The 61,806-nt window shown below is 35.5% G+C and overlaps 3 protein-coding genes across 5 annotated transcripts; all 3 read right to left on the reverse strand.

Moving 5' to 3' along the window:
* Window positions 1-1,232: 1,232 nt before the first annotated feature.
* Window positions 1,233-36,260, reverse strand: LOC136824832 (receptor-type tyrosine-protein phosphatase S-like). Of its 3 annotated transcripts, XM_067080803.1 has the most exons (38): window positions 36,027-36,260; window positions 33,878-35,374; window positions 33,584-33,667; window positions 33,006-33,044; window positions 32,829-32,867; window positions 32,047-32,331; window positions 31,264-31,551; window positions 30,669-30,959; window positions 29,956-30,141; window positions 29,633-29,725; window positions 27,986-28,092; window positions 27,440-27,632; window positions 26,896-27,183; window positions 26,200-26,508; window positions 25,620-25,826; window positions 24,933-25,022; window positions 24,462-24,752; window positions 23,151-23,253; window positions 22,444-22,756; window positions 21,756-21,801; window positions 21,316-21,442; window positions 20,735-20,835; window positions 11,410-11,495; window positions 11,175-11,271; window positions 10,586-10,662; window positions 9,948-9,984; window positions 9,618-9,715; window positions 9,245-9,370; window positions 8,915-9,063; window positions 7,885-8,020; window positions 7,449-7,598; window positions 7,034-7,130; window positions 6,383-6,459; window positions 6,017-6,151; window positions 3,758-3,883; window positions 3,266-3,417; window positions 2,348-2,483; window positions 1,233-1,925 (listed from the first exon to the last, which is right to left on the reverse strand). In XM_067080803.1, the coding sequence occupies exons 1-38, from the start codon at window positions 36,076-36,078 to the stop codon at window positions 1,851-1,853; spliced, it is 6,783 nt and encodes a 2,260-aa protein (XP_066936904.1). In that variant the 5' UTR covers window positions 36,079-36,260; the 3' UTR covers window positions 1,233-1,850. The 3 variants fall into 3 exon arrangements, with proteins under 3 accessions (XP_066936904.1, XP_066936906.1, XP_066936907.1); XM_067080805.1 differs by lacking the exon at window positions 31,264-31,551; XM_067080806.1 differs by lacking the exons at window positions 30,669-30,959; window positions 31,264-31,551 and having other exon boundaries at window positions 36,027-36,259.
* A 3,115-nt stretch (window positions 36,261-39,375) lies between these two features.
* On the reverse strand, window positions 39,376-43,927 carry LOC136824833 (hypoxanthine-guanine phosphoribosyltransferase-like). Its single transcript, XM_067080807.1, has 11 exons — window positions 43,835-43,927; window positions 43,405-43,505; window positions 43,008-43,141; window positions 42,725-42,774; window positions 41,973-42,038; window positions 41,766-41,783; window positions 41,338-41,420; window positions 41,055-41,101; window positions 40,806-40,852; window positions 40,674-40,703; window positions 39,376-40,252 (listed from the first exon to the last, which is right to left on the reverse strand). The coding sequence occupies exons 1-11, from the start codon at window positions 43,856-43,858 to the stop codon at window positions 40,202-40,204; spliced, it is 651 nt and encodes a 216-aa protein (XP_066936908.1). The 5' UTR covers window positions 43,859-43,927; the 3' UTR covers window positions 39,376-40,201.
* A 12,212-nt stretch (window positions 43,928-56,139) lies between these two features.
* Window positions 56,140-60,523, reverse strand: LOC136824834 (uncharacterized). The gene is made up of 3 exons (XM_067080808.1): window positions 58,359-60,523; window positions 57,556-57,766; window positions 56,140-57,018 (listed from the first exon to the last, which is right to left on the reverse strand). The coding sequence occupies exons 1-3, from the start codon at window positions 60,306-60,308 to the stop codon at window positions 56,579-56,581; spliced, it is 2,601 nt and encodes an 866-aa protein (XP_066936909.1). The 5' UTR covers window positions 60,309-60,523; the 3' UTR covers window positions 56,140-56,578.
* Window positions 60,524-61,806: the final 1,283 nt, after the last annotated feature.

Raw genomic sequence — 61,806 nt, forward strand, 5'->3', positions numbered from 1 at the left:
TACTATCAAAGCAAAATTTTGACTGGAGATGTAAATTAACGATTCTAAAATATTTCATGAAAAAAAATTTGAAAATTCATGATGACGTCAGCATTTTTTGACGTATTTCAATTTTTCCCGACAACAAATGACGTCATTCAAATTTTCTGAAAATTTTTGAACAAATATTTCAGAATCATTAATTTACAACTGCAGTCAAAATTTGGTGTTGATTGCATTAATAAAATTTAAGTTATCGCTGTTTTTCAAGAATGACGTCATTTGAATTTTACTTATGACGTGTTTTTTCGATGTATTTTATAACGTCAAAATCAGTTTTTGACCGATATCTTGAGATTGGCTTAGTGCAAATTTTTAACCAAGCACTTTTCGAAATCCGCTCGTTGATATGATTATTTTGAGCTATATATGAACGTTAAGGAATAATTGGAAGCGGTGCGCGTCACGCAAAATATATTTGGGACATGCCTTGTTTCACCCGAGACCGTACACTCGAGGAAGTAAATTCAAAGCTAGTCTTAGATACCCAAATATTAAAACCACCTTCAAGTTTTTATGGGTGATTCTAGCAGGTTTCTTATTTCTAGCTCCCTTATTCCATGTCTATCCAGAGTCTTTACAATAAATTCACGCAAGCCCTTTTTTGTGGAACAAACTTTTAAAAGTGTCGAGGGTCGAAAGCCCTGTGGGCTACTAAAAATTTCATGAATCTTTTTTTTGGGGGGGGGCTAATCTTTCTAAGTTGGGGACCTAAAACTCAGGTGGGAACCTAGTTTTTGTCTGGGACCTAAATCCACGCTGCGCTATGATAATTTCGGAATCGCTATTGCACCAAAAAAAACCCTTATCGCTGGTGCCTTATTGACTGACTTTCAGAGAATCATTTTTAAAAGAAAATGTTCGAAATTCGAAATATAATTTATTTACTGTATTTATTATGGAAATATAAAATTTTGTAATTAAAAAAATCTTATCTCTATTGACAAAACATACAAAACAAATCAAAGTAAATTTTAGAAATTTTCTAGAAAATAATAAAAATCTGATTAATGATATTTTATATACAGTCTGTTTAGTGAAACTTATAAGCATCTCTGTCACCAGGACAGATAGCCTTTGACTACATCCATCCCCCATCCATTATACCCTAAACTTTTTTGCAGAACGAAGAATCGTAAAACTATTGACCTTAGAAAATATGGAAATTCTTAGCACCATATAATAAGCCCGGGTGGGGGTTACTTAGGCAAATGGAGGGTACGGTATGTGCCGCCCTTAAGGGTACCTTTTTTGGACTTCCAAAGTCCCGCTAAGGGTCGGAAAAATCAGAAATTCAAATCTCAGTCCCACTAAAGGTCGGGAAAATAGGAAAATTTCAACTTTTTACCCCCGAGATCAAAATTTGGTCAAATTTGTCCCGCTAAGGGTCGTAAAATTCTCAAAATTTTCCTTTGTTTTCTCCTTTTTAGTACCGGTAAGGGTCCAAAGTTCGAAAGTCGGGCGGTACCCCCCCCCGTCAGCTCGCAACCCTAGTAGCCCCCGGGATGATAAGATCGCTCAAAGCAGATCTGTTTACACTTCACTAAGGGGATTAATTGTTCTTCTTTTAGACTCTCAAAACGTCAATTTGAAAGCTTTCCTACTCTGTATACCGGAGCGTATTTGACGAACAACGTAACGTATTGTCTCTATGGCAACAGATCTGGACATTTTCGTAATTACCGGGTCTGTTGCAAGACAAAGTTGAAGGAAAAAGTTTCTGTCGCGCTTTTCAATCGGAGCTGATCACTCACAACTTTTGACTTTATTTTACAGTTAGCAATTAATATAAGAAAAAGCCTACGGATATTTTACATAAAATTTTGATAGATATCGAAGGAAGCCAAAAAGTCTTGCAGTGCCAGGTAACAGAACAAATATTGAACCTGAAATGAAAGGGGAAATGAAAGGGGAAATGGCTAAATGAACAAGTGTGCCAAATAAAGAAACCCAGGCTGGTTAGTAAGTAGGCTGATAGTGTGGCAAATCTCAACCAAATCTGACATCTTATGAGGCCTCAAGGCTGCCTCAAAATTTTAGCCTTTTTTGGTAAAAAAAACCTAAATTTTGAAAAATTAAAAAGAATCTCCCGGATATTCACCCAAGGAGCAATTTCGCCAAATTTCAGCCAAACCCGAGCACTTTTTAAGTTTCCAGGCTGCCCCAAAGTTTGTTTAGGCGAAAAACTCGCTTTCAGGCCCCAAACAAAAATAAAAATTTTCAAAAAATGAAAAAACCACCCCCAGATATTCATCCAAGGGCCAAGTGTGCAAAATATCAACCGATCTCATTATATGATTATACACACCTTTGTTTGCACCATAGCTGGGCGTTGTGTTCTCATTTCTCTTACAACTTGGAAAACATCCACGTAACCTTCGATTTTGACGCGTTCGATCAAATTACATAGACCAATGAAAACACCAGTGCGGCCAACTCCAGCACTAGAGGGAAAAATTGTGTTATTTATGATCAAATTGTGTTTAATGTGATAAATCTTATAGAATAGGGTATAGAGTTCGATGAAATTATCGGAGACTCGTGTGATTTTCGCAATTTCTGCGTTTCACGTTAAATGAACTTAATTATACCCCTGTCTCGCCAGATCATATTATTTCTAGCTCATTGATTTTCGAAGTTCTGATCAGAACAGATTAAAATTTCTAGCTGAAATATGCTCTCAGAACACATCGGAGAAAAAGGTCGCCTTGTCGGCTGCTTTCGGACTGCTTCTCTGAAAACCCCTCTGATTTTCCTTTTCTGGAGTGATTTTTATATTTTATAGGAAAAAGTTGGGGAGCGAAAACCCTCTTTTTGAGGGTATTTCAGGACTTTTGAAGAATTTTTAGTTTCATATTCGTATTCTACATGAAAAATTGGATAAAAGTGGAAAGTTGCATCGAAATTGGATAAACTTGATTTTTGGGTCATTTTTTTGCCCAAAAAAACAGAATTGGACCCAAAACCCCCAATTCTACCCCCTATAAGACCCAAATACACAAAAAACAATATTGCCATTCAATTCTACACCATTCAATTGTGTTATATTCGTAATTTTATTAGAATTGGACAACATCGACTTTTTTTGCATTGTGTTCATCGGGGACGCAAAGCCTTAAAGGGTTAAGCTTATCATTTATCTTGATAGATTTGGTATAATTTACTGACTTGTACTTACTGACTTCTGAAAGCTTTATTAAAATATGAAGCTAGAAATTATTTTTACCTGCAGTGCACAACAATTTGTCCAATTTCATTTTGTTGGTGCCATTTCTGTACTTGACCGATCATGTCCACAAAGCCGGAACCCGATTCGGGATATGCGTTATCCGGCCATGCCGTGTATTGGAAATGTCGGATTTTTCGGGAAAGTCCATCCTGAAAAAATTATAATCTTTCACCGATGAAATAGTTAAGAAGGTCAAGAACTAGGCAAAAACTTGTAAAAATGTAGAAGAAATGTCAAAAGAAAATTAAAAAAAACGTAATCATCGAAAATGAGGCAAGGTCAGTATCTACAGTTGACGCTTTCCAATTCGACGTTCTACAATTCGATACGCTCCCATTATTCGATTATATTTAAAGTCACCGTCAACAAGAAACATTCATAAACGACGCTCTAATATTTGATACACTCCCTTATTCGATGAAAATCCTATTCTCCTTGAAAATCGAATTAGAGAGCGTCAACTGTATATCCAAACAGAAAACCACTGACCGTTGTATGTGTGACTTTGAAATCACGAACAATATATTCATTATGAACTTGTTCATCAATATTTTCAATCATCAGTGTTCCATGCATAGCAGCTTCGATGGATGGCCAGTAACGATGGATTTTCACCTGTCAACGAAAACGAAGATTTTTGGTTTCAGAAACTTCGGCATGTGAAAACTGAAAGAATCAAAGATCAAGTACAGTGTAACAAGCTACATGCTGAATGGACCTACCTGAAGATTGACGTAATAAAATAATTGAAAAATGAGAACAATAGTATGAAAATGCAGAATAATACGACAGCAATCCGAGAAATTCATGAAATCCGGCGATTCTCGGCTGTTCTGGCGATTTTTAGAAAGTTCCTGTACCAAAATCAGTTTCATTGAAAATTGAACCATGCTTAATCGTGAACATTCTTATAAATGATGTTTTTGTTTGAAAAAAAAACAAAGACATGAAACGAAAAAATCCAATGAAAATATGCAAAAACGGAAATTTCCGGCTTTTATGGCCGGAAAAAACATTTTCTCAAAAATCAAACTCGGTCATGTTTGAGCATTGCAAATACGCATCATTCTGCAAAAAATCAGAGAAAAATAAGGATGAAAATTCGAGAAAATGTCAAAAAACCGGTTTTTCCGGCATATTTCCGGCATTTTCGGCTGGTAAAAAACGTTTTTCGAAAATCAGGCTACGTCACATTTTAGGTATTGTCATTTTGCTTCAGTGTGCAAAATTTCATAAAAAAATATAAAGTACAGCTCGAGAAATTCAAGAAATACTGTCTTTCCCGCCAAAATAGGTTGTTCCGGCGATTTTTGAATAGTTCCGGCTTCAAAAATCAATTTCATTGAAAATTGGAACATACTTGATGGTGGGCATTGCAAAACAACCAATTATTAGGAAAAAGTTCAATGAAAATCCAGAAAAACGGTGATTTTCCGGCATATTTCCGGCATTTTCTGACGGGAAAAATTTTTTTCTCAAAAATCGGACTCCACCATGTTTTGGGCATTGTTACCCTATTGGCCCCAAGCTTTTTTGACTTTGGTATCCCTAGGGGGGGGGGGTAGAATCTACCACCCTCGATTATTTTTAATCTAGAAGAGCTATGGTCATGAAATTTGGTACAGATGTTCTCCATCATGAAATAAATTTCCAGGAAGAAAAAAAAATTGATGACGTCATTCAAAAAACCGATGACGTCATCACAAAATTTCCACCTGTCGGAAAAAAGCCCAAATATATGGTTTACAAAAATGTCTATTACAATCGAACCAATAAAGAAAGATAATTAGATTCTGTTTGAAGATTCAGAAAGATAAAAGGTTGGCCTTTAACATAATTGCCGGTTTTGAATTTTCCATAAAGACTTTTTCTTAAAATCTATGCTGAAGATGAGCAAAATTTTCAAAATTTGATGACGTCATAAATGATGACGTCATCATTTTCAAATTTTTTTTCTCCCATTTTTCAAACTTATTTTGTCAATGCCTATCATGTGTCAAAATTTGAAAATGATTGAATAAATAGTTCAGAAGTTATCAGCACTTTTAAATTTTGAGTTTTAAGGGATTTTAGCTGGGTTTTATGTCATGTTTCACAATAAAGTCATAAAACCTGATCTGAACAACCTATGACCCTAAAATTTTGCACAAGTACTCTTAATAAGATTTTGTTAAAAGTCAGAAAGTTTCAAGTCGTTTGAAAATTTTTTCTCAGAGATATTCACAAAAGAACTCCAGCGTGGTAGATTCTATCCCCCCCCCTGGGGCTAATAGGGTTTAATAATCAGAAAAAAATAATGAGCCAATCCCGAGAAAAGCTGGCAACAGATGAACAAACGAACGAACGAACGGACGGACAGACGGACATGGGTTAATTTAAAGGACCTCCACCGGGGTACCCGGAGGTAGGTCCAAAAATCTTTGAAAAAATATCATGTCGCGGTATCCACTAATGCAGAAAAGATGACATATAAAAAACAGTCAGCTATCTTGTTCAAATTGCCATTTCTTTCTCAACGTTGGCTGAATTTATCTTAATTCAATTTAAGTTTCTTATGCTGAGCGATGAAAAGGAATGTGGCTATTATAATTTGATTTTCCCATTTCCAATTTAAATTGCTTGAAACGAGGTCCCTGTTCTTGAACCATGGTAACTCATGAATTCGAAAAGGGATCATCTTCTAGTTACGTTAAGAGAAAGTTTTCTGAAAAAAACAAATGGTTGGAATATAAAAGATAAATTCTGAACCTTTCCATTTTCAGTTTCTTGAGCAAGACAGACAATAGTCATACATTGATGTTCCCAAACCAAACGCCAGAAAGCTGGAATCGTTTGCGGTAGAGGTGCTTGTGTTGCGATAAATAACTTCGACATATTGTAACCCTAAAATGCAAGTAGACATGCTCAATAGTATAGAAGCCGGTATAGAGTACCGATTTTTAGGAGCTAGATTTGTAAAATCTCATTCTATCACTATTAAAATATTTAATACAGCCTTACTTCTACCAAAATCATTTAGACAACACAACTCTATATGCTTTGGGAAATCGATCACAAGTGATACATTATAAAATGTCGACAGATTACACCCTCATAAGAACCGCAATCGCTTACATTGACATAGTTGGCGTTTATGTAGTCTGAACCAGGGATTCCTGGGAGGTGCGTCAATGAAACTCGCGTGTCGTCATCTTCAAAGAAATAAAAGACAGTGAGTAGAGTCGAAACATTTTAGTTTTAAAAACAGTTGCATATATCTCAGTTCATGAGTAACAGGGATACGGGCGCGCAAATGTACTTCCTTGGAATAGTTTTCGTTTTAAGCAACACCAGGCCTTCTTAGAATTTATTGTCAGTAGCGAAATGTTCAGAAGATTCAGTGAAATATAACGTCGTGGATGAGGCGATGGTGATTGATTGAATAAAAGGAAATTGATAAAAAAAGGAAATTGCTTAGCAAAAATCAAAGCCAGACAGACAAACGCAGTCTATTCAGCAGTCGACGATAAAAAGGTATTAACCCTTTATTAAGTACCAATGACGAGTATACTAGACATGGGCAATATAGAAAGAGCTATGAATAAGCTTCTAACTCCTTCTAGATCCGGAGATATAAGCCTTTTAAGTATGAACTAGCAATTTTCTTTAAAAAACTTAGAAAAAATGACCGCGACACTTAAAGGGTTAACAACTTTTTCATTTTAGCTTAGAAGAGTTCATTATGGCAGGACATTGTTCAAGATCATTGTTGAAGCTTTAACTTACATGGTAAGACGTTCAGGAATCGATTCTTGGCTTTATTGTAAGACGAATTGGCAGCGTTCATTGATTTCATACCTGATTGATCGAAGTGATTCAATTTCTACCAAAACGAAGACAGGAAAGTTAATAATTGGTCCATCGTATTTCATTCATACCATGATTTGCTGTAGTAGCGTACACATACAGAACCGATAGCCCAATGGTCTAAGGTTGTGTCACAAACCAGGGATTCTCAATACAAAAATCCAATGGGCTGAAATATTTCTTATGGATTTGTATTGAGGATAGTGGATTTCTAAGGTTTGGTATTTCATTGGGCAGTTGGATTCGAAAGAGATATATTCAGTCAAGTATTCCATAGGGGTCTAAAACTTGCGATTGCAAATCCGAGTAGGTATTTTACAGAAAGAAAAATCACCTGGAATTCTTTGTCTAGATGCGTTTCCATTCCACTATCAACCGTTTGTTGTAATTTCTTCACGTAATCACGTAAATCACGCACATTGATCTCCGTCGTGCCGAATGTGAGATACTCCAACAGGGCGTCGTGTATGAACACATATTGTGACTGGTAGAAAAGAAGGATGTGGGAGGTATTAGCAATTATCATAAGTGAGTATTCGACGATTTTCTTAAACTCTTAGATTCATCCACTCAAAACTATCTTTACAACGAAGTACATCTTCTTATTATATATTTCTCGTGTAGAGTGACTTTTTTTAAAAGACTTCAAAATCAATTCTATCGGAAAAAGAAAGGAAATAATCATCCAACATCGAGCTGTGATCCGGTTAAAGCTACAAGTACAAGTAAGTCAAGGTCAAAAATAGAAGATTACATTAGTTTGGAAATACCTCTGTTTGAACCATATGATTTCTTTGGCTTCTGATGTGTTGTAGATAATTATAAATTTCAATGTTTTGTTCTGTTTTGATTCGTTTCAGATTGACGTCCATCACAATGTAAGTTCCAGTCCTCCCAACACCAGCGCTGTATGAAAAGAATTCTTATGGTTATGATACTGGTGGCTGCACAGAACTTAACCTAAATTTTCTAATTTCATATTCAGCTGATTTGTTCAATGCATATACTAGCCCCGGGGCCACTTATAGCTTTTTGATAGACTAGATAGCGCTGATAAATGGACCGGTGTAATCTGGTGTAATTTGGCAGACTTCATTTTTTTGGTTTTGCTTGAGGTGGTAGCAAATCCAGACCACTAGATCCAGTCCTTTTAGTGAAAAAACAAACAGAAAACTATGACCAAGGGGTCGATATTTTTAAGTTTGGAGGTATTTTTGTGTTTTTATTATCGTTTCATAAACTTTGATGGGGGTTTAGAATATATTTTATTGTTTGGTTATTTCCATATAATTTTTGAAAACGAAAGTGAAAAAAATCAAGATGGCGATATCCTCTAGTCTACTTCACTGGACTCAGCGCCATCAAAATCATCAGTCAGATATAGGCTCTAATCTAGCATAAACAGGTACAGTGAAACTCTTCAATTTGAACCCCAATAATACGAATCTTTCTGTGATTCGAACTAAATCACTCGTCCCCTTAGTTGGGAAGTAGTGTAAAACGCTCTCTAGTTCGAGAAAATACCTTATTCCATTGAAGATAACGAGTCGAAAAAAGAGTTGAAAATCTTATCGCGTTCCACGGTCGGTAAATATCTTGTTTGCAAACAATGTTAGCGAAACGTTTATCCAACGCTATATGAACGAAACGACGTGGACGTTAGAAAAACGCTTTATACGTTTTGTGCCAGCTAGACTAGCTGCTTCGCTTTGAAAAGTTCCAGGAGAGGTCAAACAAAAATATGTAACAGTGTGATAAATAAAACGTAATCTAGAAGAGATCCGAAATATCAAATTATACCTGCAGTGAACAATGATTGGTCCACTGTTTTGTTGGTGACATTGGTTGACGCGCCGAATGAAGGTTAATAATTGTTGGGCATTTGGCGTCCCATGATCAGGCCATGCACAGAATGCGAAATGACGGACAAACTTCTCGCTTCCTGGGTACTACAACGAGAAAATTAAAGAATTTTCGAGTTAATGTAAACGTTAAACTTTGACAGATATAAAAGACCATAAACTGTAAGCTGACATCAAGTTGAATTTCATATTTTTGATGAGCAGTTGAGAATAGTAAAACAAGTTGATTCTTCGTAGTGATTTAAATAAACAAACTTTTGATTTTTACCTGATCATTAAGCAAACTAAACGTTCTCATCGAATATACTGGTAAGAAAGTTGATTCTGTCAAAGTGACCTCCATTGAGCCATAACATTTTGTACCCACTTCCGGCCAATAATGGTAACACTTATCCTGACAAAATACGGAAAGATAAATTCAGATTTTCATCGCAAATTAAGAGGCGTTTTTTCCATTATATCGATCAACACAGAGATCGGGAAAAATTCTGTTGGAATGTTTTTCAAATGACTCTCGCTCTTCTCAAAATTAAACGAAAATTACGAACGATAGTTCAAAGTTACTTAGACCCAGCAAAGTTTCGTTGTCGGTTCCTCCCGACAGTAACGTAATAAAGCACGATGTAATAAGTACAACTCACCCTTCCATTTTCAACACATTGTGTCAACATGACGATTGTGGAAACATTTTTCTCCCAACACATCCTCCACATATCTTCACATGTTCCTTCCAACGGGCCTGCGGTAGAAAAGTAAGATTTATTCAGCCTCAATCTTGATTCCATAAAGACAATCACATAATTCTTTTTTTCTCAGTTTTCATAATTTTCAGTCTTGTTTTCCGTTATTTATTGCAAACGTGGAAACGGCCTAATTTACCGGCTATTGGAAAAAAAATTCTGAAAATATCTTGGTTATGGATATTGGATAATATAAATATGAAAATTGAAAGAAATATAGCTATAAATCACCTTGGCATGCAATGTAAGCTGCTTGCTCCATGTATCCCTGAAATATGACGTCAAAAATATGAAGATAATTTGCGCGCTTTTAAAAATTCCAACCGTAAACGGAAGAATAAAGGTTTTCTTTCATGAGGGAAGGAGAGTGAACAATAGTTGAATTAACGGAGAGCCAAGGATGTGCTTTTGTATCAAAGGAATAAAGGTGAAACAAATATCTAGATATAAGACCAGTCTCCACTTACGCGCGCTTCGATTGCACTTTTTCGAGCAAAACTTCCCACGCTATTGGTCAGAAGAAAAACAAAGCAATTCCGTTGGCGCGATCTGACGTAACGGTTGAAAAAAGTTGAAATGTGTTCAACTTTTTTTTCGAGCGCGCGCTACATCTTTATGACGTGATCTTTTTCCAAGTAAAAAAGGATTGAAGCCAAAAGGTGCGATCGCAGCGCGTACAAGTGGAGACCGGCTTTTAGCCCTCCTTAATTGGAAGTTACAAATCAGTAGTATGACATATTCCTATGTCACAAGACGCCTTCCTTGGTAGTTACAGACTATAGACTTATTGGGGTTTATATAGATTGGGGTTTGCAATAAAGCTTGAATTATTCCATCTATTTATCTTAAATAAGATTGGCCACACTCACGTCAATATAATTTGCATTAATATAATCCGATTCGGGGATTCCTTCCAATGGTTCAAGTAAAACTCGCGTGTGATCGTCTGAACAAAAAAAAACAAAAGATATTTAGAGATTTAGAACTGAAATTGATGTAGAGCAGACATTCTGTAAAAATATATTTAAGTGGTAGCCTCATAATCGGAAATTTTCTGATTAAATACATTAACAACAATGTAGCGTCGTTTTTGGTACGATTCCATTGCCATTCTCTAGCGGGAAAAGACCGTAAGTCCGGGTATTTAAAAAATGAGCTTCGGAAAATTAACCTAACTTAACTTATAAGCTTTTTCCGTACCCATAAAAAACATTTTCTAATCGTCAGCCGGTTTTTCTCGAAAAAACCAGTGGAGTCTTCGGGAATTCGAATCTCACCCAAAACGACGGTAGTTAAAATAAAATAATCTAATTGATGAAACCGGTTATAAGGATAATAATTTCTTGGTATTTAAAAGAAAATCATCAAGCAATCTAAATCTATGAAAGGGTTTGAAGATATTTAAGGATTGTCAAACCTAGAAAATCCACAGAGTTGAACGAAAACATGTACACTTACAAGCGGCAATGTTGTTGTATCGATTCTTATCTCGATTGATAGGATGGTTCGAATGTTCGTAAAGACAATTATAACCGCTTCGACCGCGCAGTATCATCTACACGTAAATAAAGATTTCAATTTCGATTTTAGTGTGGTTTAGTGATTTCCCAGCGAAAAAAATCTTTGTTAACATTTGTAGACTCTCAAAAGAAAACAAAATGAGAAGATTAACATAGAAGATTGCGTGGTTTACCTTAAACTCCTCACTGAAAAGATATTTGCCATCTTTGGCCAAGTTTCGAACGTACGCTTGATAATTCTCCACTTTCACAGGGTGAGCTAAAAAGAAGAAAATGTTTCACAATAAAATAAGTTGATTGATGGTTTCATCATCTTATGATGGTGTGGTTAAGCTTGGCGGCCGTAACATGAAATAAACCATCCAGCTAAGGTGCACAAGGTTGTGGGTTCGAACCCTTGCCGGCCCATACCAAGATAGTACTTGATATCAGTTTAACAGGCTTTAATATTTTCTTCATCTTCTTGATTCAGGTCGTTCTTCAGCCCCTTTGTCTTCTCTTATCCCATGTATAATTAAGTTTTTCCTTCTTCATTTGATGTCAATATTTCCTGATTGATTATTGTTTTGATTTCTTTCCCTTTTGTGTTGTATTTTCAATGTCATATATTTTTTACAGTTTAAAAAACAATCTAGGTCATTCTTGATGATTTCTATGGTCTTTTTTGACGCTAAACTTTTGAAAAAGTCTATTGTCTATCTAGACTATTGTTGACCATTTCATAGTTTCACACGATGATCTTTTTATTGGAACTCGTGTACGATTGATGCATTTCTAGATGGTCCGTTTGATGCCATGTTTAATGGGTTTTGGACTGATTTTTTGAGTTTTTATTTTTCAGATTCTTCAGGTCATGATCAGGTCATGTGACTAGGTACCCTTTAGGCTAAAAAAGTCACCACCCGATTGATAAATAAGGTCCCAACTGGCACAAAACGTTGGTTTAACGTTTGTTTAACCTTCACAACGTCCATATAATGTTAGATGAACGTTGAAACAACGTTGTGTGCCAGCTGGGTCGGTTATCTCAGCTTGTGCAGCTTATTATGGCATACCCCCAATAAGTTGGGCGCAAAAAACTTTGGGTGTTAGGCATGATTATGTGTATACACTTTTTTTTATAAGAACATCCACAATTTTTGAAGCCTTCGGATGTTTTTAACATTTTGAGTTTTAAGCCCAAACATTAACATTTTGGCCATCAAAGCCTTACGTTCGTTCTTATAAATAAAAGAAAAACTTGTTACAAAAGAAGCGTATTTCGATGTAAATTTAAGTAGAAATAAATAAAGTAAAAATTAATTTCTAGCATTTTCTAAGAAATTACTGAAAAACTGACTTGTGGCGTCATAAACCTAATAACACCTGTAATACGCAGAGCAACTCTTAAAATCCGAGCGAATAGAGTGAATAATTTTAAATTTGAAATTTTTAGAAAGGAAAAGAATAATAGAAAATTAGAAGGGCGAAGCCGGGGGCGAAGCCCTCCTGTAATGCCCAGTTGACAAAAATCCAGTTTTTTAAGATTTTGACCGTTTTTTGACCACTTTTGGTCAACGAGTGATCCAAGAATCTCCAAGATCGGCCCTGCATTACTTGATTCTGTCCTCTAGAGAATTAGTTTGAAGTTTTACTACTGGGCACCTTTCTATTATCCAGGCAGGTCCGTACACCGAGCATACTTTAATTTTCCTTACCTATCCTCCTCCTTTACCGCCGCCCAACCCACCCTTTCTAAATCGAGCGGCACCGAAGGCACCTCGTAAAAGAAAGAAGAGACTCTAAGCTATCCAACAAACTATAAACGAGCTTCTAACTTCTTCTAGATCCGGCGATATAAGCCTTTAGAGTTTTTTCTTTAAAAAACTTAAAGGGTTTAAAATATCAAAACGTATTGCGGTATTAATTTCAGGACTCGGTCTTAACGAAATAACACCAATTTTCTACAGACGATTCTATAATGGTTGCGAAAAATTATTTAAATGATCCTTGGAAGAAAGTTCCTTTCACCCAAATTTCGTGGTTGATGGAAAAATCATTGAAAAACAATTTATAAATCTAAAAGCCAAATCAAAATAAAATATAACAACTTGGAACTTGAAAAAGAGGTTGAAATATCGTTATAGGAAAAACATGTTACGCTTTATAACAGTAGATATTATGAGATTTATTTTAACATTTGGGAATCCAAGGTCTAATTTTTTTAAATAGCAAATAATGGCAAAACTAAGCAACATTTTTTAGGGTTTAGAGGTCTAGTACCTCAAAAGCTAACAAAAAAACAATTGCGAAAAATATGCGAAAAAACCCTAAAAGTAAACCCTAAATTGGATTTAAAAAAGTTTTTATTCACTTTTTTTGTAAAATATGTATTATTTTTTGACCATTTTTGTTTTCACTTTTGGCAATTAATATTTAGATCTTTTACCGCGATAGGCGATAAAATTTCATAAAAAATTCAGTTTGTAATGGGATCTAAAAATTTTCCTTTTTCACAAATTAAATCCTACTTCTTTTTTTTGACACCTCAAAAATGTGGATACATTAAAACTCATTTTGAATTTTAAACCCAGTGGGGAGGGGGGGGGTTATATGGTCCGACCCACGGCATGTGCCGCCCTTAAGGGTAGGTTTTTCAAAACCCTCTAAATGTACTGTCAGGGTGTACTTTTGACAGAGTGCATTACAAAGGGTCTTCTTTTAGCTGGAAACTGTAAGGGTGTATTTGGGTCAGACAGTGAAAATCTGATGTATCTTTATCGTTTTGACTCGCACCCATTTTGATTTGTTTTACATATTGTGTCGACATCTCAGGCTCATATTTCAGCTGGCTTAAGCAAATTGAGATAAGGAATCAAACTACACGGTTCGAAATGTTCGTAAAACGCCCTGTAAGGGTCTCAAGGGATGGGATGTACTGTAAGGGCCTGATTTTGAAAGCCACTTTTTTGGCGGCTCATCCCGTCGTTTTGAAATCGAGTGTCCCCCCCCCGGATTTTAAAATAATCAAGATTAAGCAAGTGGAAATAAAAACTGTTGAATGCTATGTGGACCTACCTGTTGAGTACAAAATATCCTTGAACGCCCGACTTGCAACAACTTTCGCAAAATTTAGTTTTCGCAAAAGATTTAAATACATGCTTGTTACCAAAGGAAATAAAAAAGATCAGCCCAAAAAGAGGCTCATTTGCGAAATTTAGTCAATGCAAAAATTTAACTACTTAAGGTACAATTAGCAATAATTATGGAGAACCAGAAAAAACAACTTTTTATTATCGCGAATCAAAAAGCCTTCCCTTTTTTTGCAAATTTAACAAATTTGGGCATTACAATTTTCACATGAAAGAAAACCAGAAACAATGCACTGATCTAAAGAGAAAAACTGATGGCACCTTGAACGGATAGAGTGTAGAGTGTAAAAAAAGCCAATTCACAATTTTATCAGGTAGGTTCATAAAGTTTTTCCTCAAAAAGAAGAAAAAAAAGTGAGAAACAGTCCTCTTAATACCTTTATAATAGTTTGCACCTTAAGTAGTGGGTGGAAGAACATTTCCAGAGGGTAATCCGATAACAATTTCCAAGAGGTGTTTTTTCATTTTTCAAAGGGGGTAAAAAGTTATTATAAAATATCCAGGGGATAAAGAACTGATTTTAGTTCGTCCACCCTCACTTTAAGGTATGAAAAGAACTTTTCAAAGGGTATTTTTAGAAATTTTACCATTTTCCAGGGGGTATTCACACATTTTCAATAATTTCTTTTTTGACTTAAAAAGGTTCGTCTAACCCCCTGTATGGTTTTTTAATGGTACAGCCCAATATCTTGTTGTTATACCATTGTAGAGAGTAACTTCATATCATCAATAACTGAGAGACTTACATGTACAAAATAATACACAAGTACAATACTGGTCATTATCATATACCTGTAGGCAAAAACAGCCATTGAAGTAAGTAAGTAATAGTTTATTTCATGTTGACAAAAAGGTAACCACAAAGGCTAATAAAAATCAACGCTATACTTTAAAATTTAAAAAAACTAAAGTTTTGTTGGCAGCTCATCGTCGCAGCTACTGAGGCTAGATATTGACAGGTTTTGGTTGGCAAAGTTTTAATTTGTTTTTATCAAGCGAAGGTTATCTGTTCTGGGACTTCCTCTCACACGCCAAATGAAATCACCATTACATCCGGAGTTCCATTTCTTAGCTTTTTCGCACATCTCTTTGATTTTTCTTCTTTCATTGATGGTGAAATCATCAGTGATGCTTAGATGATATCCAAGCCACTTCAACTTTTTTAAGGCTTTAAGGTTGCTCGTGATTCTTTCTTTTTCTTCTTCACTTTGCAAGGTCACCTTTATCGGACGATTTTTCATCGGCCCATTTTCATGTTCGAACCCAATACGATGTTGATGCGTTGGTTTGATGTCGCGGATGCCGATACCTTTGAGCAGATCCTCAATTTCCTTTTTGTCCTCTTCTTAATCTTCTTCTTTCGTTTCTTTAACTTGTTCAGGGAGTCCATGAATTATGTGTTTTTTTTCTTGATTCGATGTCTCGTTTTTCTCTCCTCTCCTCTTCTTTTTGTTCCACGACAACAGATTTAAGATTTTCCTTGTGTGCTTTTGTTATATCAGCGTAGGTTTTATATCAGGGGGGGATCCGGGTCAGAATTCGCCGGAAATTCGGCCGTCGAAATAGTTCCTCGGTCGACAGAATAGTCGTCCGGCCGGCGGAAATGTTATCCGACCGGCGGAAAATTGGCCGTCGGAATAGTCATCCGGCCGTCGCAACAGTTATCCAGCCGCCGAAAAAGTCATCCGGCCCGCGGAAAATTGACCATCGGAAAAGTTATTCGGTCCGCAGAAATTGAGGTCGAGTTATTTTTTGGTGAAAAGAGTGGTGAAAAACCGAGTTGTTTTGTTGCGTCCTTTTTCGTAATTTTTGGCTTGATTATAATAACCTTATCAACAATCTGGTATTCGGGAACCGAGTTAGAGAGTAGTTTAAAATAAGGGAATTTTAAATAGCTACAATCAGCGCCATAATATATTGGCACTTTTGGCTAATTTACCATTTTTCGAAATTGAAGTTCGAGCGAGAATGTCAATTTCTTGATTTCATCAATTATTTCGATCTGGGAGGAATTTATTGGTTTCTAGGCTATATTTATTTCAAGCCCTACTGGACCATTTTTGAACTTTTGGATAGTCTTAAGTCTAGCGTTAAAACTCAGAGTTAAAACTCTACCCTTAACCTACTTTAGAGCACTTACATATCGATTGTGGTTTCAAAACACTCCGGTGAATTTCCCTTTTATGCCAAGTATTTTGTCACTGATTGTAATCCTAATAAAATTCATCCACTTTAAAATAACCAAGTAGTTAACAACAGGAAACAACTCGAACAATTAAAGTAAGAAAAAAAGTTTAAGTTTAACTATGACATCATAGTGGATCGGACAACTTTTCCGACGGCCAATTTTCCGCGGGCCGGATGACTATTTCGGCGGCCGGATGACTATTCCAACGGCCACTATTCCATCGGCCTAAGGACTATTTCGACGGTCGTTGTATTTCTACTTTTATCATGTTCCTTGTTTTAGCTTCTAGTTCGGTCATCTTTTGTGTTAGGATTGTTGCGATGTAGTTGTTGACGACTTCGCGGTTTTTGGTCAGTTCTTTTTTTAGTTTTTTGATTTCGTCGTCTTTCTTAGCAATCTGCTCTTGCATCATATGGTACTTGTTTTCTCCGATTTTACTTCTTAAGGATCTCGTTATTCGCACACAATTGTGATATACATATTGATTATTATAAGTGTTAGCGAATATTTGCAGTTGGTAAAGTGGCAATTGTGTGCACTCGTAATGTACCATACGTTGACAGCTACGGCATTTGAGTCGATTTTGATCTTTATCGTCAATACACGTAACAAGGGTGCATGTTGCAGTTGTGTTTGCTACTTCAATCTTGGGTGTTTTTGTCGCGATTTTTGTTCATATTTAGCGAATTTCGATGCTTTTTTGAGTTTTCACCATTTTTTTGAAAGCGATGCAGAACACGTCTTAACTGAGTGACGTCAAATAAAAAACTGAATAATAAAATGAATAATTCCTGATATACCATGGCTATTATACTACGGTAGATTTTTTTTTCAAAGTTTGATTTTTTGTCACTCTTGTTGTTTATCAAAGAAATTTATTAAAATAAATCTATTGTTGATTTCATGAACAAATTTTAAGACTCGAAGTAATTAAGAAAAAACATTAAAAAAGAAAAACATTCGAACGTTCGATTATGGGAGTGTTTTATGTGAATCTTTCGACTATTTACGTAATTTATGTTTTGTTTTTACCTCTAGGTATATAATAAAACATATATTCAATAAGTTTTCATTAGTTATTGGATTTATTAACCCTCGGTGAACTTTTACCTATTGAATATCTGCTTAATATAGAGCAATTTAAATTGACTACTGATATTAATTAAAAGATCGTCAATCTCAACAGTTTCAAATGGTGGCAGTTTATGTGTACTCAGTTTTGGTTGCTGTAAATCTTATTACATGGGCACTTCAGCTCATCGTTCAGTTCACAATCTGCAAAGCCAAACTGAGAAACAATCATTATTTCTTGTTACAAATGCTGTCTTGTGCAGAAATGATGGTACCTGTACTGAGCTTAATCACCGCACTGTTGAAACTGACTGGTAAAAATGCCATCGTTATTAAAGGGGCTTTAGCGTTCTCCATTTTGAAATATTTATTTCATATTTTACCATACAATATCACACTCATTATAGCCATAGATCGAACAATATCTGTCCAACATGCTTTACGTTATAATGAAATTGTTACGAGACGAAAGCTCATTTACGCGGTTTTTGCATGCGGTTTCGTCCACATGGTTGTTATTTGCGGTATATTATTCATCGGTGGTTATTCGACAAGTGGTGATAACTTTGTGCTGGTATCAAATGCTGGAATGTGGGGATATAATGGATTCTCCGGACTACTGACCTGTATAACGATTTTTGCATTGGGTAAAATCACCAAATCTCTTCGTGATGGGAACGAAAGCCGTATTCAAAACTTGAATAATATTCATGGAGAAAAAGCCGAAGAGCTTGACTTGGTGAAAAAATTAAAACAAACGATCAAAGATGTGATCAAACTCAATTTTTGGACATGCTTATTTCTGCTACCAATATCTATCTGTTGTCTGGTGATCGCTTTCGAATCGAACGCACGTACAACGGCTTTGACGGCCAATTTTATCTTTGTTAAGATTTACGCTTTTTCCAACCCGTTTATTTATTTGACTTCTTTCGAAAAGATTCGAGAGTTTTGGATACGTTCATCATCTACCGTCAACCAAGTATGAGTAAATCCATACAGGGGTGGGAACGAACCTTTTCAATCCAAAAAAAATTCTTTAAAATCTGTGGATACTCCTTGGAAAAATTAGCAAAAATGGACCTTGGAAGAATTCATCTCCTTAATCCTTTAAGTGCCACGGTCCTTTTTTCTAAGTTTTTTAAGAAAATCGCTATTTCAATCTTTAAAGGCTTATATCTCCGGATCTAGAAGGAGTTAGTAGCTCGTTCATAGCTCGCTGGATGGCTTACACAGGAAAATTTTTTCGATTTCCAAGGTTGGAAATTCAAAATACTGATTTGGAAAACGTAAATTACCCATAGGTTTTGTAGAATAAACCAATGCCCTTGAAAAATCAAGTGAAAAAAAAAAAATGTAGAAATGGTTGGAAAAAATGACTTTTTGGGTGGGACATTTTTATTTTTCCAACCAGTTTGGGAATTGAAAAAAGCGTCAAAAATCGATGTTAAAATAACTTTTTGCGTTGGAAATGTGTGTTTCTCCAAACAGTTGGAAAACATAAGAAATTCATGTGGAAATTACATTTTTGTGAAATTGAGACTCCTCCTTGGAAAGCTAGACTTTTTGGGTCGGAAATTGTGTTTCTCCAAACAGTCTAGAAAACGTTAAAAATTCATGAGGAAATAAAATTTTTGTGAAATTTAGACTCCTCCTTGGAAAACTAGTCTTTTTGCGTAGGAAATGTGTGTTTCTCCAAACAGTTTGGAAAACGGTAAAAACCTATGTGGAAATTACGTTTTTGTAACATTTTCTGCGCATGTCCTTTGAGAAAACCACAAGCGATTTTTCGCGCAGAACTGTCGTGATGTATAGCTAACCTAGATAATAGGCTATAATGTTCCGTCAGGTAAGGCGTCCCTTCGGAGCGGCCTCGGTCAATCGCAGTGAGTTCGCACAGTGAAGCACAGAGGGTACTTGTGTTATAGTTTCAAATGGTGCCCTGCTGAGCTGTGTGAGTGATCTAAGATCAACCACGTATCTGTGTGAACAATAACGAGAGATTGACCGGGAGCCATCGAGCCTAGGCTAGCGAGTGACTGACTGTTCACAAAAACAAAAACCTTGTTTAAGATCTCTTTTTCCACATCTCTGTCATCACTTTTTGGATTTTGGCTTTTTTCAACCTGGATTTTTGAAAATTCCAACCTTTTTTAGCTAGGATTTTGGCTTTATTCAACCTGGATTTTTGAAATTCCAAGTTTGTTTACTTTGGATTGTGGCTTTTTTCAACCTAGATTTTTGAAAATTCCAATCCATGGAAAATGCAAAATTTCCATCCTTGGAGAGTGTCCCAAGTTTCCAGGTTGGATTTTCCATTGGGTTTTATCTATTTTCCAACTAAGAAATCTTGAAATTTCCAACCTTGGAAATCGAAATTTTTTTCCTGTGTTAGAGTCTCTTCTTTCCTTTGTCTTTTGACCATGCTGTTTATGTTTCTATGTTTTAATTTGTATTCCCTGTAGAGTCTTTTAGTTTTCATGTGTCTCTTGAGTCCTCTTTTGTTTAGTATCCCCTTTTTTGTTTTTTGAGTGTCTTTTGTATTCTCAAACTGCATTTTATGTCATTTGTAATTCCTCTAGGGAAATTAGGATGTGTTTATTAACTGTACATAGAAATCAGTTCAACACTGAAAGACGCGAGCGAGTGTCTTGTGTGTGAGAAGAGTGTTTTACTAAAGTTTAATTTACTGTGCGTTGTCGTTTTATTTCGGTTCTTTTTGGTTTTGTAGCATTTTAGGTTTGTTTCAGTTCAAGAATTGGTGTTTGCTTTTTACATTTTCTGTTGTCTGCTTTCTGTTTGGTTTCCTTTTAAGTTAGATTTTTTATCCATTAAGGCTGAGGTATTTCGACCAGTCAAATTATTCAAAACATCTTCGTTCTCCACTCACAATAAATTTTCCTTGACCCTATTCGTACTAGGAGGGAGGGGGTTCTGTTCGGGGGTGAAACTGATGCTAATAGCTCCTAAATAATGGAGCTTTTGGCATGAAATTTTCTGTAAATTCCTATCTTTTATTTAGTTAAAGCTTAACACATGATTCTATATCCTTATTGAGATTTTAATGACTTACTGTAGATAAAATTTAGATAAGATAAAAAAAGGTACCTGCAGGAAGGTGGACGGGGTCATCGATATACCCTTTGTTTTCTGCACCTCCATCCAATTCGTCCATCTTCTTACTGACTGTTGTGCCTCCCATTTGTTGTCTAAGTTGGAAAGGAAATGATGGATGCTACAATGAAGTTTTGGGTCAATCAAGAGGTTTCCATGTAAACGTCATGACAAGGCTGTTTGTATACTGTTGACCCTTGCGGATTCAAACTCGAAAGGGGAATTTGTTTGGATTACAGAAAGATTCGACTTGTAGAAAGAGTTTCTCCTTGACGGGGACTTGAAATAAGTTCGAGTTATAGAAATATTCGAATAATAGAAGTTCGAATAAGCGAGAGTCCGCTGTACTGTATCTGTGACTGAATTAGTGAGCCAGGAAAGAAACTGTTGAAACTGTCCGAAAGATAATACGATGAAGTAGTTCTTTTCACTATCGCAGATATTTTATAGAATAAAACCTTACTAGGCCAAATACGTTTCCAAACATATGAAAGGTAGTAAATGAATTTAGGAAAAGGCTAGAACCTATTAGAGAAAAGTTTATAAAAATCAATATTATGATTCAGATAAATCACCTCCTCCTATAATAAACAAAACCAATAGCCAGTACCAGAACAACGATAATGGCAACGAATGTACCAGCAATCGGGCCAGCTAGATTTGATCCCTCATCGCCTGTACCCGATCCTTTTGTTTCTCCTCCTGAAAAATCAAGGAGATTTTAGATAAAAAATAGCGAGACTTTTCACCGATTCTCCTTTTAATGGCAAAAGGTTCCCAAGATTGGTGACATTCACTGCACTATTTTTATGTTGCACGTGCGTATTTCAATTCGGTTAAAAGCATTTTAATTCTTTTCATGACTATAGATTCTTTAATTTCTTCTTTGGGAAAACAGTAAAGCGATAAAAGAATTACCGAAAAATGCTAGCTGTGAAATTTCAACGACGATGAGCCAAGGACTCAAACAACTTATTTTCCATCATACAAATAAGGATTAGTGTGTTAAACATACCTGTTGTCTTTGTGCTTCGCCAGTCCGGACTCGAAACGTAAAGATCCTATGGAAGAAGAAGACTTTTACAGGTTGGCGTAACGCTAGGCTCTTTGGAAAAGCTTTTGTTATAAGGGATGCGAAACTGGAAAAAACACTCCCAAGCTTTTGGTGGTTTGATCCTTTTACTTTTGTAATCAAGATTTGAATAAAGCTTACAGTATTCTACGGACCTCGCGCACAATAATAACATTTCTGACTAATATTCTCAATGACCCTAACGATTCTACCTAAATAGTAGGGGTCGTGACATTTTTTATGCGACACAACCAAACTAGGTCCAATTCAAAGATTGAAGTATTTTTTAGAGCCTTCGACTGGTATAACTGGTTTTGGGTTTTATTGACTTTCAAAATTTCCCCCAATTTATAGGGTCAATGGGTTTTGCATATGACGTCAGTTTTTGGGTCCTAAAAAATTTTCAATGAAATAGTCAACCATTTATACACCAAGTTAGAAGATTATGTAATTTTCAGTTGATATCTCCTGATTTTAAGCCAATTTAGATTCCCTTTAGGTTTCGGTAATATTAAAGATTCTAATTAGTGTCATCTTGAAATTGGACGGTGGCGGGATAGTAATCAGCGTTGACTTCTGGCCTGCCGAAAAAGGGGTGATAATGATATCAAAAGTCCTAATCGCAACAAACCTGTGAAATATGTGCCCTGATGAAATAATGATAGCTTCTTCCTTCGCTTAAGGGGCCATTGTCGTATTTCGGAACGTTGAATAAAAATCTTGATTGTTGTTGAGACTGTCCAATAACAAAGGTACCATTTTTAAGTTTTGAGAATTCGTCTCTTGACAACGACGCCGTAATGTAGGGTTTGAATTCTGTTTTGTCAGCATTTTTAGCCTCTAAATACAACTGGTAGGTTTGATCTCTCAGCTCTTCATCTGTGTATTCATTTGGAAGTTTTCGCGGTTTTTCTGCTGAGTCCAAAACAACGATGTAATAGAAACTAAAAAAGAAGAAGAAAAATGTTAGTGGCTTTTCAGAAACTTCTGCGAATTTCAAATTCAAAAATCCAGTAGAAAAAAAGAAAATTGGAAAAAGCAACATAGTTATCAGCAAAGACATATTTTAAGTCTGAATATAGATGCTATTTAAATTGGAATAGATTATACACATTTTTCAATTCAATAGTTGCCCTTGGGTAGGCCTACCTCACTTTTGAGCTAAACCAACAACACAATATCAAACAGTTATTGGACAAAGTTTATTATCCGTTCATCGCTAAAATATTTCTCGTTTTCAAACATAATTACAATTTATATGCCAATCAAATGTCGCTATTTACGCGCGTCGGATAATAATCAAATTTCGGGGATCAACAACAAAACAAATCCACATACTTGATTCGACCATTCTCATCATTAGGTGTCCACATTTGTATGGTGATGGTCGTTTCGCTACTTCCCAAAATCGGTTTCGGTGTAACAGATGGAATGACAGGATCTAAAATTAAATAATAAGACTGTTCATGTAACGTTTCCAGACCATCTAAAAAGAACGACAAATAACTATCAACAAGCGACAAAAAGAACGATAAATTTTTAAAGTACGAAAAATTTCATAGTTCGCCGCCCACAACCCCGACCGAAAGTGACTGTACCACCCCAAATTCATCCCTCTTTGTTTATCACGAGAATTAACTGTATGTGGTTTAAAAGAACGGCAAATTACACAAGCGTATAAGTCTCTATTTGGGTGAGCTGGAAATATTACATGAACTAACTCATAATTCGAAGGCATAAGCCGACCTCCAATGTAGCAATAAAACCTTTTTACCTGCCTTAAGGTTTTTTCTTTCTAGCCTTGGACTATATCTCATTTTAGATTTCATTCTCAAAAATTACTTGGAAAGTGTTTAATGAAAATAAAATAGCTTTTTGAAAATCCGCAAAGGCTTGGGGACACGATAAGTCTTTTTCATGCTCTAGCCCACCAACACAAGAAAAAAGTGTGTGTCACATGGTTTCTTTTTTTGTTTCATGGGACAAAAAGTGAGGGAAATGCCCAAAAGACACGCTGATTTTGTCCCTGGGACAAAAGTGAGAAGAGAACACACAAATTCACTTTTATTGGAAGAAAGAAAAATGGGGTCGAAATACAAAAAAATATTTCAGGTTGGTGGGATGGGTGTTGCATTGCACCAACACCGAAAAAAACTTCTCGTGTCCCCAAGCCTTTAAGCTATAAAACTTTTTGACGTTACAAAATTACTGATGACGTAGCCCAAGCGGTTTGCGCGATGGCGTGCAGTTGATGGTACTTTTAAGGTGCAATGGCGTTAACAACAATATAAAGGCGATTTGTGATTTGCCGAAAATTTAAATGTTTTATTTTTGCATAAGTGTTCCCGTTTCATATCAGACACATATTTCATATCAGGACAGTGTCTTGCTATTGTTATATTGTGCTGATATAAGCGAAAAAAAATTTCCTTTTCCTTTTTCTGACCAATCTTGCTACACATACGTGTCAATCCAATGTGAAAAAGCTTGTGAATTAAAATTGATGAGTAAGCAAACGATATCACTCTTATTTAAAAACAAAACCTTTAAAGCTCGATGCGTGATGATCAAGATTTCCTGTTTGTGATGAGAGAAAATGGATTTGCGTTATCAAGGGGGGATGCTTCTTGATGTATGTAAGAAACCTACCTGTTGCCAAAGTTCTGGCAGTTACTCCGTCACTTAGTGGACCTTCACCACCTGTTGATTTACATTTGATAGCGAAGGTGTAGGAAGTGAATGGTTTCAAATCCTCAATGTTGGTCGTTTGCTTGTTCCCATCAACATAAGTGATGATAGAATCTTTTCCTTTATCATAACTGATGAAATAATTGGTGATAATTCCGTTTGGTTTAGTTGGAGGTTTCCATTGTAATTTAATAGAGTTAGGTGTGAAGTCTTTTTCCACGGCTGTAAATGATTTGGGAGGACCGGAAGGGGCTGAAAATAAAGATGGATATAAATTATTTTTATTTTAAGAATAAGGGTAGAAACCAAGATGCAAAAATGGAGAAATTATTATCAACCTATTAGGTATAGTATTGAATTAAGATTCTCAGTAATACAAATGACATAATCTTTACATAGCATATATCATGAATGAACCAAAGAACATTTTACCTGCAGAAATTGTAATAAAGTTCAACCTTGCTTTTGGTCCAAAGATAGAATTAAAAGCTTGTACTTCAACCACAAATCGAGTGAAAGGTTCTGAAAAAAAAACATGAGTTTATTAAGAGTCGTTTATATCATTTGATGTCTTATCATGTTTTCATTTTTAAAGCTTGGATCATATAACTCAATCAAGGGCTTCCAGAAAAAGCAATAAATCCTTCCACTAATAATTAGGCTGCTGGCATCCACTAACAGATTCATGCTCCTTTATATATCAGCTGTGGATTTGTATAGGACTTCGATTCAGACTAACTACTAATATCGGCGATCCAAAAAATATCCGCAATCTGATTGGTTAAAAAGAGTACAATATATCTTGAATTCTACGTGTAAAAATATAAATTGACGAAAAGATGTTGTTGCATTGTAGCAGTAGCAGCAATCTAACGTCACTTTGCAACAAAATTGGCCTGTGCTTTTTTCCAACATAAAAAGTGCATTTTTTAAAGTTAACTTTAGAACGCCATGGTCACCGATAAACCAGTTATCAGACATTTGCTCCTACAATATGGAAATATTTTACTCGTTTTCTCATATCATCCTTCAATCAAACACTGTTGAAACACGTTGAAAAACGTTCCATTTCCCTACAAAGTTGTTGAAAGACGAAAAGGGGCTTAATAGATGACTCACCCAAACCTCCGACTTCTTTAGAAGTTGATTTCTCGTCAGTAAAAACTTTAAATGGTGTGTCAAAACCTTTTTGATAAATAAAGATCTTGTAGCTCTTAATCTCGCCATTTGGTTGGAGGGGTGCTTTCCATTCGATGCGAACTTTTTTTAAATCATCTTCCACGTTGCTGATGTTGGAGACTTTTAATGATTGAGGTTTACCGGGTGCTGTGAATGTAGAGAAATAAAACGAAATTCAATTTAAAATCAACAAGTTTTACTATAAAAGAAGGGAGAGATTTCATCTCAATTTTTAGGCGTGCTTGAATGCAGTCGTGCTTGAATGCAGTCGTGCTTGAATGCAGTCAACACTCGACCAAAAAAGTTTTTTTTTTCTTTCTAGCTTTGTGAAAATTTGGGCATTTCGACAGTTGAGATTTTTTAGTGATGCCGGATCCTAGTCACTTTGTACCATAGTGTATTTGACTTTTTTTGTTCGTGCAGCAAACCTCAAAAAGTTATACAATCTAAATACAAATTTACATGTAGGCGTAAAGACAAGAACCTATGTAAGGTTATTAAATGAGGAAATTCAACTCACTTCCTGGCAAAGTTTTAATTTCTCGATATTGCGAGAACTCTCCCATCCCTTTGTCATTTCTAGCAGCGATACTGAAGCGGTATTCGGTCCAAGGTGACAAACCAGTTATGACAACCGTAGCGTTCGTCCTTGTGACTCCTTCCTCAACCTCATACGGCTTATCCAGTATTTTAATTTCATTTTGATGAACTCTGATAGTGTACTGGTTAACAATACCATTGCCTTCTGATTCGGTAAGAAATCGCCACGTGACAGAAATAGAGCTGTTTGATAGGGCGCTTAATTCTAGTATAGTAGGAACACCAGGTACTAAAGAAAAGAAAAATAATGGTGTGATAAAAGCAAATAAAAAGTACGGGCATATCCCTAGCTTCATTATGTATGATCACAAAACAATACCCTTACATACAAAACAAAATGTTATGTGAAGATATCTGAAGTTTTTTATCTAAAGTTTTTCAGCTTTTCCAAATGAAACGAAATAAAGCCTCGAGTCTGTCTTCTAAAACAAGTAGCAGTTTGTAAGTTCAATATAAAAGTTTCCTAATTATATAATTTATGAGTAAACGCAATATCGTCCTAAGGCAAGTTGCACCATTTTTTAATTTACTTTTATAAACAGGTAAAATAAGACGTTAGCACTCTCTGAATCATAAGAAAGGGAGGAATAATGATGTTTGAATAACCAATCCTTACTTGCACTATCAGAACGCACTGTTATAGTTTCCAACTCTGAATCTCCACCTCCTAATGTGTAAGCTTGAACTGAAAAATTGTACTCCGTGTACGGTTGGATTCCTTTCTCAACGAAAAAGCCAGTCTGGACCAATCCGTCGCCAATTGATACCTGGTCATCCGAATCGGTTTCAATTTGGAATACTCGATATAGAACGATTCCGTTTTCATATTCCGGTTTTACCCAGCTCAATCGGATTGATGTTGCACCAATATCACTTGCTGTTAAAGCACGAACGGGACTGGGAGCTGAAAACGGAAAAAAGAAGTGTTCAAAAGCAATACCAGTGTCGCGTGGAGTGGGAATTTATTTTAGGTACATAGATAAATAACTATATAGTATAAAGTTTCTCATACGTAAGAGTTAGAATAACCCTATATTCAAAATAACGTATTCAGAAATCATTTTGAAATATAACACGAGGCACGATGTATGCTGGACATCAGCATACTGGACAAAGCTCTAGATATTTTCATACATTAGTAAATGAATGCAAGAGCTTACCAGCTTGTTGCGTTGTTAGGTTCACGTTTGCCGGCTGGCCTTTTCCAATGCTTGTTTGCGCGGTAACGTAGCACGCATATCGCGTGTACGGGGTCACTCCGAAGGACATATTGAACATCATATTTGTTTGAATTTTTTCCCCGTTCAGTTCTTCCCTGAAGGGTTCATTTCTCCTCTCACTTCGAATTTCCAACTATAACATTAAAATAATATAAAGACTAGAAAATTATACTGTTTGATTTAATAGAGGACAAGAAAATGTTGATCCTTGTTCCAAAAACTTTTCAAAATTATAAAATTCTGAATGTAGTCACATGAAAGGCAACGGCGGATTTAAGAAAATAGAGCAAGTACGTCGGAAACATGTGAAGGAGTGCAACGTTCGTTAAAAGACAATGAAATTACAATTACAAATCTCTTCTTCTGATAAGTTCGACATGGTCTAAAACCGCCTATGGAACATAAATCAAATAACAAAAAGCAAATTATCCCTCATAAAACCGTAATGAAAGAAATAGGCAATTTTTACGGTAACGATTTACTTACGTGGTAGGAATTAATGATTCCATGAACTTTCAAAGGAGCATTCCACAACAGAGTGAACCAATAAGAAGACACTACACCTGTTCGTAAATTGTCAGGAACATCTGGCTCTAGGGGTGGGAAATAAAAGAAAATTCTTTAAAGCATACAATGGAGAAAATAAAATGAGTTCAAAGTACCTGAGACGAAGGTTGTTTATGTTATGATTGCAAACCCGAAAGCCATTTAAGATGAATTGACTTTGTTATTGCCAAAGAATAAGCATTAGGCACCTTTACGGACAATGTCTAAAAGGCTGTTCATTGCTGGGTTTGACAATGACCCTCACAAGGATATATGAAAATATTATCTTCATTCTAATGGTAAAGGCCGATCATAAGTACGTATACAAATAGGCCTTTTCATAAATTATTTTAAGTGCAACGACTGCCTCGTTTTGAAACCATTACCAAGGTGATTATATCCCTTGAGACTTTAAGTGTTACTTTTTGAATAGAATGAACCTCCCATGAACTCCTCTGGGAATCAATTACCATAGTAATATTTTGAAAACGAGGTAAGCGGTGCTCGTGACGTAACTTATGAAAAGGTCTATTAGAGATATCATTCTTAAGGTCAGTCTCCACTTTCGCGCGAAATAGGCGACAGTTTTTTTCTTAACCTTCTTTGCCCGAAGAAAAGATTACGTCATAAAAAAGTTTTGCGCGAACAAAAAAAAGTTGAAGGAAGTTGCTTCAACAACTTGCCTGTTGATATCAAACGAATTGACAAAAAGGAAAGCTTTGCTGATAAATGCTGGAATTTTTATTTTGATAGGGCGCTAGCCAAATCTCTAAGCTAATTCAATTCAACCTCGAGTCACAAACTTAATCAACACAGTCGATCTAGTACCTGATACTTACGTGTAGTCTTTAGCATTTGCAGCCTAGTCTATTTTCTAAGGTCATTTATTTTCAATCACTTGCTATATATTTGGACTCACTCTTCTTGTGTTTTCTAGCCCACCAGCGATTCTAGCGTTCCCCTTTTGATATATTTAATTTATGTTAAGATTTATTTTATTTTATCTAAAACATTGTTCTAGCATTTTATATTCCTAAATGAGACCGAACCTATATTCTATTTTACCGCAGCCATTCCACAATCTTGCCATCACAATATCTACAAATTTAACCGAATGATTTTAGTTTTGATGTTAATTCGATGTTGCGCTATTACGTCTAGTCTATACTACATTCGAATTTTCTTCTCAGTTTGATCTCCTATGAATATATTAAAATATTATTATATTAGTAGTTTTTCTGCCTAATATTCAATATTTACTATTTCATTGCATAACTAGGACTTTGACAACCCACACAATTCGACCTAAGTGATTTTTTATCTATATCATCTTATCCGACGAACCTATCTTTCAGCGTCTTCTATATTAGGTTGCCCTTTGATTTACTATTTCAATACTATGTAGCCGACCAACCCACTAAGCTTACATCAATGATTTAGCTGTCCACTTCGTATCAGTTTGAATCGTAGAAATTTATATACATTTATATACATATCGCTCATGTCGCGCGAACGTGGAGACAGGCCTTTAAGAACCTGAAAACACTAATTACTGTTAGAGAATGGAAAAACGAATGGATCTCTTACTGCTTTCTTTCGTCATACAAGTCACTTCAGCGATGGTACCGTAACCGGCTGATGTCCTTGCTTGGATGGTAAAATTGTAAAGACGGTAAGGATCTGAAATTGTAATAAAAATTATTAGGTATTTTAAAAATAGCTCTCTACTTTCAATGAAATTTTATGCTTTCTCTCAAACCGGCTTTTTTCAATTAATTGTTTTTTTTAGTTTAAATTTGAAACTGTTGAAAAAACATTTGGACAGAGGCTTTAAGAAGCATCCTAAAGAAGTTCAACGAAATCAATTTCCCGTTGTAAAGATAATATATGAAGATCTAAATACGACTTACGCAACATGGTGAAAGTTTTTTCGGAGGTCTTTCCATCAAGTTCTTCTACTTCGCTCTCTTCTGAATCCGTTCTTGAAATCCGATAATTCTCGATTATTCCGTTTGGGTTATCCGGTTTAGCCCATGTTAACGTGATAGAGTTTTGTAATGTTTCAAAACACGTGAAATTGCGTACAATACTAGGAACTAGCAGAAGATAAGAAAAAAAAATTACTTCTGGAGATAAATCATACGCATAATCGGTTAAGATATTTAACACCACGAATTATATGCAACTTTCTAAAATAATAGGAAGTCTCAAAAGTTGCAAAGGCTGTATTAAACAGGCTGTCTTAAACTATCCTAAAATGACCAAAATATAATCTAGCCAAGTAAGTATAAAGATGGTAGGGGATAGAGCAGTTTTACAAAATCTCACTACCCTTAACAGACTTCGATAGTTTCCCCCTTGAGCTTAATTCCCCCTTGAGGTAAATTGAAAGAATGTGTCTATATAACCAGAACGGTATTTGTATCTACAGTTGACACTCTCTAATTCGACGTTCTACTTATTTGATACGCTCCATTATTCGATAATATTGAAAGCCGTTGTCAACAAGAAACTTAAACAACGCTTTACTATTCGATATGCTCTCTTATCCGGTAATCCAATTCCCATTGAAAATCGAATTATTGAGCACTTTAATTATTACAAAAACAAATCGTGGACTTACTATCAGGGAGTGTTTTAAAAGTCGCCTCAATTTCAGGACCTTCTCCTATTTCATTTTTAAGCCGAACTTCGAAAGTGTATTCTTTAAAAATGCTCAAATTTGTCACGTTGTAAAAGGTGTCGGTTGTATTCAAGAATTGTTCGATAGAACTTTCTGATTGCAAACGAACTCGGATGGTATACATCTCAAAGATTCCATTGATTGATTTTATAGGAGGTGCGATCCAGTGAATTTGAATGTTGGTAGATGAAAGTGCTTGTGCTGTGAGGTTGGTTGGTGCAGTGTCGGGTACTGTAAGTGCAAGTGGGAGAAACAGTGCAAATATGTGTAAGGAGCTATGAGCTATATATGACAAAATATATGACAAGATAATCCTTGATAAAGACCAAAAGTAGGATCGTATGGGCTAAATAATCACAGGACTATAAAAGATGATTTTTATTGTTAGAACATTTGATTTTAAAGAACTCTCAACGTTCCCGGGGAAGGAAACGTAGTCCTAAGAAATTTTCCATTCATTAATGCTCATTAATGCTGCAGCCTTTCAACTTCATTTAAGAAAGACTCGCTGGTTCGCACCAAAGAATAAACTTACAATCCGCCAAAGTATGTTCACTGACACTTGCTTTTGGAGACTCTCCAATTTGATTGAAAGCACTGACAACAAAGGTGTAGTTAGTAAATGCTTTCAGATTTATTATAGTATACATGTCTGTGTCAGTAGCGTTGAAACTCTCAACGAATGAGTCCCCGATTCGGACTTCAACTTTGTAGATATGGATGATTCCGTTTTGAAGTAATGTTGGGATGGGATCCCACGAGACTTGAATAGCGGTGGATGAAAGTGCTTTTGCAGTGAGGTTGGTAGGTGCAGATTCTGGGACTGTGTGAAGTGCAAGTGAATAGTGATTGTAAGTGTAATGCAAAGTGTGAAAGAATAACGAATTTTAACCAAAAAATATTACTCAATATTTAATTTCGTTTGAATTCGTTATTTGATTTTAAATTGGTAAACACTTTTTCGAGAGAAAGAATTTCGCTAAAAAGATGAAGACTTGCTGAAGTGAAGTTAAACTGATTAACGTGCTTTTTCCGAATGGTTTATTCGGAAACAGATTTATTATTTTATTCTTCAAGGGTTGTTTATAGGTGATTTAAACTTTCATAGACGTGAGGGTGCAAGAAAAGGCTTATATTTAAAAGCATCGATGAAAAAAATGTATGACACTAGAATAGCCCATCCAGTTCCATGTTTTTTCTAACAGTTGGACAACAGTTCTCAAGCCAATTACGGTTAGAAGATTGGTTCCCAGCATAAGCCAAGTATGTTTCCAGTTATCGAGAGTTCAAATAAAAATATAATTAAAATATAACTTACAATCTGGTAATGTTTGTTTGGTCGCCATGGCTGACGGACCTTCTCCAATTTCATTGGACGCACTCACCAAGAAAGTATAATTGGTGAACTTTCTCAGATTGGTCACGTCATAAAACTGTTCTGTAGTATTCAAGGATTTTTCTGTTTGATTATCACGTATAACTTGAATATTGTATGAAATGATTTGTCCGTTTTGTGATTCGAAAGGTGGTTCGTCCCATGAGAGATCGATTTGTGTTGATGAGCGTACGATAGCAGTAAGGTTCTCAGGTGAAGCACTTGGTACTAGAAATGGATAGTAATTCGACTATAATAATAAGGGCATAATAGCGAATTTATATATAGGAGGATATCAAGGACGACGGTAAGCAAAGTCGACGCAAAACGAAGTCGATAGTTGATATAAGGCTATATCGTCTTTGCTTGCCTAAACAAACAAAGGTATTTTGGTGTTTTTACCGTCGTCGATCAAAGTGGACAGCGATTGTGGAGGCTTTGCTTTATACCGTTTCCTTCGATTTGTCTCATAAAGTCGCTAATAATAAGGGCACAAGGAAACGCCTTATTCAAAATTAAAGATAAATCAATCGTTGATTTAAAAGGTTAAGAACGGCAAGAAGAAAATGATTGCCCTTGTTTCACTGCTGGAAAAATAGCAGTGGGGATGGGGGCTAAGATATCTTTTCTCCTGTAGAGATTTTGATTAATTAAAAAAACACATCGCAATCGCAAAACAAATCGTTAGAATCAATCAAAGAATTTCACGTTTAAAAAAGTAATACCTTGAGGTAGGATGAAGATACTTGACGATACAACCTCAGCTGAAATTGCAAGAAAGTAAATAGATTACTGTATAATACCTCCCCCTTGACTAACAGCTTATTCTTGGAGCCTTGAGCGATGAATTAAGTAAGTGAAGATATTAACTCAATATAAAAATGAGAAGAAAATATGCTTACAACTCATTGCACTACTGGGTGTGAGACTTGTGCTGACAGCTGAAGAAAGAATTGACCAGAACAATTACAATGGTGAAAAAGCAGAATGTAATGTTTCATTCAGTAGTGTAGACAGGAGGTGCGCAAAATTTGTGCAGGAGAGCAGATTCTTATGACACGGTAATTATCTTTTTACATCATGAATAGATAATTACTGTGACATAAAAATCTGCTCTCCTACACAAATTTTGCGCCCCTCTTGTCTACGCTACTGTCATTCATCCAACCAACATTGACGAACACACCCGGCTTTTTACCCGGTGGAAGCCAATGAAATAAGATGAAGAATAGTTATACTTATGTAAACAGGGGTGGGGAAATTATTTGTTGTTTTTTTTTGTTTACAGCCCAAAATGAAGTTTAAACTACCAAACAATTCACGTTTCCCTACACAAATGAAAGTAGGTGTTTTTTTCGATCGGGATGAAGTTTCAGGGTAATTCCATTATGGTGAAAGGTTTTGGTCATGTCTTCCCGTAGGTAAAAGGTATCTATGGGTCTGTGATCAGTGTTTAATAATCAAGATTTCGAATACTTACCAACGCTTTCATCGATCGAGGATGAGATACTGCTGCTTACGAATACTTGTGTTGACATTGAACTACTGTACGAAGCTTCCATTTCTAAAGACAAAGAAAGGAAATAAAAAATGAGACCGAATTTAACGAAGTAAAGAGCTTAAGAATACGGAATACACAAGTAGCCTAAAATGGAATCGGGAAAAATCAGACTGAAGTTTTTAATGCATTTTGGCTTTTGTTATTCAGTATTAACAAATGCATTAATTAAGGTAGCTTTTTAAGAAACTTTGGTACAAAAAAAGAGTCTTTTACCTGATGAAGATGAGAGGTAAATCGTGGATACAAATTGTGTCTCAAACAGACTCTTTATCGATGATATAAGTGAAGACGAGATGGATTGAGTTTCAAACAGACTATCTGATGATGCTGCTAGTGTAGAGATTGATTGAGTTTCAAACAGACTCTCTGATGATGCTGCTAGTGTGGAGATGGGTTGAGTTTCAAATAGACTATCTGATGATGCTGCTAGTGTGGAGATGGGTTGAGTTTCAAATAGACTTTCTGTTGAAATCTCCGGTGATGAGGTAAGGAAACTGCTGTAAGATAGGGAGGATGAAACAGATGATTCTTGGCCGACCGCAAAAGATGATGACGATTGAAATATACTCTGAGTCAATGGTGATACAGATTCAAAAAGACTTTCAATCAGTGAAATTGATGACTGAGAATCTAGAATGGATGTTGAAAAGGATTCAAAGATATTCTCGCTTGGTGACATTGATGCAGAAGATGATTCCATGATGCTGGTGAACGATTGGAGATTATCGCTCATCGAGAAGGATTCGAATGTTTTGGACATCAATGATGATGATTGGTGCATTTGAGATGATGCTGGTGACGAAGAGAAGCTTTCAGTTTGTTCTGGTAAAGAACTTGACGGTGATGAAAACATCTCTGGCGAGGATGATGAGAACATTTCTGATGCTTCTGGTAAGATTGAAGATGAAGATGAAATTATTTCAGATTCTCCCGGTAGAGCTGTTGAATAAGAATCTACCATTGATGAGAAGCTTTCTAGTTGCTGGTAGCTCGAGCTGACTGATGACATTGGTGGTTCAAGAAGGGTCGAAACACTGCTGGAGACGAAAACTGATGACGACTCTTGTTGATGGTCGATGGATGTAGAGAATATAGATTCTGATTGTTCTATGGACATTGTTGAGCTTGTGATTGATTGCATTTTAGACAGATTTGGTGTTTCAATATCAAGATTACTCGACGCCTGGCTGACAGAGGATGTTATGCTTGACGAATTTTCAAGTGCACTAATGCTTGCTATCATACCTATGGATTGACTTGGGGATGCCAGCAGTGAAGATACTGACATTTCATTGTCCACACTACTGCTTGCCAAAGCTGGTGTTGAAGCCAGATTAACAATGGAACTGTCAACATAGTTACTTGTCGAAGCCTCTACAGAATTCTCAATAGAAGTTTGTATAGCACTGTGAAGTCCTTGTGTTGGTGAAACATTACCAGTCTGTGTGGGAGTTATTGACTCCTTGATATCTGAGATGCTCACACTTGACGACCCCTCGTCCTGGGATACTGAAGTTTGTTGGACAACTAATGATAATGAACCATAACTTGAAGACTTGGCAAGAAAAGAGCTTTGAACTTGAACAAATTCGCTTGGGGAGACAGTCGCTACGTAAGATGACGGTTGAAATTCTTGCAGAGCTTCAGATTGATCTTCTGTTTCTTCATTTTCGTTTGGTTCTTCCCCACCTTCACATTTTGATGGACCAACTAAATTAAACGATATCGAAATACAACTCAAATTTAACTCAATTTTCCCTGCCTTATTTATTAGGCGAGGCCAATTTCATTCGTTGTTTTACGGGCAAAGCTACCCAAAAAAAGGGTCGGTCGGCGAAAAAATTAAAATAAAAGTAAAATTTCACCTTTAAAATCTCCTAAAAAGACACAAAAAGGTCAGTCATGGATAAAATGAAAAATTCTCAAAACCTTGGAAGAACTACCAAAATTTTGAAAATTTGGCAGTCTGTAAAGCAATGAAAATAAAAATGTACAACCAAAATCATGATTTTTGGAATGTCAGGGTCGGTTGGGCCCGTAAAACAACTAATCTTGCCTAAGATGAACTACAAACGCAAGAGTGTCAAACGTGAAAGTCAAGGGATGAAAAAAAATATCTAGGCCAGTTAAAATATCAACCCCGCCATAAAAGCTTTTGAGAACTACCTGAATATAAGGCTAACCAATCATACTAATCATTAGATAAAAAAATCAAAAGTGAAAGTAAACGAGAACAGAACCGTTACTTATAATTCAAAATAAATTCTAACTCAATAATCTTGACATCCTCCCCGATCAAAATATGAGTCACAAAGGAGCAAACAAGGAGGGGCAAAAGGTTAAAAAAATCATAAATACTTACTGATTAAGATACAAATTACAAAAACTGAAACCAAAGACTTCCATGCCAGCATGGTTATTAAAAGTTGGCCAGGCTTAAAAATGCCTGTTTCTTATTGTTAAATACAAATTTTCAGCCGAAAAAAAATAAATTCCACCCTCCAGTTATTAAGAAAAAGTGAAATATCATATGAAAAAAATGCTTTCTAATGAAGATACCACGCACTGTATGTTATTTTTCGAAAGACTAAACAAATTTGTGTCTTATATGAAGTGATATTATAACAGTGTCATGATTGCACATGAAATATTATTCCACTTTTTATAAGAAAGTAGTTTTTATAGATTGAGGAAGTAATGAGTTTTAAACCCTTTGTCATCATTGATAAAGGAAGATAACTGTAGAACAATAACAGAAAACCCGGTGTAAGATTCTTTATCATGAAGACTTTCAGGTAGTTTCCATACTTCAATCAATAAAATTCATTATGACCGCAGAAGTCTTGTTATCACTTGTTTTCTTATGTAAAAAATAAAGGTCTCAGATAACATAAATTTGATCAGCCATAGAAGTAAATAAAAGTAAAAAATGCCAAGATCTTTGTTTTTGTGTACACTTCTGATGAAAACTTCAAAATCAACATGAACGACAAGAGAACAATAATATGACCATTTTCTAATTATTCGTTTTGGTTTAAAACAAACAGGGAAAAGGGGTAACTTTCAGCTAAAGTCTTAATCCCTCTTTTTAATATCTATTTGATAAAGTAATACATGACTATTAAAAAATATGAAAAGAGGTTCTAGGAAATCTTAAACTTAACCTTAAAACACTGAGTCAGCAATTTATCTCCAAAAATCAAGCATTCCTTTCCTTTATTTGATAAAAGTTTTCAAATCTAATTTTTCTAATTTTCCGATCCTTATCATTGTCAAAGAAAAATATTGAAGATGGTAAATTGAATAAAATTAGTATTTCAGGGCTCTTCTCTTAAGGATGTTGAACTAATGCAAACACTTACACTTACTAGTTTAAACAGCCTACTTTAAAGTGAGTCTGTTATGACGTCATTAGGTTGTGGTTTATCACGTGATCATCCATTTGGAAATTAAATTTGAGGTTCTGTATGGAAAGTTAGATTATATTTAGCGACTTTTTCATAGATGAAAGGTTTCATTTTGACTCCTTGTTACTGATTGGAAGAATTACCTGACGTATCACTGCTCTACAATTTCAGTCCCACTGGGATATTGACTTAATGAAAAAATCCGTCCAAAACCATCCTCGCATAATTTTTTGAGTTTGGAAGAATAGAATTTCTATCCCCGTTGGGATCTCCATAAAACTTTTCATCTCCACTGTGGGAAAAAGCTCTGAGGGCACTGAGACATGGTCGAAGTACTTAATAGAGCTTTTCCGAGAAAGAATCGTACATTGTCAATCAGGCGTTAAGAGCGATTTTGCATTAAAATCTGAAAATTAACAATAATTTAACGCATGGTGGATTCTAAGAAATGTTGAGATTGATTACAGAAACCAACAAGTAAGGTCTGGAAAGTACCAAAATTTACCAGTGCAGTTCTTACAAAAATAAGAACTTGAGATTGGGAATAAGATTTTTGGATCAAAAGGTGTAATGATTGATGATAGAAAGTGATAAGATTTAATCCTTGCAAACGTGTTTTAAGGGCTTCACATTTTAAAAAGGGTTTGTATTGTCACGTGCTTTTGTCTTAAATCTGAGTCTTTTTATATGTTGGAGAAATCTTTGAAACGCGAATTCAACAGTGAATTTATTGTCACGACCTTCAATTTGACTACCACGTCATGACCTTTTTGAAAAAGTTCTTTTCGTAAAATTTAGCAGACAGGATGGGGTAAAAATTTTACGCTGCTCATCAGAAAAGTTTTGTAACTTTCGTTTTGACTCCTAAATCATTATATACCTTTACAAAAAAAATACAGTATCTCTAGGGGCTATTTTTCACTATTCTGGTTTTTATAGATAGAGAGTGTTATTCAAAAAGTCGCCAAAAGTATATGTTTCCTTCTAGTTATGCAAAAAGGTATCAAAAAACTCATAGAAAAGTTGTCAAATTTCTTTTTATAAGCTTTAACATCGTGAAAAAACTCAGCTCAAAATGTCACTTAGGATTTCGTTGAAAATCAAATTCAAATTTTGTTTGTGGAAAAAAGCCTCAACGATGGTGGACGTGTGACCCAGATTGAGTAACAAGATTACATAAACACCATCGCAGAGCTTTTTGGTATTGGATTACCAGTTTTTAGAAGGAACTATTATAAACAACCACTTCTAAAGTTCTAGAAAGATAGAAAGTGGAAAGGCTAAAACTTCAAATTTTGGTTCAAAAATGGTTAAAAGTTAAAAGTTAAATGAGAACGCGAACCTGTGCACAAATCAACTTATGTTTTCAGATGAAAAATGACAAAAACCAAGTAGACTTGCGCAATTTCTCAAAAAAACTTTCATTGAAAAAAGTAAGTTTATATTCAATTTGATAACCCCTTAATGACATATTCTTGAGATTTCTCAAAAGCGAATAATTTTAACTTTAAAAGCTTGATAGCTTTTGTTCCAATAAACTAATTCTGAATTCAAACTGCAAACAGGATTTAAGGCAAGAAGCTTGATAGGGTTCGAAGTTTGTTTTTACACGTCAATTGTTTCCAGATCATTTTAAGACGCCTCATAAATCTACGTCACACAAAAAGCTCAGATTTGACGTCAAAAGTCTTTTCTTTTGCTATAAATATACCTCTGACATTGAGCCCAATTCAAAATTGACGTGAAAAGCTTTGTCCGTCCAATTGTATAGATTTTTAATGGAACATCCCAATATAAAATAAATAACATTTACCTCATTTCCATTTTGTCACCAGTGAAGAAAGTACATGATTGACCATATTCTTGCATCGAGCATTTTCACATTTTATTAGTTGAGTTATTTTAGTTACTTAGTAGTCTAGAAAAGATAATTAGAATTACTGTAGCAATGTTTAGAATTAGATTATGATAAAAATGCCCTTTATTCATATTTTCTGGAGGGTCCAAGAAACCTCGTCAAGTAAGAAAACAACCCCTCCCAATATTGTTATTTTGAGAGCCTACTATGCAAAAATCACTAAATTATTGATTGGCCAAGATGATTTCAGTTGTCTAAACTTAACTGGTAGAAATTAGACGGTCAATTGTAGAATTAACAAAAAATCAAGAGTGTGAAAATTGGAAACAAATTATTTCCTCAGCGGTAAACGAATGAATGAACATACAACAGTGATACTATTTATTAAAAAAACTGCATTCATCAAGATATAACATTTTCTTCAAACTTGTGATATGGACTAATAATTTTCATAACATTAATCATTCTATACTAAGCAAACAATGAAATTTAATTTTTATTACAAATAAATTCAAAAAATAACTATAAATGATAAATGTGCATTATTAGTTTATGCAATAACCATAGTACAAGAGTTATGGTGTTTTTACTAAAAAACCAACATGGAAAGAGAAGAACTACAAGAAAATCACCGAAGAAATTTTCAATGATTTTGTCCAAGAACTAATAGTGTTGGTTTTAAGGTTTATCTATACCAAATGAGGGATGTAGGTTCTAATGTATTTACAAAGTGAATGTGAATGACAAAAGAAGTTGTTAAAAAGATTATTCTATGGTTGGATAAATCAAATATTCCAAAATAAACTAGCGTTAATGTTGAAGATGATAAAACTAACTCAAAAATAAAATGTTTTAAAAGGGATCGTACAAAGATTTGAGTTTTAAGATTACTACCTAACTTAAAAAAGGAGCACAAAAATTTAGCCTGCAGATCTGTGCAGATTCCATTGTACAGTTATATACAGTTTTTGGAGCTAAGTCTGTTCAGAACAAGGTGCAGTATCTTCATGTGCACACTGCAACGCTCTTTAAGAAAAGGTTTACAAAGCAAACAGGCAGTACAAACTTGCAAACTAACTAAAAGTACAAAACTTATAAAAATGAGAGACATTAAAAAAACGAAAATATTTCTAAAAATATTTATCACACACAATAATTACATCATATATAAGAATTTTATTTCATTATAATTATAAATTTTTCTTAAAAGTTTTTTGATTCGTCTAACACCGTTGCATATAGTGACAATCTTTTCCAGTGGAAAACAATTATTTATGATATGGAATATTTCTTCTTTCCACTCTCTGATATCACGCAAATATGCTAGAAAGGAATAAACAGTATTTTAATTAGTACCGTGCGGATAGCAATATTTCAGAAATATATTTTAAGCTTTATACAGTTTCTTCTTAAAGGTTTTCATGTCGACATTCAATTGGAAACTTTTATAAAAATATTCATTACTTTTCCAACTTAGAGAAGAACTTTTTTTAAAGAAGTATGGGAACCGTGGCCCTCACCCCCCCCCCACTTTTTTGCAGACCATGCCATACTTTTTCTTAAGTTACTATTTTAAGCCATTAAAACTTTTATTCTCCCCAATTAGATAACGTTTAAAGATGTTTTGAGGGTGTAAAAAGTTAAAAATTTTCTTCGTTGCCTGACCATGATGGCCGACATTTTTTCCAAAATATTTCCCCCCCCCCGCTCCAAAATGGGGCCCATGAGAAGAGATAGTACTTACGTTCAAATCACGGTAGAATTCGTTGTAATCCTAAAAGGGGAAGAATAAAAGAAAGGTTATATCATATCTCGTGAGAAACAAATCATTAAAATTATTACCTCCCCAGGTAGGTCCCAAAATACAAGACCTTACCAATGCATAACCGACGATGAATTTATCAGGAACTTGGAAGCCAATATCTACAGAAAAATGAGATTGAAAGAAAAATTGAATAACAAGGTATAAGAAGTTCTTAACAAACGATGTTTAGCTAGTTTTAAAAAATTCCACGAACTAAATTTCAGCAATATCTTTTAAAATTTTTAATCGAAGTTGAAAACACTGAACCCGTGGTCAACCAAGATAACTTTATAATATTGAGCACTTTAATGAAAAACTTACAGTCAGGTTTATATCCAGTGCCTCTGTTGTGATCTTTGATGAGTAGACTAGTAAGAAGAAAAAACAAAGCTTTATATTGTAGCTCAATATTTTGAAGATTTAACTTTGATATTATGACTATCTCAATATCGCTTTGAATAGATGAATAGATGAATAATAAAGAATCAAGCTAGAGATACACGATTTCAATTTAATAGTACAACAATTCTTAAAGTCCATAGCAAACCATGAAAGGTAATTTTTGATTCACACTTATGCCCTCATCTACATATTGAAAACTTACGCAGCAACTTTAACAGATTTTGGTTGATATTTTTCCAACGTTTTCAGCAATCTTTCCATTGTCCTTCCAGTGTCTACAATATCCTAAAAAGTTTGATATATATTATTGTAAATTGTAAATTGACAAAAATTGGCAATAACAAGGCCTTGAATCAATCTAGGTGTGAATGAGACACCCACCTACTAATAGCATTAAACCGCACTTGAAAAAATTAGTACTTTATTTTACGATGTCATGAATGGGGACGCCAAGTGGTTTTCAAAAAGATTGCGCGAATGCGTGAATTGAAAAACTTTACGTGAACCAAAATTGTTTGAATGGCGAAAAAAATCGTGAAAAAAAAATTGCGTGAATTGAAGGGCTGCTGGAGGGGGGGGGGGCAAATGTTAAAGAAACCCAAATGCTCATTCTTGTAGATAAAGTCTTACCTCCACAATGAGAACATTCTGAAAAAAAACAACAAAGAGTTAAAAGAAGTAGTATAAAATATGATAAATAAGAAAAAATTCGTTTTAAATTGTCATACTTTAATAAATTGTCCAAAGCTTAAACACTATTTTCACAATTACTACAAATCTGTTTAAAAAAAGTGATATTTCAATTTAATTCTTTCGTATCAGACTGGCACATCATACCTTATCTTTAAGATGAGTTAAGTCGTCACCACCGATGATATTGACTTCCCCAGAAGATTGATCATTCTATAAAGAGTTATGAAATATTTATGGTTGTGTCCAATGGAAGTGTTTCATGGATTCTTTCTACAGCATACCCCCGGTAATTGCAAACTCCAAGGGGGATAACTGAGATTTTGAATATAGCTGAGAGTTCAAATAACTGAAAAATTTGTTTTCTCGCCAGATTTTTAACTTGACCTTAATGGGATGAACTTTTCTGAAGTAATTGAGGCGCAAATAATTTTTACTTTTTCAAGAATGAATAAATTTGGACAAATCTTTAACATTTTTTAAATATGGAAGTTATAAAGGAAATGTTGAAGACTATTGAAATTGCTTGAATATTGAATTCTGATTTTTTTAAGACAAAAAGTGTTTTGAAAATCAATGTTCTCAATCAACGATCTCTTAAGAAGAATTTGACTGAGGGTGATTTAGCCTATATATGGTCCCGAGGTGAATAGCCATCTCTAATTGAAGAACAGCATTATTCCAATAAGTTCAGGTTCCAATAACTGGGAGTCTACTGTATTCTTGGTATGCACGGAACTTTATTATTGAAATAATGAAAATTATAAAGAACTTTGAAATTTGCTGAGAAAACACATTGTTTTGGCTAAATATCCATCTATTTGCACAGTATTACTTCCGTGTTTTCTTTAATTGGCTGTTTAAAACTCTTGATCAAGTTTGACAAAAATAATACATACTTTGTAACTTTTCACTCGAAGAAAGTCTATTCCCAGTTGGATTGATTTTCCTAATAATAAATTCCACAAGAAAGAATTGTTACACTGTCACAGTGTTGTTATAAATTTACTGAAATTGAAGAAGGGAAAGGGGAGGTACGTTATGCGGAAGCAGAGCACTTGTAATTGATCAAGAAACCTGACTATGGTTCAGTTTAGAATGGCCTGAAAACTAGTCCTGTATTGTCTTCTACCTATGAAATAGATTATAAACAATAAAATTCTGGTTAGTAGTGCAACAAACCTGATCCTCTGTTGAGTGCTTTTATGTAGTGTGTAAGGTCATTACAAAACTGATATCCTCCTTTCAAAATACATAAGATTTTCAATGACTCATCATTAAAACATTCATGAATATCCCTTGCCATTCTTTCAATCCTGCAAGATAGAAAGAAGTTTTTATTCTTAGAAAATTTTCAACCTTGCAAGAAAATTAACGCCTTCATAGCTTTACAAACGGAAATGTATAGGAGGATAGATATTAACCCTTGAAACAATCGTGCACTTTTCCTTTTCATAAAAATCTTTGAAGATACTAAACCTTTTGGAATGTCAAAGTTAGCATAAATGTTTTGTAACGTTAAAACAATTTCACAATCAAGGAACGTCACTTATTAGAAATGAATGAGGATTCCTGGTACCTGTTCATGATTAACCCATGGGGAAGAATCACAGATTCGACAGCTTCCTCATAATGTTTGGGAATAGTGAAATGCTGCAATGAATACATCGATTCTGTAATCTGAAATGATTATTTGAAAAACATGATTATCCCACTACCAACTTTATTTTGCCTGAGTGTCAGGCGTGATGTTAATTCAAAATTAATTTCTAAGACCAACTGCATTTATTAAATACTTAATTTAAAACTATCTGCCAGTTGTTACATCCAATCAAATTTGAGTAATTTTCTTGGAAATCAATTTTAATGACCTCAGCAATATTTTTTATAAACTGTTACAGTTATTTCATTTATGATGAAACAAAAGCTCACAATAAATATCGAAATGAAGAGTAATAAAAATAAAAATATAGAAAAAAACTTTAAAGCAACAAAACTTGGGGTTTTACCTTGATGTAGTTTTCTTCTGCCATAATAACCTTTATATACTTCTTTTTTTAACTGTCTAATTTGTTTTTATGTAGGTTAATTTATTTAAACTTGATACTAAGAGTGAAAAAAATTCATACAGAATATAATTGATTACTTTATAGAATTTAACAGTCTAGCTGTCAGCTGCCAGGAGGTATCATTAAAAGAACATGAGAGCTTTCCAAACGAAAACACAGATTTACTAAATTGTATAGGATTATTGTGTAGTGATTCTAATGCAAAAAATCTCCACTCTCTTATAACCATTGATTGAAATCCTATCCCAAATATTTTAAAGGCAACAAACTCAATGCTTGAACTTCCAAAAACAATATAATATGAGCTTTCAGTCTTGCTTGAACTTCAAGGCAATAGCTCTAATTTTCATAGTGTAAGGACAAAATCTTAATCAGGAGAATGTTTTGTCCCCTGACCCGAGAACAAGTTACAGTCAGTCACAAACGGGTTGGTCTAAAAAGCAGGGTAGCCCTATGGGGTTGCCCAAATATTATAAGCATAGTGCTTTAATTTGTGAAAATACAAGACTAGAACCTTTTACCAGTCATTTAAAGAAATCAGGGTGGGCCGAAAACCTCATCGCTCACCAGTTCAACCTGTACTACGGGAGCCAGGGGTGGTGTTTCGGTGAGGGAAAGTAAGCAGGGAAGGTTGACGCGTTACCACATAGCCTCTCACCTTCTCAGACTGCTGTGTGTGTGGTAGGAGCCACATCCTTCACGAGGTGCCCCTGTTTGGAACAGAACACAGCCGATCTAGAAGAAGGAAAACCTCGACAAAACAACCCCTCTCTCCCACCGCAGGATGAGTGTGTCCCTACAGATGCTGATACCGACCGATTACCGACTGGTCTATCGACATTTAGCGGTGAAGATATTGGAATGCAGGATGTCGGATGGTAACCAAGGCGATATCAAAGTTTGATTTTGGCTTGAAAACCTGTGGTGAGGCAATTTGACATGGAAACCTCTCCATGCAATTTGGTGAAGCACACCCGCTCCAAAACGGGGCACTGCTCTCTCTTGTAGGACTGACGCCCGCAAGTTATATCTAGTCATGAAAGCATTATGATGATTACCTCCGTCACTCGACAAGTCCCTAAGCATAACCTGCTGCTTATAGGTGGTGACTTTAACGCTCACCTCGGACAAGAAGACGGATATCATTTTGCCTATCACCATACAACGAATCGAAACGGAACCATGCTGAATAATTTCATCAAGGAACAAAACCTCTTAGCTCTTAACACATCCTTTCAGAAACGTGTTGGTCAAAGATGGACATTCACTGCACCAAACGGAACAAAGGCTCAACTCGATTATCTTCTAATCAACACTAAATGGCGAAATAGTGCAAAAGACTGCAGAGCTTTCAACTCATTTCAAGGAGTCAAAACAGATCATAGAATTGTTTCTGCTCATATCAAACTGACACTTAGAGCTAATAAAAGTAAATCCAAAAAATCTCCGACGTTTGATTGGTCTTCTCTCAAAAATGACCAAGATATATCAAATCGCTTTACAATATCCTTAAGAAACAGATTCGATGCCCTACAAAACACAAATGAAACCAATTCACCTAACCAAACCTTCAACAATTTTGTCATTGCCTGTGAAGAAGCAGCACATAATAGCATACCAATAAAAAAGAAAGCCAAAAGGCACATACCCTGGGACACAAACGACATATCCCTAAAAAGAGATAAGCTCCGCAAATGCTCAGAAGTAAAAAACTCAAACCCTTCCCAGACCAACATCATTAAATACCTATCTGCAAGGATTGACCTTGAAAATACATACAAATCGGAACAAACAAATTATCTAAACCAGAAAATTGATGACATTGCATCAAAATCTATTAACCAACAATCTTCTGAAGCCTGGAAAATAATCAATGAAATAACAGGCCGAAAAGCATCCAATAACTCCAAACTTAAAGCCCTAAATGACGAAGAAAGGCTAAAATTATGGAAAACTCACTTTGAGACACTTCTAGGTGAGACAACAGACACTGACGAATCTACCATAAACATTATCTCGCACGAATTACCAATAATTAAAGGTGATTTCACCATTGAAGAATTGGACATTGTTTTAAAAAGTATAAAAGACAAGAAAGCATGTGGCCTAGACAACATACCCGCTGAAATCTGGAAGTTAAGAAACTTCAATGATATCCTGTTATCACTTTGTAACTCTGTCTATCAAGGACAGCCAATTGACAAATGGAGAGAAGGATGTATTCTTCCTTTTCCCAAAAAAGGAGACCTTGGTGTTGCGTCCAACTATCGAGGAATCACCCTCACATCAATAGCAGCTAAAATTTACAATACCATGCTACTGAATAGGCTTCGACCACTCATTGATCCATTATTGCGAAAAAACCAAAATGGCTTCCGACAAAACAGATCAACTAACGGCCAGATCCTGACCATTCGTAGATTAATCGAAGGAGCAAAAGAAAAGAATCTCCCACTTGTCCTTCTATTTATCGATTTTTCTAAAGCATTCGATTCCATAAATAGAACCAAAATGAAACAGATCTTACTCTCCTATGGCACACCTGAAGAAACAGTTTCAGCAATAATGATGCTCTATAAGAATACAAAATCCATGGTCAGATCTCCAGACGGTGACACTGATTTTTTTAATATAACCAAAGGAGTATTGCAAGGTGACACGCTCGCACCATACCTCTTTGTAATTTGCCTTGATTATATAATGAGGAAAGCAACCGAAGATAATACGAATCTTGGCTTTACTCTAAAACAACAGACAAGCCGTAGACATCCCCCCGATATGATTACTGATGCTGATTATGCCGATGATCTTTGCATCACTTCTGACCTTCTCAATGATGCAACTGTCCTCCTACATCGTATTGAAGAAGCGTCCATCAAAATAGGTCTCTGTGTCAATGCAAAAAAGACAGAGTTCATGGTTTTCAACCAAGCGCATTCAGGTTCAATTAAATCCCGAACAAACCAAAACATCCAAGCTGTTCAAGAATTTACCTACCTTGGCAGTAACATTTCCTCTACAAAACGAGATATGGAAATCAGACTAGCAAAAGCCTGGTCAGCCCTCAACAAACTGGACAAAATATGGAAATCTAACCTATCAGCAAAATTAAAAAGGAATTTCTTCAGAGCTACAGTCGAGTCAGTTCTTCTATATGGAGCTACCTCGTGGACCCTAACTAAAACCCTCGAGAAAATGCTGGATGGCGCGTACACAAGAATGCTTCAGGCAGTTCTGAATATTTCGTGGAGAGAACATCCAACAAAGAGATTACTCTACGGAGATCTTCCACCAATAAGCCAAACATTGAAGGACAGACGTCTCAGGTTTGCTGGACATTGTTTTAGGAGCAAAGATGAGCTAGCTAGCGATCTTGTCCTTTGGCAACCAAATCACGGTTTCAAAACACGCGGTAGACCAGCAAAGACGTATCTTGACCAACTCTGTCAAGATCTAGGCTGCTTGAAAGAAGACCTCCCGGTGCTTATGAGAGATCGAACACGGTGGAAAGATCAAGTCATCAGATGCCGAGCTCGCTCGACCCGGTAAGGTAAGTAAAGAAATCAGGTCTAATTTTTCTCCGTAACTTTAGTTACTCATAGTTATTTTATATTATTTTTATATTCAAGACAATTGAATTGCAATTATTCGATTGCGTTCGATTGCGATTTTTGTTCAAAGTTGTTTGATTGACAATGTCTGGTTAAGTGCATATTTTAACTTCCTGAAAAAAGTAGAACGCTCTACTTGTCAGCCAATGTGGTACCGTCAACTGCTCTAACTTAGGACGATTGGTCGAAACATGGGACTGTTGATATCTGGCCTGTATTTTCACTTACTATTAAATCTCTTTGACAACAAATTTGTTTTGATAACTCCACCAAGTTTATCAATCATACTTTTTGTCATAACATGTCACGATAACTTTCACTGATTGCTCCCCCTTTTTAACTCGTTTGTTTTCATTCAAAATGAACGGATGCCGATTGGAGAATTAGAGAACACCTGCCACCTAACCTCCTAACGCCCGCTGGGATTAACAAATAGCAAGTGTGTAACTTGCCACACGAGTGACGTCAGACGCTCCATCGTTTTGCCACTAATTTGGTCTTCTTCGTTCCAGACATTCGCGATTTTTTTTCATATTTCGATTTAAAAGCCTACTAGGCGGGAAAGACAAAGCGTGTATTTTTAATGCCCGGTTCATTAACTCAAATCAATTTGGAGATTCGGTGAAATGGTGACCAAATTTCCGTCCCATGTTTTGTCCAATAATCCCAAATTAGAGCAGTTGACCGCACGTTTTGAAAGCTAAACTTTTTTCAAAAATCCTGCTTTTGTTACTGCCACAGGGGCGAACTTCTACCTCCCTACCTCATAGCTGTCAACTTCGCCTCACAAAAATGCGGGAGCTCCAAGTCGGGAAAATTTTCCCAGATAATCCAATATTTCCAAATCGGGGGAATTTTCCTGCAAAATCTGATTTTATCGGAAATTTTTTTCTCGGGAAATTGGGGAAATCGGAAAATTGGGAAAAATTGGGAAATTTGGCCATTCCGTTTTTTCAAAATCTGAATTTTCTTTCAAGAAATTGGAAAATTTTTAGAAATGCGAGAGAAAACCCTGAAAATGCGGGAGATTTGGCTGATTTTTTTCCTGCAGAAGAAAACGTTGGGTTGCCCAAAGAAATATCGAAGTTCCAGCCGCACTGTACAGGTCCGTGTTATACACAGCACAGAATGTAAATGCAACCGTGAGTGATCCTAAATCTGACAGACCTGCCTAAACCTGACCCCCCCTATAATAACTACTTTGAAAAAAAATTCTATGTTTACAAACATTCCTTCCCTCTCCAAGTTGAGCAATAAACAATAAACTACCTGCAAAGTCGAGTAACTTGTATCAGTGGAGGGAAACTTGCATAGCCATCAAATGAATGACCAATCAAAGCAGCAAAATTTTGAAACAAATGAACTACGCAGCTTGGCTCGCAGCTCTACTCTACCATTTTTATTTTTATTTAACTTTGTATTTTAATGACCTGACATGTCATTCATTTGAGGGCTATGCATAGTTTGCCTCCACTGATGCACATTACCCGATCGACTTCCAGGGGCATCAGGGTATATTGTATATTGCAAGAAATCTTGAAACAAAACATCTAACAAGATGACTAAGATCAGTAGATATGTCAATTAACAGTCCATCACAAACTGCCATATAAACAAAACTCAACATTCTCACAAAAGTTGTCTTTTTGATTTCCCAAACATTCGTCTAAAGCGTTCACTTCCGCAATAATTTATGTATAATTGCAATTTCGGTCACTCCACAGTCGGCTTCAACATATACACGTGTTTTTATTTACGTGACCGAAGTGCCTAGTAAAACAATCCGGGGGTAAGTGGCGAAAGAACACAGCAGATTATTTGTAAAGTAAAGAAATATCTTTTGGCATTGACGATCCAATATAATATTTATTATATTAGTATATTTACCTAATTCAAAAATCAAAAATTCATTTTTCATTCGGGAAAAATAAAAATAAGAAAATAATGAATTAATATTACATACTAAGACGCCCCGTCTTTTACTCTCGTTTAATTCTGGATCTCGGAACGTGCAAAACGCCTGTCCCCGCCCAATATCCACCCAATCAACTTAATTCACTTTAATTGTACTTTGACTTAAAAATTATGAATTTACAATAATAACAAAAACAAAAAAATTGATATATACTTCATTAGTGAAATATTCAATAAATTCCAAGTTTCAATTTTCAGTGGGCGTTTTTCTAGTGCTTTGTTGATTGCGCAATTTTTGCGTCACACAAACTTTTCGGCCGCTCGTAATAATTATGCATTGCCAAATTTGGTTCTCCATTATCAAGTCAGGATCGATGGTGATGTCACCTAAGCATAAAAAAGAAAGGATTTCGTCAGTTTTATGCATATATTAATTTGCGAGATATTCTATTCACCGCACGAGCGCACTTTTCGTAGACTAGTCGGAATACTTTCTTTTACTCGCAGGATTGATGATAACTTTTCATCTTCGTTATTTTTAAAATGAAGCACAACCGAAAAAAAACGAAACTTCAGAAAGTTGCGTATTTCCAGTGAGTAAATGATTCTGACAATTTACAAAATTGATGATGATGATTTTTTTTCGGTCAGCCAAATGTCTTGTATTGGGGTTCCAGTCTTGACCCCTAAGCCTACGCAAGATTGAAGCGTTTGGGTAAACGAGACAAAACTCCAAAAAAGCTGGTGTTTTGAAGCGCTTCCGTGCGATCGAAATATCGCTGTTTGTGACGGACTGATTAATGTGATAAAAAAAGTGTGACTTGTAAAAATAATTACGTCTATTAATCTGAATCCATTGTTTGTGTTTAAAACGTTAAAACACTTAAATTGTAATAAAAAATTATGTTTTGCATAAAAAGCAGTTAATGTTTTGGTTCAATACACTGTTTAACAGTCTCGCCATCTCATCCGTAGAGGCGGTAGGTAAAAATGCTCACTTTAGTACTGTGGAAGGTTAGAGAAATGTAAACATTGCCATTTTTTTCCTTCCTTAAAAAGAGAATGTTTTACATGTTTGAACATGATATTAATGACAATTTTATGTATCTCTCCTGAAAATTTCACAAAAATTCATCAAGAGGAAAAGAAGTTATGATTAAAAGGGGTTCTTTACAGTAACTTGGTCTAATGTCGACATCCCTCCTCTACCGTAGAGTCGTTTAATCTCGACATACGTCTTGCAATCTCGACACCGGATCTGTAAAATAATCAAAACAAACCTTGAATGAAATTCTTGGTATCATTCTTATCGAACAAGTTCATCCATCAAACTAGAATCTACCCCTTTCTCAGGTACTTGTGTCTCTCAAGTTAATATACGAGTTAACCTCACTTTTTATACCAAAATATAATTTTTCATGTTTAGTTGTTTTTGATAATAGGCTACTGTTTGTCTGATATCCAAAATTAGACTGAAATATCATTGTTAACCTCACAATTAGGGTGTTTTTGTGAAATAACCTCAAATTTTACACCCTACTTGAAATGCTAACCTCATTTTTTCTAGCCTACTTTGTTGCCCAATCATTAAATAGTAAAACCCAATCATTTATTTTTACTTTAACCTCACATTTCATACCGATTTTGGTCTATCTTTAAGGACCATTAGGTTAACCTCAGTGCAAGTTAACCTCATATTCTTAAACCTACTTTGACCAAGAATATCTCTTTAAATTCAACACTTAACCTCTATAATGTATATATCATTGTGAACCTGAATAAATTTTGAGTTAGCATGTAAAGTAGAAAATAAAAATAAGTTAACCTCATTTATTTATCCTTTGTTAAAGTCAAAAAAGTTCTTTTGAAAAAGTTAGGCGATTTTTGGGGGTTTTGACTTGAGATGGTTCATGTCGAGATTAAACGACTCTACGGTAATTCCGACACCCTTTTTATCAGCTGAAATTGATAGAAAGGTCAAAGCTATTTTTCTTTGCTTAGTGATAGTGGTCAGGGAGGAAATATACTTTTTCAATCAGAGATTCAAACTTTCATATTATTCCTGCCTCTAAAGAAGGGTGTCGGAATTAGATGAGGGATGTCGATATTAGACCAAGTCTAGTCAGAAAGTCTGCCGTATACTATCTTCGCTTTCTGATTTGAATGATGGCGCTGCGATAGGACGTCAGAGGGAACCCCTCGACCGTTTTTGGTCGACGCATGCGTCAACTTTTGAAAATAATTCTAAATTGCGCAATATCTGTGGTTGTTTGATTAAAAATAAAATGCCCGTATTGTTTGTCTTTAAATAATGTTTTTATCTTAGTGAGGAAAACCACAGCTTAATTATTGATTTTGACTAACTGCCTTCAAAACAAAATCTAATTCCGAGAATCTAAAAGTTTACGACGTTTACGAAGCAATTCTACAATGAAGATCTTAAAGAAGAAAACCAATCTAATCACATTGAGAAAGTAATGGAAGTCTTTCCTTTTGCCATTAAGAAAAAGTAATATTCGATGCTGTTGCTAATGTATACTCACTTTCTATTTCATACGGCTGTCCTCCTATAATTATCTACTTTATCCTTTATCTACGATGGAGTGCAATTTCTACGCTAATACGGCAGAAAGTATATTGAATAGAATGCTCTCTCATTCCCTGTGTTAAAAACAAAATAGAGAGAGTTTCGTGGTTGCACGGCTTTTTTAAAATACCCTCTCAATATCTTGATTTTGTTTGAGATATAGATCTTTAGTTGATACAACCAAGGGGATGTAAATAAACCTTCGAGAAGTCGAAGGCAAAATGGTAGATAAGATACGGTAGAAACGAACGAAGATCTGATCAGTGGGTGGTAAAAGATGCTTGTTTATTTTCAAATTGGGTGATTAATTTTACACTTTTTGAACAAAATCTTTTGGTTTTTACATCTGAAAACACAAGTGAGGAAGACATTGTTGTTCATTATGTTTTATATACAACAGGAAAAGAAAAAACACTTATAAAATAGTGATTTTTCTCTTCTCTTTTTAAAAATAAAAGTTCATGTTCAACTTTTATGTTTGTTTTTTTCTGCCATTTTAGAATGAATAATTATGGTGTCAGCCCCTCTAATTATGCGAAGACCTTAGTTATAAATTTAAAAAAGAGGGAATTCTGATTGGTTTTAAATTCAAATTTGGTGTGACAGTTAATAGTTTCAGTTACATAATTTGTGGGTTCCACTGGACTCTCTATTTTTTCCACCATCAGATTATCAAAGGCAAAAAATAGTTGAGCTCCAGACCCTGGACTAGACCAAGTCACGGTACCTACATTTCTCTGCTGGGTTTTCTTATGAGAACTGGATGTTTACCTACCATTTTTTTCGGGGGAGAGTGAAGTTTCCCGTGGCCAAATTCAAAACAATAGAAAATTGTTCATACGCGTGCGCAGTCGACACTGTTAAACGGTGTATTGGTTCAGTGTATCAAATCTCTCAGTTTTGTTGGTATCTTCATTGCATCACAGCAAAAGGTTTGTTTTTATTTCAGTTTGTATCTTTGAAAGACCCCATCGTCATCGAATTTAGGAGGACTTTGCCGACGCACCAGACTTAACGAACACCGGACACGCGAAAGTCCAGTGTAAAATGAGAATTTGTTTTACCATCGGACTATCTCTACACCGGACTTACGGAAGTCAGATGTCCGGTGTAGAGAAAGGATATTTTTTTCCACCGGACAATCAAAACACGGGACATGACCAGCTGGTGCGTCCTGTTTTTTTTAATTTTTTGTTTCATAAATGTCCGGCGTCCAAAATTCCCTGTATGCAACACCGCACCTGATTGACACCGGACTTATTGCGTCCGGTGTAGCGAAAGGATACTTTTTGCCACCGGACAAATACACCAGACAGTCCGGTGCGTCGCCAGCAGGGTCCTACTAATTATATTAATTTAGGCAGGGCTGTCAGAAATTTAGGACAACTTCACGGTACAAGATAGTGTTTTTCGAACATTTCCTTTATGTTTTACAGCAATTCATAAAGCTTATCCGCAGCACTAACCTGTGTCCTGCGTTGTTTTGAACCAACTATTCGTACTATTCATCAAACAAAATATCTTGAAAGCAAAATTGTCTAAAACTGTAAAAAACTCTACTTTTATATAAAATTTACCCTTTTCATGCGATACTTGAAATGGCATGCATGTTGCATGACAAGAGGCAAAGGATTTACACATTCTGATGTCAATTGAATTTCGAAACAACAATGTGCAAAAATAAGTGACAGGCGACAGACACTCTCCTCTCCTCTCACTTCTGTCTGTTTGTTGATCTGATTGGTACCATAGTCGGGTTCAACCTAATTTAGTAGCCCAAACAATGGGCTTTTTGCTTTTTCAGGTTGAGCTCGACTGAACACTTGAGCAATCGGGGAAGATAAGGATTAATTTCGGCGGGAAAATTGAAGAGCTGGCACAAATGTTGTCGTTTTGTGTGGGTTGTGGGTGGTGTTGTGGCCTGTCACCCCGGGGGGTACTAGGTACTAGGATTGCGAGTTGACGGGTATGTGCCACCCGACTTTCGACGATCGTCTACCCTCAGCGGGACGAAAAAGGAGAAAAAAGGAAAATTTTGGCGCTAGATTATGGCGCGCCACCAAAGCGGAAATAATATATTATCATTCATTTCGCGACACTATCTTTTCATTTCGCGACACTATCTTTCATTTCGCGACACTATCTTTCATTTCGCGACACTATTTTCCCAAAAAAACATTATTTTAATTCATCATGAAGGGTGCTAAGATGAAGGGTCGGCAAAAATCAGAAAATCAAATGTTAGCCCCACTGAAGGTCGGAGAAATAGGACAATTCAATTGTTTACCCCCGGAATATCAAAATTTGGTCAAAATTGGTAAAATTTGTCCCGGTAAGGGTCCAAGGGTCGAAAGTCGGTTGGCACCCCTTCCCGAAACTGAATTTGTTTTGGTGGTCTACATTTTGAATTTAGTTCTGACCTCTTGTTTAACGATTCCCCTTGTGGCTTTTGATGTAAAAAGAATTTAGGGGTAGGTTAGGTGAATTAAAGCTGCACAGACCTGACTGAATGCTGCGCTGGAAGCGTGCCTATCGGGGGGGGGGGGGTTGTACTTTTACGGTGTGATCGGATTGGCCCTTTTTTAGTACGGTTTTACGGGATTTGACGAAAAAAGAGACGGGAAAACGGTATTTTAAAATCAGACGGTGACGGTATTTAAGTACATTTTTGCCCTGTACAAGCCGGTGTGTGACGGTGTTATCATTTTTCAATTTTCGGGATTCCGGGATTCAGCAAAAATTTTGACGGGAAAACGGTATTTAAAACCCCTACAAACCCCCCTCCGCTATCGGTATAACTTCAAAATCAATTCGCTAAAGCACAAAATAAAGTAAAACAGGGCCAAATTTGGAGGTTCTTGGATCAATCGTTAACCAAAAATGGTCAAAAAACGTGGATTTTTGTCAAATTTTAGCATTTTTTTACTATAAGGCTTAAAATCTCGCTGGAAAGACTCAATTTTTTTTGCTTGATCATATAGCCCATGCCCCCCCCCCAATTCTACTAGACTAAGAGTTTGTGTGCTCGAAAGAATTCTTAAGGCAAAGAACACGGCTGTCCACTGATTGGTTTTAGATTGATCCGAAAGGGGATAGGTAGGATATAAGTAACACACAAATGATTAAATTTTACAGTGCAAAATTTTTGTCGATTTTACGTAAAAAGAAATGTTTCAGGTTTATTTACAAAGATTAAACTTCAATAATAAATCATAACCCATAACAAGAGCCTTCAAAGAGCTTCACAAGATTTCTTCCAAAGATTCGAAAATTTAATCTGTTGTAGATTATAAGAAATTGCTTATTAGGGATTTTTCTATTCGCAAAATTAATTCTAAAGTAGCTGATTGTAGGACTAATACAACTGAAGATTATCACGAAAAAAGTAAAGAAATGAATTGGAAAATATCATAAGAGTTTCGCAAAATTCACAATCTTGCAATCAAGAAGCCCAGTCAAAGCGGAAAACTTAATAAATGATTAGTATAAAATTAAAAAATACTCGCTTAAAAATAAATTCACTTTGAGAAAATCAATAATTTTACTTGAAAATGACACATTGAAAAGACGAAAAAACACAACACAGCAGTTTGTAGAAATTTTTAGTCAAGAGTCGTAAGTCGGAGAAATGTGAAATTTTAAGCTATTTCTGTTCATTATGTATGTTATTTTTGTGCATTTTTCATAATATGCATGTTAGCGCAGTTAATATAAACAATCCGACTCACTTCTGACTCGTGACTCTTGTTCTTCCAAAATCTACTTTTAAAAACATTTCCAACTCTAGGATTATGGTTCACGCTTACCTTTTTTAAATTTTAGACTACCACAGAAAAAAAGCTGCACAGTAAATTTTGTTTAATTTGCAAAGTGATAAGTATAGAATAAAGTGATGTAAAATAGTAAAATTAAATTTCTAACTTTTTAATATAAAATAATTGAATATTAAATGATAGTTTGAATTAATAGTTTGACCCGAAAAATTTGTCGATAGCATTGACTATAATACAAGAAATTTACTCGCAGGTTCGAAACGGGGTATTATAAAATCAGGCTATTTTGGGCAAAATAAGGATCTTTCTGTTTGAAAGTTGGAAATATTCTTAAAGACTAGTAAACGGGGGGGGTTGGGCCCTAATAAGGTAGCCACTAAGGTAGCAATGTAGCCTTTGCAGTATGAGCGACGGTGGACAATGTTTGTTGAGACGTTATTTAGTCTATTAAGTAGCAATTTAAAAATAGCTCAAGCCTCTTTAGATAATTAATGTAAAAATAACGAAAGAAAACATAAATTATCAAACTATACTTATCAAATGAATCAACCCTCGATTGCAGCAAGGTTTATTAATACAAGACACCCCCTTTTCACAGACCCAGTGGGTAAATAATCAAATCTTATTTTCTAACTTGAAAAGAGTGGAATTCAAATCCGCAGTCATAAAAAACATGGGAATATCAAAATCGAGTTTCATTCCGTTATTCTAATCCCATTGGCTAAAACCCTAATTGGCCTATGAGAAGGGGGTGATACAAGACGTTCGGGCGTAACAAAGAAATGTTTCAGTAAGACTTTTACTGATCTGTGAAATGCTCATTTACGTGATTACTTGCAGCGAGTTCTGAAAAACCCTCTGGGAATCGGTGTTCACAGACCGGACAAATGGATATTGGACTAGTAGAGACACACCCATCTCGCTGGTAACCATGGTGTTGACCAGCCCCTCGGCCTCGCCCGCGTCCGATCAAACCATTGGCCGGTACGACGGGTTGATGACCAACATTAGTAGCGACTTGACTGATAGTAGGAGCAGAGGGCTGAGGTAGTTCGCGGTTAGGAATCATTTGAATGCTTGGTGGTTCCTGAGGTGTTTTTGAGGGTAACCATCTCGCATGTTCACGCTTCTCGCGTTCGATTCTGACCATGCTTGGTGGATATGCTATTTCAGGTTTCTTGGCTTCTGTTTTGTGAGGAACGGTTGGATCAAATTTTCGTCGAATGGTTGCTGTGGCACCTTATGAGAAACATAAATGGAAATTATTAAGATGAACCAAGTATAGTTGGTAATCTAAAATGTGCAATGGTAACTTAAGTGTTGATATATACGAGAGAACATTCATTGAAAAAAGGGTTAAAATTGTATCTAGCACAGTAACGTTTCATTTTTGACCTCCATACAATCCTAGAATACACAAAATCATAGATTTTTTTGCTGGATTTCACCTCTTCTGGTAATCGATCGTCCTATTGCCGGATATCGGGTAACATAAACAGATTTTTGTATAAGCAACTCAAATTTTTTCGGGTCAGGGCTGGGGTTGCTTAGCATTCTAGCTCATTTTCTAAAAAAATTCTTTGATTGCCCTAATATTATACTATATTTATGCTCATGGGTCAAGGGCTCTATCTAAAAAGCTACCTTGCGAGATATTGAGAAAGAATTGGCTAATTTAAGGGCTTAAACCTTTGTATCCTGGTTACTTGTAAAAAGAAAATGTGTAATACTTTTCAGCCCACTAGCCTTGATGACCAATAAGAAAGAGTTCCTTACCTCCTTCTAGTAACGCTGATACTTGATGTTTCAATATGTCGTTTTCGATTTTCGCCAGTTTATATTTGTCTTCAAATTGTCGTACTCGATCGTTGCGATCTTGGAGTTGCGTGACAAGTTCCTCTTCGTTCTTTTCCTTAGTTGCCAGTTGTCCTTTGACGACAGTTAATTCCAATTCCAATGCTTCTTTCTTTTCCTTGACATCAACAAACTATGAAAGATATTGAAAGATGAATAAGTTACTTTCGTATTTGAAAAAAAACAACCAGTCTTTTTTGGACGATTCTCTTTTCTTATTGGGGGCCGTCCACATAGTACGTACGCACTAAAATGTCGAAAATCGAATACCCCCTCCCCCTGTACGCAAGCGTACGCAAATGGCTATACCCCCTCCTGGTAAAGTACGTACTTTTTCATTCACCCCCCCCCCCTCGGTTGAAGAAAATTTCGAATTCAAATCGTTTGGTTCGGACCTTTATCACATTCATGAAATTCGTACATGAAACTCGATGTTTATTAAGAAACTTTTCTTTTCTTTTCTTTGATGCGTATAAGAAGCGTAAAAGTCGACAAAAAGACAAGCAAAAAAGGACTATGAAATTTTTTTCTATGCGTACGTACAGTTTCCTTTGATCCCTCCCCTCCCCCTCTTAGTGCGTACGTACTATGTGGACGGCCCCTTGATAAGGATTTAAAAGGTATTGTGGGAAAAGTACTTCAACTTTATCAAGCATACAGCTTTGCTAAACAGTACTTCTTAAACAATAACGAAACATGAAACAAGGAAATATAATCCTACAAACCTCAAATTTGTTGAAAGATTCGGCTGAATCTTTTGTTGAAGTCGATCTTTTCAATGTTTTCAATTCTGATTTCAGTTTTGAATTCTCTTTAAACTGCGTTTCAAATGCCTTTTTACCAAATTGAAGTCGAAGCTTGAGCTCTGAATTTTCTTTCACTACAGCATCAGGATTATCACTGACTCCTACATCCTTGATATCACTGGGAAGATTCATGTGGTTCATTTTGCGGAGCTCCTCGTTTTCAGCTTTGAATTGTTTTAGTTGTTTTTGAATGAAATTGTAAGCAACTTGCAAGGCATAATAGGATCCTTCAGATTTAGTCATTGTTGAAGGTTTTGGTGATTTTGATTTGGTCTCCTCTATCTGGTTCTCTTGTAATTCCTCGACTTTTGATCTCAAATCTTCCATGATCAATTCAGTTTGCTCTTCTTTCTCCTTGAAATTCATCTCCAGTTCAAGCATTTGATTTGTTTTCTCGTCCATTTGCAACTGGATGTTGTGCAATTGAGAATTACTCTCATGGAGCAAATCAGCTTGTCTTTTGATTTCATCATTCAAACGCTCAATCTCCTCAGCTTTTAGCCTACAAATTTCTTCAATTTGAGGCTCCAGCTCTTTCATTCTTTCCTGTGATTCATTGTTGATCTGCTCAAGCTCTTGTTCCTTTTGTTTTGATTCTGCAAGCTCATTTGATAATTTGTCAATATGTTCCTGCATTTGGGTTGTCATCAATGCCAATTCCTCTCTCAAGCTATTTTTGATTTCTTGGAATTCTGCCTCCTTCTTTTCTGCAAGAGTTTTTAGTTGTTCATGAGATGCTGTCAGATTTTCAAAATCATTAAGGAGTGTGATATTCTTCTGTTTTTCAATCTTGATTTGTGACTCAACCTCAACAAGTTTGATTTGAATCAATTTTGCTTCCTCAAGATCCTTTCCATGTTCATTCTTGATTTCGCTGAATTTTTCAAGAACATTCTTATGCTCATCTTCTAGCAACTTGCACGAGTTTTTCTCGATTTCAAGGGTATTTTTCAGGTGAGCAATCTCATTTAAAAGTGATTCTTCTTTGTTTTTGAACTCTGATGTCATGATGTTATTTTCAAGCAAGGCCTTAGCTCGACCTGAATTGAGAGCTTCCATTTCCTTGCTAAGTTCAGCAACTTTGGCGTTGTGTTCAGCAATTAATTCTTCTTTCATATTTCTCATCTGCCCATTCAAATGGTTGATAACTTTCTCATTTTCTTTGACATTTTCCTCAAGAAGAGCAACCTTCTTTTCCCCAAGATCAATGTCCTGGTTCAATCTGTTAATCTCAGTAACAATATGCTTGCTTTGGGTTTTCATGCTTTCGTTTGATCTCAAGAGCTCTTCAGTTTGAAGTTTTGCTTTGGTCAAATCCTCTTTTAGATGAGCAGCTTTTTTTGTAACCATAACTGTTGTAAAGTCATCTTCGCTTTCAGTTATCTCGATGTTGTTTTCGTCAACCCATGTATTCATGCTGTTGCTTGTTTCAGTCTTACTGCTTCTGTCAGTTTCACTTCTTGGGCTTCCATTGCTACAGACAATGAACGGCTCAGAATCAGATCGGTTACAAATTTGGAAAGGACAACTTGCTCCATAGACAACTTCAGTTTTGATGTTATAAAAACAAAACTGATAAAACTCATCTGGATTATTTGCTGGGAGTTCATTCTCAAGAAATTCAATTTGGAATGATTTATCAGACACAGCTTCAATCAACGTAAAGTTCTTCCGTGTTATGTTTGCCTCTAAATTATCCCATCCTACTGGAAATATCGCAACAAAACAGTGCGGTTGTTCTTCGGTATCAATACTAACATTGTCCTTCATTGAAAAATAGCAAGCTACATTTTCAGTTGGTTTATACCATTCGACAACATTATGAAATATTACAGCACATCCTTCAAATGCTGATGTCCCCTCAGCCATTTTGAATTTTACAAACTAAATTTATCTGGCGATCAATGTTTGGTTCCTCAATGTTTAATATCTTTAAAAAAAATATTCTCTGTACTTTTATGATTTATAAGATTATGTCACCATTGCCAATTTCCCTGTGATATGTCATATGCATGAATATTCGTTTTTTTTTCAGTTCTTAAACACATCAGCAAAAAAAGTTCAATGTTCGTTCAGCACTCAATCGATTTTCTAGTGTAAATTCCCTTTCGAACATTTGTCGAATTCTAGAATCAAAACAAAGTGCGTGGCCTGACTTACCCGTTGCAAACATAGATGGAAATGTTTGAGTATGTGCGACCATGTGTTTGAGCAGAACACTCGGGAAACTCTGAATCTATGACTACTCTGATCAATGTCAGGCAATGTCAATTGAAATTCTTTTAAAGAAATTATTCTATTGATTATACTTAGGCAAAAATGGATGATGGGTATGTGCGGACGGTAAGGATCGTTTTTTTCACCTTTCAAAGTCTCTCTAAGGGTCACCTTTTCAGCAAAAATCAGTCACTCTAAGGGGCGGTTCTCTGAGGTCCCGTCCGCACATACCCCTCATTCGCCAACCCTAGTACCCCCCATCCGGATCAAACAATAAGGCAATGAACGTGACTCAGTACATACAAAGGACCTCTATCTCCCTTAACCCTATTATTATCAGGCTTTTTTGGATTTTGTATTCTCAAGGGGGGTGTTTTCCACCAGCCTTGCATAACTTTTGATCTAGAAAAGGTATGGACTTGAAGTTTGGCACAAATGTTCTCTACCATAAAAGGAGTCCATATAAAAAAATTTGGGTTGATGACGTCATCATAAAGATGATGACGTCATCACAAAGTTTCATAATTATCGCTTACCAATGAAAAAGTACTATTCAATAAAATAGCAGTTAAAGTTGAACGAATGGAGATTTTTCAATTCTGTTTTGAAATTCTAAAAGCCAAAAAGAATATCTTTAACATATTTGCCGGTTTTTAACATACGAATAAAATCGAGGTTTGAAATCCATGCAGAAAATGAGTAAATCTTTTCATAAAACAATGACGTCATTTTTGATGACGTCAGCAGTTTTTGAAGATTTTTAAAATATTTTTTAAAATTTATCATTGACACCTAGAACCTATCAAAATTTGAAGTCAGTTGGATGCCTAGATGTAAAGTTATGCTAAATTTAAGATTTTGGGATTTTACAGGGTTTTAGCTGGATTTAATGATATGCCTGCACAAAAAAGTCATAAAACCTGATCTGGTCGGTGTATAATTGTAAAATTTGGTATACATGCTGCTAATAGAATTATATTAAAAGTCAAAAACTTTCAGAGTGTTAAAAAAAATTTTCAGTGAGCTATTAGCAAAAGAGTGCCAGCCTGGTGGAAAACACCCCCCCCCCTGATAAAAATAGGGTTCATGACCAAATTTGGTACTACCTTTTAAAATTTCAAATTCAAAATTTATTGAGATTTCTTTTATT

The sequence above is a fragment of the Clytia hemisphaerica genome, unplaced genomic scaffold (genome assembly GCF_902728285.1).
Source record: "Clytia hemisphaerica strain Z4C2 unplaced genomic scaffold, Clytia hemisphaerica genome assembly, whole genome shotgun sequence".
Classification (NCBI taxonomy): Eukaryota; Metazoa; Cnidaria; class Hydrozoa; order Leptothecata; family Clytiidae; genus Clytia; species Clytia hemisphaerica.

What these genes read in the sequence shown, in the direction of transcription:
- LOC136824832 (XM_067080803.1), bottom strand. Translation starts at nt 36,078, where the DNA reads ATGCTGGCATGGAAGTCTTTGGTTTCAGTTTTTGTAATTTGTATCTTA. An exon ending in TTGTATGACGAAAGAAAGCA is followed by an intron (nt 28,093 to 29,632) that starts GTAAGAGATCCA and finishes TCCCACCCCTAG; the next exon opens with AGCCAGATGTTCCTGACAAT. An exon ending in AAGAAACTGAAAATGGAAAG is followed by an intron (nt 3,884 to 6,016) that starts GTTCAGAATTTA and finishes TTTCGTTGACAG; the next exon opens with GTGAAAATCCATCGTTACTG.
- LOC136824833 (XM_067080807.1), bottom strand. Translation starts at nt 43,858, where the DNA reads ATGGCAGAAGAAAACTACATCAAG. An exon ending in AGCACTCAACAGAGGATCAG is followed by an intron (nt 42,775 to 43,007) that starts GTTTGTTGCACT and finishes ATTTATTATTAG; the next exon opens with GAAAATCAATCCAACTGGGA. An exon ending in AATTCTACCGTGATTTGAAC is followed by an intron (nt 40,253 to 40,673) that starts GTAAGTACTATC and finishes ATTCCTTTCTAG; the next exon opens with CATATTTGCGTGATATCAGA.
- LOC136824834 (XM_067080808.1), bottom strand. Translation starts at nt 60,308, where the DNA reads ATGGCTGAGGGGACATCAGCATTTGAAGGATGTGCTGTAATATTTCAT. An exon ending in AATCTTTCAACAAATTTGAG is followed by an intron (nt 57,767 to 58,358) that starts GTTTGTAGGATT and finishes TATCTTTCATAG; the next exon opens with TTTGTTGATGTCAAGGAAAA. An exon ending in ATCAGCGTTACTAGAAGGAG is followed by an intron (nt 57,019 to 57,555) that starts GTAAGGAACTCT and finishes GTTTCTCATAAG; the next exon opens with GTGCCACAGCAACCATTCGA.